This window comes from Arachis ipaensis, chromosome B3 (genome assembly GCF_059453495.1).
Source record: "Arachis ipaensis isolate K30076 ecotype BB chromosome B3, ASM5945349v1, whole genome shotgun sequence".
NCBI lineage: Eukaryota > Viridiplantae > Streptophyta > Magnoliopsida > Fabales > Fabaceae > Arachis > Arachis ipaensis.
The window spans coordinates 147,147,790-147,219,313 of NC_142438.1; the positions used below are offsets into that span (position 1 = coordinate 147,147,790).

General features: G+C 36.0%; 7 protein-coding genes across 16 annotated transcripts in view; 5 read left to right on the forward strand and 2 right to left on the reverse strand.

The window, feature by feature from the left end:
* Positions 1-877, forward strand: part of LOC107631989 (uncharacterized) — a 3,149-nt gene extending 2,272 nt beyond the window's left edge. Inside the window, exons 3-4 of one of the 2 annotated variants that reach the window (XM_021120011.2) lie at positions 26-191; positions 318-788. In XM_021120011.2, the coding sequence (XP_020975670.1) occupies positions 26-169 (144 nt within the window). In that variant the 3' untranslated portion in view covers positions 170-191; positions 318-788. Of the gene's footprint in view, positions 1-25; positions 192-317 lie in introns of both variants that reach the window. The other variant, XM_088507747.1, reaches the window with a different exon arrangement.
* Positions 878-26,563: 25,686 nt separating this feature from the next.
* On the reverse strand, positions 26,564-27,791 carry LOC107631988 (arabinogalactan O-methyltransferase 1). Its single transcript, XM_016335601.3, has one exon. It carries the CDS (start codon positions 27,612-27,614, stop codon positions 26,700-26,702), a length of 915 nt encoding a protein of 304 aa, XP_016191087.1. The 5' UTR covers positions 27,615-27,791; the 3' UTR covers positions 26,564-26,699.
* A 4,262-nt stretch (positions 27,792-32,053) lies between these two features.
* Positions 32,054-33,117, forward strand: LOC107631987 (non-specific lipid transfer protein GPI-anchored 1). Its single transcript, XM_016335600.3, has 2 exons — positions 32,054-32,557; positions 32,657-33,117. Exons 1-2 carry the CDS (start codon positions 32,206-32,208, stop codon positions 32,899-32,901), a joined length of 597 nt encoding a protein of 198 aa, XP_016191086.1. The 5' UTR covers positions 32,054-32,205; the 3' UTR covers positions 32,902-33,117.
* A 5,267-nt stretch (positions 33,118-38,384) lies between these two features.
* LOC107634001 (squamosa promoter-binding-like protein 12) lies at positions 38,385-41,945 on the reverse strand. 9 transcript variants are annotated; one of them, XM_021120012.2, is made up of 5 exons: positions 41,812-41,945; positions 39,675-40,355; positions 39,429-39,565; positions 38,972-39,172; positions 38,385-38,886 (listed from the first exon to the last, which is right to left on the reverse strand). In XM_021120012.2, the coding sequence occupies exons 1-5, from the start codon at positions 41,889-41,891 to the stop codon at positions 38,630-38,632; spliced, it is 1,356 nt and encodes a 451-aa protein (XP_020975671.2). In that variant the 5' UTR covers positions 41,892-41,945; the 3' UTR covers positions 38,385-38,629. The 9 variants fall into 9 exon arrangements, with proteins under 9 accessions (XP_020975671.2, XP_088364356.1, XP_088364355.1 ...); XM_088508230.1 differs by having other exon boundaries at positions 38,987-39,175; XM_088508229.1 differs by having other exon boundaries at positions 38,972-39,175.
* Positions 41,946-45,147: 3,202 nt separating this feature from the next.
* Positions 45,148-46,461, forward strand: LOC148572739 (uncharacterized). The gene is made up of 2 exons (XM_088507725.1): positions 45,148-45,924; positions 46,090-46,461. The coding sequence occupies exons 1-2, from the start codon at positions 45,148-45,150 to the stop codon at positions 46,459-46,461; spliced, it is 1,149 nt and encodes a 382-aa protein (XP_088363851.1).
* LOC107633999 (uncharacterized) lies at positions 46,458-48,539 on the forward strand. The gene is made up of 2 exons (XM_016337581.1): positions 46,458-47,981; positions 48,261-48,539. Exons 1-2 carry the CDS (start codon positions 46,458-46,460, stop codon positions 48,537-48,539), a joined length of 1,803 nt encoding a protein of 600 aa, XP_016193067.1.
* A 16,054-nt stretch (positions 48,540-64,593) lies between these two features.
* LCR (Galactose oxidase/kelch repeat superfamily protein) lies at positions 64,594-67,943 on the forward strand. The gene is made up of 2 exons (XM_016335599.3): positions 64,594-65,210; positions 66,484-67,943. The coding sequence occupies exons 1-2, from the start codon at positions 65,092-65,094 to the stop codon at positions 67,727-67,729; spliced, it is 1,365 nt and encodes a 454-aa protein (XP_016191085.1). The 5' UTR covers positions 64,594-65,091; the 3' UTR covers positions 67,730-67,943.
* The last annotated feature ends 3,581 nt before the right edge of the window (positions 67,944-71,524 follow it).

A 71,524-nucleotide genomic window follows, 5' to 3' on the forward strand; every position in this document is an offset into this window, starting at 1 on the left:
CATAACATTTGACATCATGTTTCAGGGATGTGTGAAGCAGAAGTCATCATCGGGGGGCAAATATGTATCTGTAAATATTGGACCCATTGAAGTTGTTTCCAGTGAGCAGGTCATTTTGGCTGTTCTTTCCTTTTCTCCCTTTCAATACTGGAAGAGTAAATATTCATAGCTTATTTTTACCTGGGTGGAGGGTAGGTTATGCTACGATGTAATGTGAATTTCAATTTATCTGATATTATGTTGTAGCTTGTAGGTTGAATCTTTATGCAATTAAGGCTGAGAGAATGTACCTTGATGTGGAATGTTGTATTTTTCAGGTCCAAGCTGTATATAATGCCATGAGAAGGGATGACAGGATGAAATACTTTTTATAATAAGTCAGATTCTATTTTTAGATATCAAGGTATGTCTAATCATGGCTGCTTTCTACTTAGGTCAATTTTATTCTCTAATTAACCCAGGATAACCAATACATATCCCTGTAGTAATCAGGATGAAAGTTGGTTATGTTTTTATATTCTCTGAAGATGTGGCACACCAACTGTATGACTTCCTAGTATTAGTTTTGATAGTATAATAGATATTGTTAATTCCCTTTTATTGATGACCTGGTTTTAGTTAAAACTATAAAAGAGCTTCTTTCATGTATAAATAACTGGATGTCATGTCATCCTGATATTTTTAGTATTTTTAGTAACTAATACATGTAAAAAGGGGGGGGGGGGGTCTCTTTCACAGTTTCACTTTCACTAGTCTTCAACACTTACTATTTTTAGTAACTACTCAAATTTGAGTTTTTGTAAAATGAAAAATAGTTGTAGGAGAGATAATCTCTATTGTAAGTCGACTCGGTTGATTTAGATTAGTCACGTTTCAATTTGCTTCTGAATATGGGTAGATTAAAATCGAACACGAGATTCTTGTCTTCCAATTCTGCCATGCATCTCAAGTGATTAATTGGCATCCATACTCCTGTGAAATCTCAATCCGTACTTAAAAATAAGCAAAAAGCATAAAGTTTCACAGACTTTAAATGATATCTACGAAGCATTGAAGGGGGGAAGTTTAAGAAAAAACAAGTCTTTTTCTACTTCTAGGAATTAAGTTGAAGCAGATGAACTGATGAAGAAAATCGTGAGTGACACGTGTTTGAACTTTCTTCAACACATTAGCGATTTTCTCTTTTTGTAAAATTATTTTTTTAAGCTATTTTTTTCTGAAAATTTAGAATTGAGATTTATGATTTAAAATTTGAATTTAAAATTTAAGTTGAAATTTAAAATATTGACTAACATTGATTGAAAAAATTTGACTCTAGTTAGATTCAAATTATATATAAGTAATTAAGAAATTAATTTTTAATCAATTTAGTCAATTTTTTATTATAAAATTATTTTTTTACCCTCATTTTTTAGAAGCTTAGGATTTAAGAATATGATTTAGAATTAAAATTTAAAGTTAAAGATTTAAAATTAAAAATAAAAAAATAATTTTAAAAAAATTAATTGATATTAACAGAAAAAAAATATTTTTCTAATTGAACTCATTATAAGTTAGAGTGATTTATAGGAATACCTTGCTCTTATGCCACGATTATTTTTTGCCGACTTGCCTTGGTATCTTTTTTCTTTAATTTCGTTGATAACTTCACTCTCCGACTCTCCGTGAGGTTCAGAGACAAACGACCCCACAATCAAGGAATGTTTCAGTTCTTTTTTTTTTTTTAGTTTAAAAAAATCGATAATTTTAATTTATATTGATCAATATTTTTAATTAATAATCTAATATTTTTAATTTAATAGTTTAATAATATATTTTTAATCAAATTTTTAAATATTACTGACTAATAAAAAAGAATAAATTATTATGACTTTTTAATATTTTTTTAGTAATGTATCCACTTTTCCTATCTCTTAAAATGTTCTGAATTCTCTTTCTCTCTCTGAAAGCTTAGCTAGTGTTATTTCCTTCTTCCTCAATCCAGTGCCATAACAAGTATGCTCTGAGCTTGCCTCTTTAAGAGGATCCTGCTCATCAGAAAATGGCATGGACCAGATCCACGGGAATTTCTCATCGTAGAAAAGGGATTCAATGTTATAATGCTAAATTTTGCTCGGACCCTTTGATCTCACTCGTTATAATAATTGGAAAGAGTGATTGGGATAAGCAAACGATGCATTGTATCGTTGTCATCAGGGGTGGATCTCCAGTACTTCAGGATGACAACGATACAATGCATCGTTTGCTTATCCCAATCACTCTTTCCAATTATTATAACGAGTGAGATCAAAGGGTCCGAGCAAAATTTAGCATTATAACATTGAATCCCTTTTCCACGATGAGAAATTCCCGTGGATCTGGTCCATGCCATTTTCTGATGAGCAGGATCCTCTTAAAGAGGCAAGCTCAGAGCATACTTGTTATGGCACTGGATTGAGGAAGAAGGAAATAACACTAGCTAAGCTTTCAGAGAGAGAAAGAGAATTCAGAACATTTTGAGAGATAGGAAAAGTGGATATATTACAATGTTTCTTGAGATCTGATTACAACTGGGGTGAGCACCTCTTTATATAGAGGTCTCTAGGTAGAAGCGAAATCTAAACAAACCTATCATACAATGCCAACTGGAGGATAAGGATAAGCCTTATCTTTTTTGGCGTTTTCTAAGCATGTGACTGGGGTCACTTTATTCTAGCACACTCATAATTATACATAGTGGGAACAACAGTGTTCTAATAAAGAGACGGTTTGAAATAGTCTTCTGGTAGGGTCCCATCACCGTCTGAGAAGGATGAGTCAGAAGCTAGATTGACAATTTTGAAATCTGTTTCTGGGTCTTGGAGATAGAGAAACGGGTCTTCAGTGTTTTCTTCATTTGGATCTTGGGCATCTTGCAGATATGGGTCATATGGGTCTGATTTTGGGCCTTCAGCATCATCGGGTATTCCTGCATCAATTCTAGTTGGGCTTAGTGGTAAAGCATACACTCTTCCACCTGGATCTTCAGAATTCAGATCTTCTCCAGAATATCTGCTTGGAGCTTGTGTGGAAGTACTGGGCTGGTCTGTTGGAGCATAAAAGGAGTATTGTCCAAACTGGTTGATTATCCCTGAAGTTATGAATCTGGACTGAAACTCTTGGAGAGTTATTGGTGGTACATCTGATTGAAATGGGAGTCCTTCAACTACATCTTTTTCTCCATATAGTCCAGGTTGCCAAAGTTGACAAAGGTATTTGGCCAAGGCATTTAGGACTGTCTTTTCATCTGTGGGCCACATGGTAGAATATCCAACAATTTCGACCCTGTTCTTGGTATGTATCTTCTCATTATGTGCTTTACATCCAGAAAAATAATCTCTCTGTAAAGTGACAAAACAACAGAATTTCCGCTTTGTCTTGGAGGATTTATCCCATAATTGGTGCTGCTCGATCATGTTATATAACATTCCTCTCCATGCTCCAAGTGGTGCATACATAGCAAATAACCTGACTAGATGAGACTGGGCTTGAGTACTGTTACACAGAATGTGATATACTGGGAAGAGTGGTATTATGATAGCACATGGATATAGGGAAGACAGAGCCCAGATATACCACATCATTTCTTCTGGTATAGGTCCTTGGATTATTGGTATAGTGCAAAAAGGGGTATCCATGTCAAAGTACTTTGGATTTGGATGTATTTGGGTTATGGTAAGGAGCTGGTGTAGCCAGTAGAACAAAGTTTGCCTGGCTAAACAGACTATTTGAAACAGTGTGGTGGGTCTTGCTTTGAAAGGAAAAGGACCAATTTTTCTTCTGTATGGGTTATTGCGGAGTGGACAATCAGGAAATGGGATGGTGTATGAAGGGTTGTAGGAGCTCATGGTACAAATGTAATGGATTGGTTTAGGGAGTGATTCTACTGGTTTGGGGGTGGTTCTTTGGTTGGCCTGGATAAGAAATCTGCAAGTGTGTTTTGGTGTCCTTTGATGTGCCTTACCTCGAATTTATAGCGAGAGAACCAGTCCTTCCATCTTAGCAATTGAGAGTCTGGCAGGATTTTTTTCTTGATTTCTAGCATTGATGGGAAAGAGGTGTTATCCATTTCCACAGTGAAATGATAAGAACTGAGGTGGAAATTGAATTTTTCTATCCCTCTTTTGACAGCAAGAATTTCTTTGTAAGTGGCATGGTAATGTTTTTCAGATTCTTTGAACTGTCCACTAGCATGCGCGCAATAGTGTCTTGTTCCATCAATCTCTTCAAGTAGCACAGCTCCCCAGAATTCATCACTAGCATCTGTCTGTAATATTCTTTTTCCTGTGCTGGGAATCTTTAAAGGAGGGGGGTCCTGTGCTATCTTCTTCAGGGTTTTGACAGCTGTGGTTTGCTCTGGTCCCCATGGTGGGGGCTTCTTTTTCAAGAGCTTTGACAGCTGGCTGGTGTGTTTAGTCACATCTGGGATAAAATCTCTGATGTAATTGACGATTCCCAAGAATTGTTGGACTTGTTTGACTGTCATGTTCTCATCTGGGAAGTTGAGCAATTCTTTGGCAATATGTTCTCCTGGTTGAAAGAATCCATTCTCGAAGACCATCCCAAGGAATTCAATTTTTGTCTTAGCAATAGAACTCTTTTTTGAAGATAGCATGATTCCTTGATCTTTGATGATTTGAGTGAATTGGGCCAGGAGTGCTTTGTGGGCTTCACTGTCTTTTGAGAACAGTAAGATGTCATCAATGTAGATGAGTGTGGAGTGTAGTATGGGCTCAAAGATTTTGGTCATTGCTTTTTGGAAAAGAGAGGGGGCTACTTTGAGTCCAAATGGCATTACCGTCCATTGGTATTGGGCTTCAGGTATACAGAATGCTGTTTTATACCTATCTTCAGGATGGAGCCCAATTTGCCAAAATCCGGCTTTCAAATCAAACTTGCTGAATATTTTTGCTCCACTTAATCTTTGTGTAATAACTGAGATTCTTGGTAGAGGAAACTTGTCGTCTTGTAAGAAGACATTAAGTGGCTTATAATCAATGACAAGCCTCTTTTTTCCTCTATTTTGCTCGGCTCTTTTTTCAACATAGAATGCTTGACATGCCCAGTTGGAGTTGGTTGGTTCAATGAGTCCTTGAACAAGAAGGGCTGCACATTCAGCTCTTGCCAACTTAAGATCTTCAGGGTTCATCCCTGAATGAGTGGCCTTTGTAGGGTTGATGTCTTCATTCTTTTTGAAGGGGAGTCGAACATAAAATTCTGGATTTTTCCATAAAGGAGCAGGGTGGTTAAATTGATCATGACTATCACAGCAAGCACTGAGGAGTAACTGTTGGATCTCCTTATATTCCTCTGGAGCTTCTTGAATTTCGAGGATACTTTGTATCCCTGTAAAAGGCAAAAATTGCCCTTTGTAACTTAGACCAGTGGGTTTGATATGTAGCCCATGAGTTCGGAAGAAAGCATCAAACCCGAACAAAACATCTTTATCTGGGAGATAACTTCCCAGCACTCTAAGCCAAGTGGTCTGGCCTGCAAATATCTCCAATCCAACTGGTTTCTTGGAGATGAGATTGATGGTGAAGACTTCACTGTTAGCTGCTGCAAATTTCTTGGAAAAAGGTGCCCACATTTCTTTTGGTAAGACATGTGGTTTCAGGACAGTAGCACAAGATCCGGTGTCCATTAGTGCAACGGCCTTTATTGGCTTATCATAGACGGATGTCTTGACCTTTAAATCGAAATGGGGTCGAGGAGTACCATCAATCTGTTTTACTCCTAAAGATCCAAGGTATCCAAGTTCTTCTTCAGGCATACTAGATCCTTTAGGAATTCTTGTGGTGATGGAAGCAATGGATGATATAGTAAAGATAGACCTTTTTGGTGGGAGGTCTTCTTCTGAACTATTCTCTTCTGAGTCAGAGTCCTGGAAAACATATTCAGTCTCATCATCTTTGCTTCTCTGTTCCTCAAGTACTGACTCTAGATCTTCCTCTTCACCAATGGAAGCAGCATCCATTAAAGACTGGAGCATTTTTATTTCCTTTTTTGTTTTGTGAGGACATGACTTAGCAAAGTGTCCTTGTTTTCCACAAATGAAGCATTTGTTTGACTTGGTATGGGGTTTCCTCCTTTTGAAGTAACGATACTTTTGCTTACTTCTTCTCCTTCTGAATGCTTTCTGATGAAATGTATTGGTTGATGATCACCAATGCGTCTTTTTCTTTGGCTTGCATTCACACATAGAGGGATCAACATCCCAAATGAAGTGGCCATTTACGTGAGAGACGTAAACAGGTGTTCCATTCTCATAGAAATGCACTGGTGGATCATTTTGATCATGAGTTGTTTGCACCTGAACAGGAGAAATCATATTGATCCTTCTGAAGGATGATCTTCGCAGTGAACTTTGTTTGGTCATTCCGGGTTTCTGAAAAACAGTCGTCACCGTTCCATCACTATTATGGGTAATAGTTGGAGGTGCTGTAGTATGAACATCAACCTGTTCTTTTGGGAAAGCTTTCTCATAATCAGTAATCCATTCCAACGGAATGATAGAAGCAAGTTCTTCAGTAGTGATCATCCTTGGAATATTTACTATTGCAGGTCCTCCAGCACTGTCTGTGAACATGAATAGGGCTTCTCCAGTAGTGTTTGGGAGATTAAGATCAAGAGCATGATCTTGGACTCTGTAGAGGACTTGGTGATGTAAAGTGGCCTGTTCAGCATTAGAGTCCTGAATTACTCCTACCAATTGTATTTGGATTTTCAGCCTTTGACTTATCGTAGGATCTGATAATCTCATGGTGAAATTAGGAGCTATAGTAAGAATGACACTTCCATTTGAGAGTGTTGTTACTAATGCTCCGATCAAGGCATGTTGGTATTCTTTGAAAGTAGTATCTAAAAGAGCAACTTTGGCTGTTACCGGAAGAGATCTCCTTCCATGAAGGGTAAGAATGAGCCTGACTGCCCCTAGATGCATATGAGTGTAGCCTTGGTTTTGGTAGTTTTGGATGAGTTCTTGTGGGATTTCTAAGGTTATGTATTGTTCGGCAGTAGTGGCTTTTAAACCACACTGTTGGAGATTAGAGGACTGGATGACTTCTTTGGGAGGAGGAGAAGGGTTTCTATGGATGAGATGGCGAATAGAAGTGAGAGTTGATTTCTTTTGTCTGTGGTAGAAAGAGTAAGGACTTATGAGAGGGTATTCAGTGGCCGGGGTACGAGAGTCTTCTGGAACATGAGTGAATTCTACCAACTGATCAATCTTATTTCCAAGAGTTTTCTTTAAACTGGAGGGTAATCGGTCTATGCTCAGAAGGGTAGAGTGATGTATAGGTTGAGAAGAACTTGATGAGTTTGTGAGATTCAGACTCTTTCTGAGGCAGCGTCCAATTTATTTCGTAGCTGAGGTGCCACAGTTCGAGTTTTTCATGAGGACGTGAAGAGTAGTGGTACCTACAAAAGATTTCGATGCTTAAGTTATTATGGGTTTTAAACAAATTTTTAATAGATTAGGTTATGAATATACTTGAGGCCTGAGGGTGTCAGAATATTTATAGTAGAGTTGATAACTACCTTTGAGAGTAGTTCCACCTTTGATAGTGGATAACCGTTCTTTTTTGTTAGGATGATTGTTAAAATCTCATTTATAGAGGAGGAGTTAGTTGAGATTCATTCAGATAAGTACGGTTGAGTCAGTTGTCGTTGCGCCCGACCTCATACTATGAGGTCGGGTAGGAGTAGATGAGGCTACCTTTGTTGGGTGGGCATTTATTCATTTTGGACTTGGCTATGTTTTTTGCGCCAAGGTATGAACAGTGCTTCTACTCAAGGTCGAATTTTATGAAGTCGGGCTTGAGCAATTAGATGACTAAGTCGAAATGTTGAGCTGTGGAAAAGTCGTTTAGTAGTTTTGAGGTCTGAAGCCAAGGAGGTCGGACAACTCAACATGATTTGAATGATATAACATTTTCTTAATGTTACTCCGTAACCATTTGTGTGATTTTTCCGTGCGCTATCATTTTGTTGTAATGTAGTTGTTTCTTTCTTAAAAGTTGTCGTTTGATGATATGATATTACAAGTCATTTTGATGTTATGTACGGCTTGCTTTCTTTATACAACATGTTTCTGGCCAAGTCGTTTTTCATGAACTGATTTGCACAACTCGTTTTTTCCAGGTTATTTAAGGCTTGTAGGCTCTGTATGACTGGTTTTAGCACATCTTGTTTAACTAGAGAATATTTCTTGTCCTAGTTTCATACAACTCATTCAGTTCAAGTTGTTTTAAGGATGCATGACTCGTTTTAATACAAATCACCTTTCTGAAGCTTATTCTGATTTTATACAACTCATTTTATACCGAGTTGTTTTGAACATTGTAGATTTGTTGCATGACTTTTCTTTTTGGTACAAATCGCTTATTTTGAGACATGATTAATTTTTTATCGGATTTCATGCAACTCATTTAGTTCAAGTTGTTTTGTGGCTTAATGACTTGTTTCAATACAAATCATTTTTGAAATTTATAGTTCTGATTTCGTATGACTTGTTTTGATACAAATCGTTTATTTCAAAGTCGTAATTATTTCTAAGTATAACCTCGTCTAGCTCGTTCAATGCGAGTAGTTTTAAGGTTTTACTATTTGTTTCATTTCAAATCATTTAATTAAAACGTGGCTATTTCTTGATCTGATTTCATATAACTCGTTTAAATTCGAGCTATTTTTAGGACTTTACAACCTGTTTTAAGTACGACTAGTTTATTTGAGTCCTTTTAAAGTACCATATCATCTTTATAGCCATTGGACTTCGTTGCTTTATCCATTGTGCCCCTACTCGAGGTCAAACGGACCGGATTATCGAATGAAGTCTTTCAATGATTTGTTCAACTCGTTCATTCCGAGTTTTTTATAGATGACTTGTTTTTATACAAGTCACTTTTTTGAAGCACAACTCGTTTTATATCAAGTTATTTTGCGCGATTTGTTTTAATATAAATTGCTTAGATCATATGGTTATTTTTTACTCGATTTCGTTTAACTCATGAGCTTGAGTTGTTTTAAATCATCAAGCCGTATTGTAACCATTTGACACCAATTTGAACCTCGTCGATTTATCCGAGCAACCATTAAAATGGTCGGCTCATGATTTTCGCGCTTTGTCGAGCATAAATTGGCGCCCTAGGTGAAGGGATTATATGCTTATTCTCTCCCCTCTTCTAGTTTTTACAAGATTGTCATCCTTGTGTATAATACTGATGTGCGGAAAACGATCCGACACAAAACTCATTGGCAAGTGCACCGGGTCGCATCAAGTAATAATAACTCACGGGAGTGAGGTCGATCCCACAGGGATTGAAGGATTGAGCAATTTTAGTTTAGTGGTTGATTTAGTCAAGCGAATCAAGATTTAGTTGAGAGATTTGTGATTTGCGGAATTTAAATTGCATGGAAAATAAAGGGAATGGAAAATTCGCATGAAATTAAAGAGAACTGAAATTTAAAGTGCTGAATCTTAAAGAGCAAGAAATTAAATAGCAGAAACTTAGAACGCAAGAAATGTAAATTGCAGAATCTTAGAGGGCAAGAAATGTAAATGGCTTGAATTGTAAAGGGAATTGGGAATTGGATTTGCAGAAATTAAACAAGGAAAAGTAAAATTCAACACACAGAAGGGTGGAAGATGCCTTGGGTTGAATCGGATCTAAAACAGAAATATAAAAGAGCTTGAAAAGCAGTAAACAGAGAAATTGAAAATGGAAATCCAGATCTCAGGACTCGAGAGACTAGATAACCAAGTCTAGATCTCAATGCCTTCCTAGATCCAACAAGAACAATTGCAAAAGAAATGAAGAAATGTAAATTGCAGAGAAAGTAGAAGAAGAAGCAATTAACAGAAACTGAAATTCAATGATGCGAAAAATTAAACAAGATCCCAAGGTGAGATTGAAATAGAATTTCTTCAATTCTCCACCCAAGATCCGAAGCAAGAAAAGTAAAGAGTATTCAAGCAAGAACAAGGAAGAAGAGAGATCAATTCTCCTCCCCAAATTCTCTTGAATTAAAACAACAATGCCAAAATGTAAAGGTGAGCTCTCTACAAACTACCAAATCAAAACCGAAAAGAAAGCTCTCTTAAAAACTTAAATCCTAATCTATTTATACACTTTCTTCAAATGGTCTTCAAGCCTTGAATTGGGCCTTTGCTCTTGATGGAATTGGGTTGATAGAGGCCTTGGTTGATTGCTCTTGGAGTTGGAGAGAGAACCAATGTGAACCGGGTTGTGAATCTTAAAAGCTTGAGTAAAAGTTTGAGTAAAAGTTTGAGGCAAACTTTTACTCAAACTTTTTACATCAGCTGCCCCATTCTTGCTGCTACCAACGTTTGAGCCAAAGTTTGGGGTCAAACTTTTGCTCAAACGTTGGCCCCCTTGTGCATATATGTGGCGCCAACGTTTGCCAAAAAGTTTGAGGCAAACGTTGGCGCAAACGTTTTCTCTCCAGGGTGTGTTGCTGATGGCGCCAACGTTTGCCAAAAAGTTTGAGGCAAACGTTGGCGCAAGCTTTTGTCCTCCAGGGTGTTGATTTTGTGATGCCAACGTTTGCCAAAAAGTTTGAGGCAAACGTTAGCTCAAACTTTTCTCCCAAAAGTTTGAGCTAAAGTTTGAGGCAAACTTTTGCTCAAGCTTTTTTTTCCCTGGGGTGTTTTCACTTCTTCCAAAAGTTTGAGCTAAAGTTTGAGGCAAACTTTTGCTCAAACTTTTTGTTCTCTCTTGCTCCTAGCCATTCCTCTTTGCTTCAACCTTTCTCCAAGCTTTCTTCACCTATCATCAATCAATCAAACACATCAAAGCTATGCTCAAAAATCATGAGATATTCATTCTTTCATAATATATGATAATTATAGCATAAAACCTCATGAAATTGCATTAATTCATCTATAGTTGATTGAATCAAAGGGAACATGGAAATCTACCCAATTGGCTTGCTTATGGCTCAAGAAAGTGCATAAATCAATCGAAAACAAAAGAAAAAAGCTAGTGAAACTAGGCTAAGATGGCTTGTCATCAAATACAATTCGTTTTTATATCGAGTTGTTTCAGTTTTTACAAGGTTGTCATCCTTGATTTTTTACAACTCATTTTATATCGAGTTGTTTTAATTTTGCTTTAGTGATTCATTATGACACAAATCACTTTTTAATGCTTTGCTTTAATGATTTATTTTGATACAAATCACTTTTAAAGCTTTGCTTTCAGGTTGACATGATTTGTGCTTGACACAAGTTCGTTGAAAATATGGTTGACTGGCACAACTCGTTTAAACTAAGTTGTCCTCATGTTGTTGTGGATGTTAGAACAAATTTTTTTGAACAACTTATTTTTGTGAAGTTCTATTTTATACGACTTATTTTTAATACAAGTCGTTTATTTTTGGAACTTGTAGAGTTGAGCTTGTGGGCTTGGAATTAAGTACGACTTATTTGTTACTCGTGCGGTTGAGTTGATAAATCGTATCTATGCCTCGAGGGAAATTTTTAGTTAAGTTATTTTTGTGACTTGTTCTAAGCACAACTCTTTCAACCCATTTGGCCCGAGCTTTTTTCCAATTCGCCTATGTAACTTCTTACACCAATTTGGATCTCGTCGCTTTACCTGCCGACCAATCAGGTCGGGCAATGATTTTTGCACTTTATTAAGCTTAAATTGGTGTGTCAACGGTAGAAAATAAATTTCCATAAGAAATTATAGTATCTCCTTATGTTGGAGTCGTGTAGCGACCTAGGCAGTTCTTCACCCTTGAGGTCGGACATTTTATAGTAGTATTTTCCTAAAACTTCAGTAATTTTGTAAGGTCTTATCCTGCTTGCTATCAGCTTTCCTTTGTCTGACCTATGTATCCCAATTTTATTTCTTATCAAGATGAGGTCTTTTGTGGCAAATCTTATCGTACCTCGCAGCCATCCTTTGTCTTAAAACCACTTTTCTCATCCAAGTCTGCTCTCGAATTTCCAGATGGAGGTTGAACTCTTCTTTTTGAGCTTGAATGTTACCAACTTCGTTGTAGAATTTATCAAAGCTTCTTCTCTTATCTGAGTTTGCTCTCAGATTTCTAGAAAGAGATTGAGTTCTTTTTTTGTGCTCTGACTTCATTACAGAATGTTGCCATTGGTTTTATTTATGTCCGTGGGAATCAAGGCTTTTGTGCCATATGCATGTCAAAAGGGAGATTCTTTAGTGGTAGTTTGCGTTGTTTCATAAAAGTTAGTAAGTAGAACTAAGATCGTAACACCTTTTTGGCGGTGACCTTCCCCAAAATGAATTCCACATATTTCACTGTGGGTTTCATCTAGAACCTCTTGTATTCGAAGTCGGGATGCATTTTGATAGAGGTGTTGAGATCCCTCTTTTATAGAGAATATTACAAACTAAGGTATAGTGCTAAGCTTTTTTCATTAATCTCCTTACCTCCCTTTATTCTTGAGGAAGGATGTCGAACTTGATATATTCAACGCTTAGAGTTATCCATTCTTAGATTGTGAGGATGTCTGTCTTGTTAACTTCTTTTAATATTAAAGGTGACTGTAGTATTTTTTGGATCAGAATTTTATTATTGTCACAGGTTTTGTATTGGCTAGCTTGGAGAAGGCATTAGCTCGGCCATTCTGCTCTCGGCTTATATGCCTGACCTTTCCTTCTTCATTCTTGAGGATGATCCCTGCTCCACTACCAGCTTTGTTTGATGATCCATCTCCCAATCGTGGACCTCCCTTTTTGCTAACCGGTATATTCCGCAAGGAAGTCGGCCAAGTATTACGACTTGATGACTGTCCAAGTTTCGTACTTCAAATCAAATTCATACAGCTCCATAGTCCACTGTAGCATCTGCCCTGCAATATCCATTTTTTGGAGGATATGCTTCATGGTCTGATTAGCTCGAGCTTTGATGATGTGAGCTTGAGAGTGAGGTCACAATCTCGGAGATGCCAAGACCAAAGTATATGCAACTTGCTCAATTTTCTGATAATTGAGCTCATCTACTTGGGGTACCTTATTAGTGAAGTAGACGAGCTTTCGGCCGACATCTTCTTCTTTAAATAGTGCAGAGGCTACTACTTTGTTGGCCACATCTAAATATAGGACAAACTCTTCTCTCGTTTCATATCGGGTAAGAATTGGAGGCTGAGACAAGAATTTTACGAATTCTTGAAAGACTTGTTCAAATTCCTGGGTCAATGTGAAGCCGTGCCTCCTTTCACGCATATCAGGTTAGCTTTAAATATAAATAAGTTATAATTCATTTTTTAAATTAGAATTCCTTATTTTAGAAAATTATTTTATAAGTAATTAGATTAATTTTATAAATATTTGAGTTCAATCAAATTTTGATTCTTATATATATTTTTATTATAATGAAATATTTTACATAATTAAAACTTTAAGTTTAGTAGTTTATAAATAATAAAAATTATATATATTTTAATTTTAGTAATTGATATTTTTAATTTAAGAATAAAGTTTAGTTAATAATATTATTATCGAACTAGACATCCGCCGATATAAGTAAATATTGGTATTCTTCGGTGAACTTAGCCTTACTAATGCTTCACCGTATATCTTTTATTATTATGTTGCTAATATCATTTATATTAGTAACTCATATACATTATTACTTGTGTTTTAATATATCCAATTTTCATAATTATCCGTTTAGGATATTTATAACTTGAATCGCTGACTCAATAGTTTGAAACCGCGACACCCAACCCCTCCTAATGACACGTACCCCTAACTCACTATATAATTATCATCTTAAGCTATTAATCTTCCTTTTACACCACCGAAAGGAAGAGAAAAGCTAGAGAGAGAGAACGTGAGAATTCTATGGCACTGTAAACTTCCGGCTTCGATTTTCTGAGATCCGTAACTCCAATAAAAAAATCTAATCCGGTAAAAGTGTTCGTATTTTTCTCCTTTACACGTTGGCGTTACTTTTGTCTGGTAGAAGTTGACGGTGACGTAGCTTCTCTTCTCCTTGAGTTCGGCCAATTGGAATTCTAGGAGGTACAGACGATTTCTGATGTTTTTCTCTTTAGCAACTCGGTCAGAAAGCTTCTCCGGAGATTTCGTTGTTGTGATTTCTGCACAAAGGTAGGGTTTTAGTAACTTTATAATAATTAAATATTAATTTGATAAGTGAATGTTGATTTGGTTAATTATTGTTTGAATTTGAATGAGTTTATGTTGAATTATTATTGTTACTTGTGATTTGTTGGTTCGACTATGAGGAACATCTCAGTTGTGGTTGTTTTAATAATTTTGGCACTGTTGTGATATAGTATTTCAAGATAAATTTGATGAGCTTTGATAGCCACGAGATTTAATCAAAAGCTATGAAAAATCATTTACCAATAGTTGACAAACTAGTTAAAAATCAAATAATTTTGATGAATTTTTAAAGAGTTTGATTTGGTTATTTGAAAAACACAAAAAAAAAACCTCATGTTTCGACTATTTTGTGGCCAAAATATATTTAAGAAAGAGTTTTGAGACTAGAAGTTAAATAAAAGGAAGTTTGTGAGTTAAAATAGAATTTTTAGAAGTTTAGTGATTAAAGTGTAATTTCTAAAAAGATTAGGGGTCAAAATAAAATTTTAAAAGCTTTAAGAATTATATTAGCTGATTTAGTTATTAAGAAAATAATTATTTGATTTTGGAAGCGGTTGGATTTTGAGTTGGTTTGATTTTAAAAGATATTTAATATTAAGATTGGATCGATTTTGTGAATGATTTTGCTGTTGGAAATGGTTTAGATGGGACCCGAGAAGGGTGACAAGGTCCAAGTTTTAGTGAAGGTGTTGCCGAAATTTTTAGAAGAATTTTGAGAAGTTTTATTTTGGCTGATTTGAATTGAAGAATTATTTTATTTGATTTTGATTTATTTAAGAAAAGAATAAATTATATTTGAGTTTAAATGATTTAGTTTTGAAATGAGATTGGTAGTCGCTCCCCTAAAAGTCTAGAGGCCTTGCCGAGGGATTTAACTAATAAACGATTATTCTTTTGTTTTTTGAAAGAAGAGTTTCCGTTCTTTGTGAAGAGAAGAAATAGCCATGAAGAATTATTTTTGAAGGATATAAATATATTTTTATGAAAAGATTGAGTTTAATATTATAATTATATAAATTTTTTTCGGGTAGTTTGGATAATAAATAAAGTCCAGGGGTAAAGCGAGTATTTTATAAAAATTCAGGGTTATTTTTATAAATATGAAACAAAGATTGAAGGTTTAAATATAATTTTATAAAATATTGAGGAGTTCATGGTTTAGAAAATAATTAATAAAAATTTGAAAATAAGGTTTTATAAAATAAGTTTTAAGAGTATTATAAATATTATTTTAAATATGTGTTTAAAATTACTCATTTACATTAGAGTAAATTATTATTATAATTATTATTTATCAAGATATTATTTTATAAGAACATTATTGTATGTATTATGAAAAATAAAACAGAGAGTGGTAAATAGACAAGTTTTTCTAAAAATTTTATAAAGACAAATCTAAACTAAGGATCTCATGATCCTCTCTTCATAAAATATTTAGGAAAGATGAGGGAAGAGTGTGAAGATAGTTTGTGATGTTGAAAGTAAGAAATTAAAAAAATGATGAGAAAGAAAAGAAAAGATTAAAAGAATCTAAAGAATCTCTGTCACAGGAGAACAAAGAGCAGGAATAAAAGAAACGAAAGAAAGAACGAAAAGAAAAAGAAATAAGTAGAGATATTGTTTGGCACTGAGAACAAGTTGGGATGATTGTGTACCTGCTGAAGATGAGCAGAGATATGGTGGTGAGTCCACTGAGATTTACTTTCCAGAGATACATCGGCCAATCCAGGAGATGGTCGCACCTATAAGACAGAGGTTGCTTAGAGAGGTTATCAATACATACATTGGCTAGAGAGCCTCACCTGTAAGACCGAGGTTGCTTACAGAGGTTATATTTGCATAGATTGGCTCAAGAGGGTCGTACCTGTAAGACAGAGATTGCTTACAGAGGTTATGGCACTGGAAACCAAACTCAGACAAAGGTTGCTGAGTTACGTCGGAAGCGGGTCGAAACCGACAAATGAGCTCATGACCTGTATTAGGGATAGACATGCATCATACTTGTTTGCGCATATTTATTTTTTATTGTGTTTTCTATGATTGTGTGTGCTTGTTATTGGATTCTATGTTCTGTAATTGTTGAGTTGGATTATACTTTGTTAACTATTGTTATTGATTGTGAACATAATGAAATGAACTTAACTTCTAACCCCGGCCCTACTAATAACTCCCCAATTCTTACCCCCTATCTCCACCCCTTTCAGGTACAGGTGCGAAGGCTTAGTGCGGAACTACAAGAACATAGAAGATTCTGTTTACAAGTTGAGTTGTTAGATTTTATTTTTCCCTCGTCATTTATTATTTTAGTTTTTAGAGGGGTAGAAATTGTATTTGAGGATCTATGAGTAAGTCTATGTACATAATGCTACGTGGATATATATAATTTTTTGATTAGACTATTTAAAGTACCGACTCTTCGTTTTCGTGGTGAAAGTTTCGGTTCGTATTCGCGAAGGTTCAATATTAAATAAAAATAATATAGAATTAAAAGGTTTAGAGGTAAGTAACGCCTGAGCTTTTAGTACGATCATGAGGTGCTAAAAATTAGGGTGTTACAGCCGTCGATGGTGAGATCGAGGTGGGGATTGTTGCTGCGGACAAGGAGAGGGATGGGATACCAAGGGAGCGATTTGTCATTCCCTCTTCTTTTCTTTGATGATAGTGAATTTAATCTAATTTAACTGTAGAAGCAGAATCATCATCTCCATTTGATATTGTCTGCCCAGTACGGGATTTTCGGTATCCATAGGAACTATCTTCCAATATCTATTTCCATGTTTTTTTGTCGCCTATAGTAAACTCGGTAGGTTGCATTCAAATGGGTTGTTGCTGCATTTTCTGGTATAAACTTAAGTTCGAAATTAAAGTTTCATTATTTTCACCAACAATGTTTTCCATTTATTATTTTTTCTTCATAAAACCTATGTATTTGGAATATACAATTGTTCTATTATCATGAGTGGGTATTTGTGGCTTATTTTTCTATCGTAGTGAATAGATCGGCACTATTATCATGGAGGCAGAAATCTTCAAAGTGGATCACCACTTCTTTTTTATATATATCTGAAGTTGGGTGTTGTTTGCCTATGTTGATGTTGATGATCCGCCATTATCAAGGCTTGAGCTCTAGGTTCTGGCAATGGCGTCAATGTTTCGAGGGTTACGTAAAATTGGGTTGTATTTGGAACTGGACATGAGATCCAAACTCCTTCTGAGGCAGCGTCTGACTTGTTTCGTAGCCGAGGTGCCGCCTTCCGAGTTCTTCGTGATGAGGTGGGGGTGGTACCTTCAAGGGACTGCGATGCTTAAGTTAGCATGAGTTTTAGGCAGGTTTTAGTAGATTGAGTTCTGAATATATCTGAGGGTGTCAATGTATTTATAGTAGAATTGATAACTACCTTTTAGAGTAGTTTCACCTTTGATAGTGGATAAACGTTCCATTTTATTAGGAAGATTGTTAAGATCTCATTTTTAGATAAGTAGAAGTTAGTTGAGATTCCTTCAGATAAGTAGGGCTGAATTGGTTGTCGTTGCGCCCAACTTTTATAAAGCCGGAAAGGAGTAGATGATGCCACTTTTATTGGGTAAGCTTTTATTCATTTTGAGTCTGGCTATATTTTTTAGACCAAAATATAAATACAATCTATAGTAGTTATTGAACCTATAATGATGTACTTAACCTATGTTATTATCATAAATTTATTAGATTTGACCACTCATAGATAATTTACTATTGAAATATGTTCCATCTTATGAAAATTAATAAATTATATTATGTGAAGCGTGACTTTTGAATATAAAAATAAAATATCTTTAATATTTTCGAAGTATGCTTGGTATAAAAGTAAAAATTTAGAGGATGACATTATATTGTTATGGGTAAAGTACGATTTTGTTTTTTATGGTTTAGGTCTAAATTTTTTTTGTCTCTAATATTTTTTTCTATACAAAATTGTCCTTAAAGTTTAACGTAATTTTAAAATCATCTTTTTAGATAGATTAATTTTTTAAATGATAAAAATACCATTTCTCTCTCTCTTCTCACCACCACCACTACTCCATCCACTATCACTCCGTTACCATCTGTATCAAGAAATAACTTTCAACAACAACCTCAAATAAATCAAAATCAAAATAGCAATTCATCACCAAAACTATCATCATTAAGAAGAAATAAGAAAATCATCATCATCGTCAAAACAAACATTAACAAAAAAGAGAGGGAAGGGGAAGGGAGGGGAGGGGAAGGGCCAGGCACGTAACGATAACAGATGCAGCACTGGTGCCGATAGAGGAGGCGGAGAAGCCTGTTACCAGTGTGACAATGGCAATTATGGTGGCGGCAGTGCATGCTACAGTTGTAACAGATTTTGACACATGGCTAGGGATTGCGTCAATGGAAGTGGCGGAGGCGATGGAGGAGGAGCAAACAGTGGGGGCTACTTTAAGTGCGGCGAGTTCGGGAGCATGACGAGACATTGCAGTGGAGGTGGCGGCGACAGTGAGTTTGGACACATGGCAAGGGACTACAGCGGAGGTGGCGGTAACGGTGGTGGTTGCTATAGGTGTGGTGAGGTTGGTCACTTGGCTAGAGATTGCAACAGAGAAGGTGGTTTAGGTGCTAGTAGAAATGGTGGAAAGAGCACGTGCTTCAATTGTGGGAAGCCTGGACATTTTTTACTTTTGCAGAGGATTTTGACGGTGGAGGAGAGGGAGGAGGGGCAGTCCAGATAAGAGAGAAAGGGGTGGGTGTTGTTTTTGCTTTTGATGATGAGGAAGAAGAGATGATGAAGAAGAAGAATTGAAGAAGAAGAAAACGAAAAAGAGAAGAGTATTTTGGTCCAAATGAGGATTTTAAAATTACGTTGAACCTTAAGGACAATTTTGTATGCAAAAAAAAAGTTTCGAACGAAAAAAATTTTCGACTTATACCATAAAGACCAAAATCATACTTAACTCTTTTGTTATCGGATGAACCTTAGCTTTATTAATGTTATCTTTTATAATGCTATAATTTTTCTTATTAAATATTTTAAAATACAAATAACTTTTAGATTTTAGAATATAAAAGAATAGACAAAAATAAAATATTTTATAAACTAAAGTATAACTAATAGGAATGTGATTCTACTGGAAGAGGCAGACATATCAAAAGGTATTAACGCTTGCTCCAATAGTCTCTATGGCAGACTCTTTGCTTCCAAAACCTTCTCAATTGGAACCATGGGGAATGCTTTAAAGGCTATATGGGGAAACCCGGAAGGATTTAGCGTGAGTGACAAAGGGGATAATTCCTTCCAATTCTTTTTTAATAAAGAAGTGGATGTCTTGCGTGTTGAACGTGGTTCTCCATGGCTATTCAAAGATTATGTGCTCCATGTCAAGAGATGGAAGGAAGATCAGATCTGTGATGAAGAGATTATTTCCAATTTTCCAGTTTGGGTTCAATTTTGGGGTTTGCCAGAATCGTTTAAAACCCTCGAAGTTGGACGTAAATTGGGAGAGAATCTGGGCACAGTGTTGGAGGTAGGTAAATTTCAGATGCGAGGCAGAGAAACTAGGATTGTGAAAGCCAAAATCAATATCGATGCTACCAGGCAAGTGAGAGATCAGTTAATAGTGGCAGGACCTAATAAAAAGGAGGTAGAAGTGGCACTGCGCTATGAGAGACTTGGAAAGTTCTGTACCTATTGCGCAAAATTGGGGCACGAGGTGAAAAACTGTCATGATCTGCTGAAGGACACAGAGAGTGAGATGGTAAAAGAGGATGACATTGGCGAAAGGGTTAAAGCTAGCCAAGTGGGAACGCGAATCTACTCTGAAGGAGAAAGAACATTCAACAACTCAACCCAAAACCAGAATAAGGCCACTCAACATAAGAAAAAACCGGTCTTAAACTGCTTATTGGAAGAATTTGCAGGGATGTCAATGCAAGAAGGGAAACAAAGTTTGAAACCACAAGACACTGGTAACAGGGCAGCACCTGAGTCACCTCAATCAGCCAATTCTAGAACAGAATGCATGGAGATTATCATAGCTGGTCAGTCCAATACCAAGGAGGATGAAGGGCAACTTATGCAATTCGCTATTGGGGAGTGTCTCACCACAGAAAAAGGTAGGAAGTGGAAAAGGTTAGCAAGACAAGGTGCTGCAGAGTCAGATACTAAAAGTGAACCCAAAAAAAGGTTGATGAGTGGTATAGCTGAAGTAACTACAAAGAAAGCAAGAACAGAGGATGAAAATGCAGTTGAACAGATGGTGGAGGGTGCCAGCCTACAAATGGCACCCAAGGCGCCATGAGAACTATAGTTTGGAATTGTCGGGGTTTGGGGAGACCCCTGACAATTCACACCTTAAAAGGGATCTGTAAATCCCACTCTCCCGAGATTGTGTTTATAAGTGAAACAAAGAACCAATCTCGACAGGTGGAAGCAAAACTTCGGGTATGCGGCTACGAAAACTGGCATATTGTTAACCCGGCAGGAGTGGCAGGAGGACTTGTGCTAGCTTGGAAGGACAGCATCAGTGTTCAAATTATTAGTAGTGGAGAATTTTTTGTGGCAGCCGAAATTAAGGAAGTCGGAAGCAGTGAGGTATGGGCGTTCATTGGTGTCCATTTGAGTTGTTCAGAACAAATTCGATCCTTACAGTTTGAGGAGCTTATAACAATGAGCCAACACATGGAAGGAAAAGTGGTAATAGCAGGCGATTTTAATGCTATAACAAGCCAAGCGGAAAAGGAGGGTGGAGGCCAAAAATCAGCAACCACCATTGCAACATTCACTAATTTTATTGACAGTAACGAATTGGTGGATATTGGAATGGTGGGGCACCCTTTCACGTGGACAAATCGAAGACAAGGAGAGGATTTGGTGAAGGAGAGGCTTGACCGCTATTTAGTTGGGATGGAATGGAAGTTAAAGTTTCCGAATGCAGTGGTGCACAGGCTCACAGAGTCAGGCTCGGATCATGCTCCAATTTTGATGGAAACCGAACCTCAATCCTGGCATAGTAAAAGGCGGTTTAAATACCAGGAACGTTGGTGTGGAGAAGAGGATGTCAAGAGAATTGTCAGTGAAGTGTGGAGAATGGAAGTTGTAGGCTCGGCTATGTTCTCCTTGGCCCAAAAGTTGAAAGTTTGTAGACATAGACTAGTTCAATGGCAGAAAACTCACAAAGCAAACTCCCGGAAAGAAATTGAGGACCTTCAAGCTAAACTAGAGGAGTTGCGGGTGGCTGGAATCAATGGGGGAGAGGAGGTTACCAGTTTGGAAGAGAAGTTGGAGCTGGCATATTTGAAAGAAGAGAGCTATTGGCGAGAAAAATCTAGAATCAAGTGGCTAAAAGAAGGAGATCAGAACACTAGATTCTTTCACCAGAAATTTCAATCAAGGATGCGAAGGAACAGAATTTGGAGATTAGTAGGGAGGGACAATGAGATTGCATCGAAACCGGAGGATATTGCAAAGGTAGCTGAAGACTACTTTTGCGATATTTTTACTTCTTCTTGTTCGGCTGATCCGAATCCATACTTAGAGGATTTGGAGTCTAAGGTTACAGCTTCCATGAACCGTAGGCTCCAAAGGCCAGTAACTATGGACGAGGTCAAAAGAGCTACATTTAGTGTTCATGCTCAGAGTGCTCCTGGTGATGACGGGTTTACAGCTAAGTTTTTTCACTTTTTCTGGGATATAGTTGGAGGTGACGTTTTTAAGGCAGTGAGAAGTTTCTTTCACAGTGGCAGAATTTTAAAAAGCTTCAATCATACTCAAATTTGTTTGATTCCAAAGGTGCCAGATGCCAGTGACATGACTCAGGTACGACCGATCAGTTTGTCTTCAGTTATGTATAAAATTATTTCTAAAGTTATGGTGCACCGATTACAAGGTATTATGAATAAAATTATAAGTCCAAATCAGAGTGCGTTTCTCAAAGGAAGACTCATTTCGGATAATATTCTAATTGCCCACGAATGTATGCACTATTTGAAAAATAAGAGAAGTGGGGCAGAGCATAAGATGGCTATTAAACTAGACATGAGCAAGGCTTATGATAGGGTTGAATGACATTTTTTATGGTATATTATGGATAAGCTGGGGTTTGATGCTAAATGGATTAACTGGACTAAGGAATTGGTAACGACTGTTTCTTACTCTGTTGTTGTGGAAGGTCAACCATTTGGCTATTTTAGGCCAAATAGGGGCATCCGACAGGGTGACCCCCTATCTCCATATCTCTTTCTTTTTTGTGCAGAAGGACTTTCCTTCTTGCTACACAAGGCAGAGCAAAACAGATTAATTCAAGGAGTTCAAGTTAATCGGAGATGCCAAACAATTAATCACCTTTTGTTTGCTGATGATTCAATCCTTTTTTGCAAGAGCGCACCTAATACAAGCCAAAGCATTCTAGAATTGCTAGAGACCTATGAGGGTTTTAGTGGGCAAAAAGTCAATTTGAATAAGTCGGCTATCTTTTTCAGTCACAACACTCCTCAGAACACAAGACTAGCAATTGCTCAGACACTAAATATTGAACATATCGGAGCACAAGACAAATACCTGGGACTGCCCTCTATAGTTCAAAAATCAAAGAAAGCAACCTTTGGAGCTATCAAGGATAAAGTTCAAAAGAGGATTATGGGTTGGAAAAGAAGTATATTGTCATCAGGTGGCAGGCACACGCTATTGAGAGCGGTGGGGGAGGCGATTCCTATTTATACACTCTCTTGTTTCAAGCTCCCGGACACGCTGTTGACTGAGATTCATAGCATGCTCTCGCAATTTTGGTGGGGTCAAAAAGGCGCAGAACGAAGAATGGTTTGGATTAAATGGGACACAATGACGAGACCAAAGAAAGATGGAGGGCTGGGGATCAAGGATCTAAGGGCGCAAAATTTGGCTTTATTGGGCAAGCAATGTTGGCGTCTAATGAAATACTCTAATTCTACTATATCAAGAATGCTCAAAGCTAAATATTTTAGATATACCGATTTCCTACATGCAGAGATAGGAAGCGTACCGTCGTGGGGTTGGAGAAGTGTTCTTGAAGGGCGCAAGGTGATCGAGAAAGGCTTGTTATGGAAAATAGGCTCTGGCACTAATGTTCACATCTTCCATGACCCCTGGCTCCCACCACCAGTGCCCCTTAATGTCCCTCAAAATGCACTCACAATCCCGCCAAATATGCAAGTGTATTACGTTAGTGCGTTACTAAATCCTGATAGAAGTTGGAATAAAAATTTGATTGAGTCGATTTTTTCAGTTGATATATGCAATAAAATTTTTTCAATCAAACCAACAGAGGAGGAGGATGAAGTTAATTAGTGCTGGACAAAATCTGGTATATATGAAGTTGGGTCAGGATACAAAATTGCTTATGGATTCTTTCATTCTCCTACTTCATTGAGGTCCCAAAACATACACAACAGAGTCTGGAATAGCATTTGGGAGTTGAAATTACCACATAAAATTAAGATTTTTCTATGGAAAAGTCTTCATGAAAAGCTTCCGGTGTTGCAACAAGTTCACAGCCGGTTCGCATCCACTCCTGCCACTTGTCCAAGATGCATGTTGAAGGCTGAATCAATTTCTCATGCTTTGTTCCAATGCCAACTGTCTTCAATAATATGGAGCCTAAGCTTAATAACCCCTGACCTATGGATGAGAGAAGAAGAAACTTTTTTCAATTGGTGGCAACGAGTCTTATCCTGGGCAGTGGCTCAATTCGACGGTAGACAAAAGACCCTCCTCATAGCGGCGTTGTGTTGGAGCACTTGGAAAGCGAGGAATCGGTGTGTTTTTGAGAATATAATAAGCCCAGCACCAAAGATAGTGAAAGAAGCTAGCAATTTAGTGCGTGAACTCGTGAACCATACCTGATAGATGCTACTTTTTCTTTACTCTTACTTTACTCTTCTTTAAGCTCTTAGTCTTTCAGTCACAGCTGATGATAAATGGGAATACCCAATTCTTTTGTACTTCCTTATGGAAACACTTTTATTTTATATTAATAAAATAATATTTATCTTTGGAAAAAAAAACTAAAAAGTAAAAAATGTTTTTGAACTATTTTACTCAACTTAGGAGTTCCTACAAAAATGGGTTGATTTTGGAATTAAACCCCACTTTGGTATCTGAGATTGGCGAGTTGCACTGATTTGGTCTCTAATTTTTTAAATGTTACAATTTGGTCCCTTAAATTAAAAAAAGTGCATCAATATAGTCACTCTTCAACGTCGTTAGCTTGATAGCTTAAGTATTGCCATATTGTACATATTAAAACAATGTTGTACACGTTTTGGCACTAAAAGAGCACTAAATAATATCATTTTAGGGTTTGAATAATACTGAAATGGAGGATATAACATTTTAGTATTGTTCAAACTCTCAAACGATGTCATTTAGTGCTTTTTTTAGTGCCAAAACGCATACGAGATCGTTTTAATATGTCTAGCGTGACAAGACTTGAGCTACGTCACTAATGGTGTTGAATTTTGGCAACAGAAAATATATGAGAAACTACATTAGTGCACTTTTTTTAATTTAAGAGATCAAATTGTAACAATTAAAAAATCAATGACCAAATCAATGCAATTCACTAATCTCAATAACCAAAGTGGAATTTAACTCGTTGATTTTGTTCCTAAAATGAGTACTGCTAATGTCTGCAGCTATTAATATTGGATGATCAGGCACCTGACCATATATACATTTGGATTATGCATAATTATAAATGTGTATAACTATAAGCTTCTAACTTTATGCCCATGCAAAAGAATCTTGTTGTCATGTTATCACCTTATTGGGCAAGCTGCTATGCTTCTCTTTTTTTAATAGTAGCGATTCAAGTCAAAAGCTACCATAACAATTTTGAGTCACTCAGAAGTTGCTTCTTTGATCCACAACCATAGAAAGTATCTTAAAAATCCTAATTGAGGACTAATTAATTTAGTCTAAGCAATATGCTTAGAATAGTATACCTTTATTTGGGAAAAAAAAAGAGAAGGGTATATTAAGTTTAACTTCTAAAATTATACAATAAATTTTTATATTAACTATTGAAAGCATGGAGATTGACGCTAAGCAACAAAGAACCAAATGGGCGAAAAAAAAAACACCCCAAGAAGCATGTGATGGGACATGGAATTATTTGTCAAGGCTAGAACATTATGCTAAATTAAAATCCCATTTAAATTAAAAAGGAATCTAGCTGGTGCAATCGAGAACCGACACCGTCATGGAACTTGCAGGTGCGGAATCTCCGTAGTTTTTTAGCCTAGCAAAGTCCAAAACCACAATCAGCTATTATTTTTCTTTTAAATAATTAACCTACTGCAGTGCCTGATTAGTGATCAGTGATTACTATACAAAACCAATTCAATGTACCGAATCTTTAAAATAGAAAAAAGATTATCTAAGGTCAAACATTATTATGGATTTTGTTCCTTCCATAATAATAGTCCCAATAATCGTTATTACTTATTAGGCAAAAGAAACTGTCGCCAATTAATCTTCTGGCTTTTTCTTACAGTTTTCTCCGTATCATTTTGTTTTTTCATACACATTTATTTATTTATGGATAAAGTATTAAATTGGTTTTTTATGTCTGAATTTAATTCTATTTTGATTTTTACAATTTAAAGTATTCTATTTGAATATAAATAAATTTTATTTAATTTTAATGTAGTCTTATTGTGAGGTCAAAGTTAAATAACATAATATCTTACATTATAGCAGAATAAGAACAAAATTGATAATTTGAAGAACAAATATAAGTTCCAAAAACACAAAATCAACCATAAAAAAATTAATACATTTATTTATCATTTTTCTTATAATTTAAATAAAATATTTTCTATAAAACTAAGTAGAAGGATAAATAAATGTATTGATGCATACACGATTGATTTTATGCCTTTGGAATTTGTACCTGTTCTCCAAATTATCGACCTTATTTTTATACTATTGTCATATAAGACATTCTGTTAATTATTTAATTTTGACCTCACGATGGAACTATATTAAAACTAAATAAAATTTTTTAGAATTCAAATAAGACACTTTTAAAATTTAAGAACTAAAATAAGATTACATTGGAAATAAGATGACCAATTTAATACTTTACCTTTTATTTATTTTAAATAAACCTTTTCACATGCCTGTGATGCCACTTGTATGATACTTACTGCACAACAGATCTATGTATCCGACTTAGCTATCTTTGTCGGTGAGAACAAGGAATAGGAGATTAAAAAAAAGAAAGGAATGAGAGGAGGGACACTTCATCACATCTCCGATCGTTTCCACAATACCATGATGTGTTTGAATTTTTAATTTAAAAAAAAAAAAATCCTCTTGGCTCTTGCATAGTCGCAGAAGCATATTCTCGGCAATGAAAGGGTAGATGTAAAAAAGTAGAAGTAATAGGTTGTGTATTCCAGTGCAAGATATGATTGATATAGTAAGTGTAAAGAAAACAAAAAATACAGTGTCCGTAAGGAATTAGTCATAATAATGCGTGTTTAAATCCTAAACCCATGAAAAGGAATGTTTAACAAAAACGATGAGCATCATCGTGATCGGGAACGACAGCGGTGGTGTTAGCCACGGCCGGAATCTGGAAATGCCATAGCCTGCCAACACCTTTCACAAGATTCTTCTTACACAGGAACTCTTCCGCATACAGCTTCTCTACCCTCCGATTCACATCGTGTAGGAACACGTGCGTCACACCGGATCCTTTTCTCCCCCTGGCCATCACTGCCGCCGAGAATATCGCCGCCATCCTCCCCGGCGCCTCTGCAAAGTACCCTTTCGGCGCGTCAATCATCACCAGATCCCACTCCCTCTCGTACACCTCCTCCGGCAGATCGTGAAGTGCAAGCCTGCACTTGTCGTTCCCTTTCAGAGTGGCACGCGCCGGCCAGCACGCCTCCTCCTTCCTGTAGTGCTGGAGAAGCTCATCAGCCTCCTGGAGCTGTGTCCGGTAGCGGACGGTGTGGGCGTGGAGGTCAGGGGCGGCGGCGAGAACGGTGTGGAACCACTTAGGGTCCTCTTCCAAGAAGAGGGTGGTGCCGGTGGGGTTGAGGCTGGCCCACATGAGAGAGTCGTGGCCGAGGCCGAAGACGAGGAAGTTGAGGGGTCTGTGCTGCAGGGATTTGAAGACGTCGAAGGTTATGGTGATCTCGGAGAGGGACTGCTGAGGCACCACGTGGGAGGTGGCGTAGTGGAGTATTGCTCGGAGCTGGAGCGGCGTTGTGGTGGCTGCGGTGGACTGCTGGGCGGAGGCGAAGCGGGTTTTAGTTGTGAGCGGGCAGAGGAAGGTGGTGTCAGAGGTTTGGAGAAGTGTGGTGGCTGTGAAGAGGGAGGCGGCGATGATGGCAAGTCCGGTGAGTAGCCAGACGAAGCATCGGTTTTCTGGGAGGAGGTTGTAGTAGCGACTCTTTGTTCTCTCGTTCCCCTGCATTTCCTCCTCTTCTTTTCTCTACTTGTCTGTGTTAGTGTGTCAAGTATTAGAGTTTGAGCGTTCCTTTCACTCTGAATATGCCATCCCTATTGCAAGGGACATGTGGCACTTCGCAATTGCCTTGTCCGCCTTCTTCCACTCTTCCTCTTTATTATTCATCGTCAATCACCCCCATATAAAGAGGGTATAACATATTAGTTTTATTTATTTTTAAAGCTTCAAAAGATTTATTTCGATTTAAAATATTCTTTATCTATAAAAACATTTAATATTATTAATTAAAAATAATATAAATTTTAATATATTTATCACTAATATTATTAGATTTTTGTTTAATTTTAATACAATTTTATTAAATATACACTATCAATATTAAATATTTTAATTATAGGATAATATTAAAATAATTTATCAATTTATTTTTAATGTATTTAGATACAAAAATGAGCGCAAATTAATTTAAGGTTTAATTACTCTATTGGTTGCTATAGTTTCGCAAAATTTTTAATTAAATCTCTGTATTTTATTTTTTTAATTGTGTTCTTAGACTAATTTTTTTTAATTGGACCTCTATATTTTTTTTTCTTTTTATTTAGATTTTTACATTAATTTTTTTTAGTTTGATCCTTGTAAAATTAAGCTAATTATTATTAAGAGAGATTTAATTAAAAATAATTTAGTATAAAAATTTAATTAAAAAAATATAAAAATTTAATTAAAAATTTCATAAAATTATAGAGATCAACAAAATAACTAAACTTTAATTTAAATGGATTTGATAGGATCGGTATAATCCAAATAAATGTTTCCCAACTTTTTGAAATACCCTGTTATGGTGTAATCACATATCCCTAGTGTCATTTTGTTTTTATCTAATAAAAAATGTCACAAATTGAATCGCATTGATTTTTTAAAAGAATTAAAACAAAATTATATAACTGTTTCATTCGATTTTTATAATAAGGTATTTTAATAAGATGTCGACATCAAATTTATATTAAGATCTCAAATATCGAAGAGTAAATATGACTACTCTAAAAAAATAGAGTCGATCCAAGAATTACTGATTATGGTATCAAAGTAATTTAACGTCAGAATCACTCGTAATAAAGGAATAAAGTAATAAACAATTAAATAAAAAAGACAATAAAAATAGTAAAATATCAATGTAAAATAATAACAAAAATTTAAATAAAATAAACGATAATGAACCAAATAAATAAAAGAACAAAAGTTAAAATTTGACTTCTAACACTCATATGAGGAAATGGATTCTCTCAATTATTTAAAAACAATTGAAGGGGTAAAGTGTGATTTTTAAGTTTTCATTGCTCTCTCTCTCTCATATTTTTTTTTGTCCCATTTATAAAATTAATGGTGAGAGATCATATTTTACTCCTTCAATTATTAAAAAAAAATTGAGAGGATCCATTCTCTTTGCACTCCATATTCTTCTGTTGTGTTGTGGGAGCTGAAAATTTTATGAGTTTATGTGATTATCTATTATTTTTAATTGAAGTCTTGAACTCTTCTAAATTTCTACTATTTATAAGCCATAAAGATGAACTTGCTTTGGAGCATGTTATCTATTATCATACTTCCTCCTTTTTCTCATGATCTTGTTTTGACCATGAATAATCTTGATCCATAAATTTTGACACCCACATCTCCTTTGATGTTCAAGTTCTATGTCTCTTCAGCTTGCTCCGGAAATTCTGCACCCATGTCTTTCACTTGGTTTTGATGGTCGAGTAGTAAATATTGATGCTCAAAGAAAGACAATAACTACCTTTTGACTTTGATACTCTTTGGCTTGGTTTGGTAAAATTTTTTGAAGAGGTATTTGTGCTTTTTAAAAGCTCAAGCTCCTCACATTTTGTGTTTGATAAATCAAAAAGATCATGTGCTTGTGCTTGCAGTTTTTAAAAGATTGAGATACTTTTGAAAGTACCTAAGATAGAACTTTTCAAAATTGACTTGTGCTTTTTAAAATTTAAAAGTATAATATAAACTCATATGTTAATTAATTTTCAAATTTAATACTTATATTTATATCTGTTATAGTATTTTTAAATTTTAAAAACTATTTTACTAAACGCAATTGATGTTACTTATGTTTATTAAAAATTATTTTTTATTTGATTTATCAAACATAAATGTTACAACTTTTAAAAAATTATCTTTTAAAAAATAACTTTTATAAACTATTTTTAAAAAATAAAAACTTTACCAAACTAAGCCTTTGTATCATCTTTCTTCTATTTTAGCTTATTTGTCTTTATTTTTGTAGTTGAAACTACTACTAATCAAAACTCCTTCTTGTAAAAAAAATTAATTTTTATACCAGCAATATGAAAATATTATTATTAAATTGTATTGTTATTATAATAGTATAAAATACTAAAACGGCTAAATATTATTGTATTACCCACAAGGCCACAAACATAACCAATATGTAAAAAATTTTGCTACAAAATCAGAGATTTATTTTGAAATTGAGGAAGTAAAAAAAAATTGTAGACATAAAGTTGTCCAATAACATAACACAAATTATTTGTCTAGGAATTTATCATATGGCTTCCGCGTCAATGATTTCATGTAAAGATACAAATGGTCACAAAATTCGTACACGTTTTCGTACATACGCTTCAGTGGCCGTTTATTTTCAATTACAACAGGCAGGCCTAGTAATTAATGTAGGAGTTTCTCAGCATGATAGGCACTCACGTTTCACGTTTGTCGTTGTGGGCACCACTATCCACGCATCATTTGTGCTTCCTCTCCTTCCATTTGCAATATAAATTTCTTAATATTTTTCCCCACTATTGGTGCTTAGTTCTAAAATCGGATAAAATAAAATTTAAAAATAAATATTTTTATATTTTATTTGATAATAAATTAAAATAAATTATAAAAATTTAATTTATTTTTATTTTTTTATATAAAAAAATTTAAAAAAATGTTAGGATAAAAAATATAATTATACAAAATTAATAAAAATAATAAAAAAATAAATTATAAATTTTGTTAATATTAACAAAAAATATAAAATATATTAATTTAATATTTTTGTATAATATTATATTTATATCTTATTTATTAAATATAATTTTATATTTTTATATCTTTATCTTAATATCTCATACCAATAAATAAATGTTGTCTAAAAGAACAATTTTTCTGTTGTATAGTATATACCTAGAACGATAAATATAATGACTAATAAATTAGCAAAAACAGATATTTTATTTTATAATCTATTTTCAGTAATTAATGATTTTATAATAAAGTGTTTTATTTTATTGCTCAGTGATTATATTAATTTGTTGTTTTCATTGTTTATTTAAAAAAAATAGGAATTTTTATTTTTTGGTTACGGACACTTGTTAATTTTAAACAGAAAAACTTTTTTCAAATTTAAAAAGGGATGTCGTGTTTAATAGATGTAATGAGTACATACATTGAATAATGTCGATGTCTAGAGATATTTTGAATCGTGTTGGGCAGGTGTATCCATTTACGCAGCACCACATGGCCCCACCCTCCTCCTGACATAATGTAGTTAACAATAAAATATCCCATCACGAGAATGATATATTTTTTGTATGGACAATAAAAACGGCAATGGTCTAATGGATATAATTATATAAAGAGATAAGCGAGATACACGGGCCTTTTTATTTTTACTCTATTGGTCTTAAGTGAATAACTACCATAGGTACGGATTTTTTTTGTCTTGGTTACGGGCTTTAGTTTAAAGGAAAGTTCATATGTTGGGCTTTTCCAATGGAGAAACAATGGGCTGAACCGTTTTCTTCCCAACAAGACCTTAAGGCAGTCCAAATGTAAAAGACCGAAGGAAGCCTGCAAATGTTGCCATATTGAATTCATAAAAATTTCATGCTGAATGGAATTTCAGAGAGCAACTGCACTAACTGAAATTGAAATGGTATAACGAACGGAATTGGCTGTAAGGTGAGGAAATAGGTGAGACGATCTTTCAAGACTCAAAGAGTCCAGGATAGTCTAACGTCTATCAAATTTAAATGAATAAATAATTAATTTTTTTTAATTTGTTATAATTTATTATAAATATTGTTGTACATTTTAAATAAACAAAAACTGTGGAACATTTTAATAAATTTCAGATCAAACTTAGAGAATGAGACTACATGCCTTATATAATAGCGTTCGTTCCATTACAGAATGGATGTGTTGCCTTGCAACCACGGCGCCACCGAAATTGATGTTTGGTGACTTGGTGGGTGTAGCCTTAAGTATGAAAGCAAAGCAGTATATTGATGCCACGTTTGTGATTAGTTGGCAACACGTGGTTGTTAATTAATGATGTGATCCTCCTGCCCAAGTGAGGTCTTTACTACACTCCCACCTACTCACACCCCCACTCCATTTATTATTATAATTTTAATAATCAAGACAGAGTAATACAGTAATGCAGCTAGTAAGTTTTTAGTCAAAAGATGGTGTATGGTTGCATTAAATACAGAGAGAATGGCCGCATTATATTGCATGCGGGCAGAAGCGGAATTGAAGTATCCAGAGAATTCTTTAGAAGAAAGAGGCCGCAAGGATGAGAAGAAGTGGAAGCCGGTTGTACTTATTAGTGTTGTTGGTGTTGGTGGCGGTGGAAGTGGAAGTGGAAGTGGAAGGAGCGGATGCTTTGGCGGGGAAGTGCAGCACGGTGGTGCAGCAGGTGATACCGTGCCTGAACTTCGCGACGGGGCAGGCTCAGGTACCGTCGAAGGAGTGCTGTGACGCTTCGTCGAAGATCAAGGACAGCGCACCGGAGTGCCTCTGCTACGTGATCCAGCAAACCCACAAGGGCAGCCCTGAGGTGAAGAGTATGGGTATTCAAGAGGCTAGGCTCATCCAGCTCCCTTCTGCTTGCAAATTGAAGAATGCTAGCATCTCCAACTGTCCCAGTATGAAACAAACTATTAATTCTTTTTTTTTTCGTTTTGCTTCTTTTGGGAATAACTAACCAATAACTGACTTAACTTTTTTTTTTCATTTTATGACAGAGCTTCTAGGTCTATCTCCAGGCTCAGCAGACGCACAAATCTTCACCAACATCTCTTCATCGAGTAATAGTAGTACGGCTTCACCCTCAACCTCGTCCTCATCCTCATCAGCAACACCCACATCGCAGAACGATTCTCATGGAACCATGCTTAGACCTCCTCTCATGGCAGACATAACTGCGCTCATGGCCTTGCCCATGCTTCTCCTTGTGCTTCCCACTGCAACTGTCACCCTTTACTCGTAAAAGTTAAAACATTCAAGGGGAGAGGCGTAGCAGTGGTCGATTGTTGTTTTTATTTACTTTGCAATCATGTTTAAATTTGTTGGAGTGATTTAATTAGCAAATCTGTAAACTTGGTTATAATTATGTTATCATGGAATTGCTTGTAGGGCATGGTTGTATCCATTTTTGCATTGAACTTTCCTTTTTCTTATTATATGGATGGACTTGTTTTCTTTCTTTCCCAGCACCTACCAGAATTTATGGAAGCTAATAAGGCCTGGAAACATAACGGTCCCATTGAAATTAATCATGGACTACGTACTTCGCAACTGCCAACCTAACATCCTCATCACAAGTAGTATTCATTATTCTCTATACCTTGCACTTCCATCGTTTTCCGCTTCGTATTTACATTTTTGGTTAGCTGTTACTGTCAGATTCATCAATACTCACAGATCCTTAATATCCATCAACACTTAAATCAAGCATATATACGTTTTCCATAAATAAATGTAACCTATCTTCTATCACTTATTAATTTAGTTGATATTTTAAGTTGATTATTAACTATATTATAACTTGAGTTATTAAATTTAATTAGAATTAATATTTTAATCATAATAAAATTAATTTATTGATTAAAATAAATTATTATAGAATTTTTAAAAATATTAACAAACAACCTCATCCTTTAAATGAGAAGAATCCTTCTCAACATAGCGATTATCATTCTGTTTGGATTGGTTTCCTCGTACTTACATATGGTACTCATCTCAATATGTATATGTCTTTTATCCACTAAACTTTTCACTCTTTTCATGTTCGTTCTCTTCTAATTTCAAAATCAAAAGACCTTACATCATTTTTTCATTCTTTTTTATATACTTATTTTCAGAGTCAAATCTATTTCATTTTTAAAAGAACAAAGTTCACACAAAAAAAATATTATAATATAAACTATAAAAGAGTCGGGGACTTTTTTTTATTACTGGGATTTATGTTTAAATTCTGATTTTAGATTCATTCTTTTCCACCACTAAAATTAATTGGATATCTATCATGGTTTCTTTTCTTGTTTTGTTCAAGGAAAAGAAGATTTGGGAGGGAGAAGTTTATTTATTAATATTTTTAAAAATTATATAATGATCCATTACAATAAATTAATTACAACTAATTTTATTATAGTTATGATATTAATTTTAGTTAAATTTAAGCAACTCAAGATATTAATATAGTTAATAATTAAATTAAAATATTAACTAGGGGTGTTTGTGGTGCGGTTTGGTTCGGTTTTAAGGAAAAAAGTTATTCGATCTGAACGCTTAATTTACGTACGGTTTGAATTGGATGAACTTTTTTTAAAAATCCGAATCGAACCGATTCGATTACAAGCGGTTTGGATCGGTTTGGGTTTGCAGTTTTTTAAATAAAAAAAATTAAATACATATAACAAGTCTCAACATCAAATTTTAAATAATCAACAATGACATAACAAGTCTTAACAATATCTTAAAAAGTCAACGATAACATAACAATAGAAATAAAATTATAAGTTAGTTAAAATAAATAAATAAATAATATTTTGAACATAAAATATTTATTAAATAATAATAATACATGAATAATAAAAAAATGTATAACAAATTGAACATGTTATAAGTATAATTGTAAATATGATAATAAAATAATAATATTATAGCACATTGTGCGGTTTTGATTGGATTGAATCGGTTATGAAAAGTAGATCCGAAATCCAATCCAATCCCGCAATTTGCAAAAAATAGAATCCAATCAAATCCGGATTAGTGTAGTTTTAATCGGTTTTTTATTTGGATTGGATTGGATGAACGGTTTAATTTAAATCGGTTTGAATTTGAACACCCCTAATATTAACTAATCAGAAATTAACATATCACTAATTTACATATTTTTTTAGAGAAAATTAAATAAAAATTATTTATTTTTAATATATATTTTATATTAATGATTAATTTAAGTATATACTTAACATGGTTATATTCAAATAGTTTTTTAGTCCTACTTAACATGAACTTCGCTCTACAGCGAAATATTTTAAAAATTGAATAACTATTACTAGAATATTTTTGGTATATAATCACTCCTAGAAAATTAGCGAGCATTTTACTTCATATAGAAAAAAAAAGTAGTTGATTATTTGAAAATTATTGACCTGCCTTCTATTTAATATGGATGGATATTCACTCATATTTTTATGTTTTATGGGAAGAAAAAAAAAACATATCATTCTGACTTCACAAAAAGAATTTGATGTCTGTCTCTTGAAAAATAAAAAATAGAGAGAGTATTTTAACTATTTTATTTACGATCGAAGTTCATATATTACCAAATCTTATTTCAAATGGTAAACTGCTTATCACTTTAGGATTTTAGGTACAATCGTGCCTTAGAAGAAATTAAGCGTTCTGCTGTTCGAACAGCTCCTGCTGCTGAGGGTTTTCCTAAAAGAACCCGAAAAAAAAAATTGATACCACAGTCTCCTCACGACAACCACAACGAAAGAGTCGAAGGACTCCCACAAGAACTTCCAGAAGGGTAACTATTCTCTACCTATACACATGAATTTTGAAATGAAAGATTTCGAAAATCACATTTACTTAAAAATTCTTAATTTCGATCTTTCATCAGTTACAGTTGCAACCATCAAGTGAGAGCTCTGATAAAAGTGAGCAATCTATTCAAAACATCCTTACTGCTTCCTCACAATCAGAGGACACAGCTGATTCAGATCCGGGTCTTCAATTAATTCGAAGGACAAGACCCATTCCGCTAACATTTTATCATTTCTATAAATATTTCAATTAAGTTAGAATAAATCTTAACTTATAACTGTGTACCTTGTATGTCAGCCCACTACTGCTACTCAATCAATCACCTCACCACTGACACTTAATCAGCCACCTCAACAACAACAAGACACAAGACAATCCACATATCACTCATCAATCCAGGTTACAGGGTCTGTTTAGCCTCTCCAAGTTGCGTTTTCACCTTCCACTGGGACATTGAGTGCTGAACATACCTCTCCAATCATTCAGTCTGCACCTTCGTCCGAATTTCAAGTGGCCCCTGATTTTGACTCCCTATCTCGAGTTGCTGAGACTACTAGGCCTGATTCGAATTCTCCATCGAGAGTCTAGAAAATATTTCCTTCTCCTCAAAGAGCCTCTAGTCCTCTCCAACGAGCTGAATTTCAAACTTTTCCTCATCAAGGATTTGGAACTTTGGGTGTCTCTACAGAACCTACAAGCGCCACCTTGGCCAACTTGGTTTCCATCCTAAATCAAGCTATCCAAAAAGACGAAGTGCCTGTTCCTGTCCCAATACTCCCTGATCCTTCCACATCTGGTCCTACATTCGAGCTGAATGCCAATGCTTGAAAATAAAATAAAAGGTGAAATTTTATATCTTTTTTTGTTACTTATTTTATTTTATTTTGGCTATTTAAATTCGTATGTATATGATCAACATATTTTCTATTATTTATGCAATTTTTTTACAATATTTTTTTTAGTTTCAATCAATATGCATTTAAAAAAAGTAATACATAATTAATTTAATAAATCAAAAAAGCTCCGGAGAGATTAAAATTAATAAAACTAGACAAAGACCTCAAGGAAGAGAATGGAATAAGAAAGAAGACGAAGTAATTAGAAGTTATGTATGGAATGAAAAAGTAACCGTAATATGAATGAAAAAAAAAGTTAATTGGTAATTTATTTTTTTGACTTTTTTTTCAAAATAGAAAGATATATCAGTTACTCATTCTTAATAGGATTGATCATCTAAAATTTGAATTTCACTTTAGAGAGTAAAGTGTGATTTTTCACCATTGATTTTATAGGTGGGACTAATAATAAATATGAAAGGGAAGAAGATCGCACTTTATTCTCTAAAGTGAAATTCAAACTTTAGATGATCCAAATCCTTCTTAATAGGGTTAAGATGGGAAGCAGAAATTGGACACCGAACTTTCCTATTTCCTTTATATATTGTTATAGATACTTGTCAAAGTTGATCCAGCAAATCTGAACTGTTTTTTTTGGTAAATAAATCTGAACTGTTTTCGTAAATAGTAGATCGATTGGATTGCTGCTTTGGGCCTGGCCCCGTCGCTTGAGACCCAATATTATTTCAGCAGGCATTCGTTATGGTGAATGTTTGAAGCGCTCTGTTCCAGGATTGATTCTTGCATGAGCCATGAAGTTGCAAGTTGCAACTCATTTTTGGTTCACGCTATACATACAGATACATCTATCCTGCTATCTGTTTGTTAGTAGTACAGAAGCTAAGTAATGTTGGTTATGGCAGTCTTTTAAATGCATCACCCACTTCATTTCTTGTCTTGTCTGTTGTGATGGTTGATGATTATAGTTGCATTCCGCCTGAAAGCCCTTTCAAGTTTCAACCCGCACAATCAATTTCTTGCCGAACCTTTGAATTGCTATCAGTCTTGGTTGTTGCAATCCACCAGCGTGAATTTTGGTGAGCATTTCAGAGGAGTAAATAGCGGTTTTTAACTTCGGGTAATTACTACCGTATCTTAATGCACTGTTATGACTTATGATGAGTAAATATCGTGCGTTTTCTTTCTTCATTGCTGGTTCGCAGTGATTTGAAAGCAACCATTCAATGTTACAATTACAAGCGTGCCAAGATCCGATGGATGTATTACGGATGCATCAGTTTGCAATAGTGCTTGATTTATCAATTTGGGAGTCTGCCACAGTAATCACGTCATTTTCAAATCATATTCTCTAATTACCTGTCTCAATAATGTATTTGTCTTTTATGAAACGTGTTCATTCATATTCCACCCAGCTTAATCCGACAAACACTTCTTATATATACTCTCATTCGGTGATATTTTTGAGGTAAAGTAATTTTTTTTCTAAAATTTGACAAAAATTTTAAAAATATTCTTACATTTTATTTTATTTTAATTTTATTCAAAAAAATTTTATTTATATCAAATATATTTCCGAACTAAGTTTTTAAATGTGTTTTCAAAACATTTAAAGACCAATTCAATAATAATTATACAAAAATAATCTTCAATACAAACAATTCAAAAATAATTATAATGTATTATTGTCAGATTGGTTCTAAGTTTTTGAGAAATTCAAATAAAAAATTTAATAAAATTAAAACAAAATAAAATCTAAAAATGTTTTTAAAATTTTTAACAAATTTTAAAGAAAAAAAAACATTTTATTTTTATTATTATTATTTTCATTCCTTCGTAAAACATTAAACTTGCTTTACAAATAATAGAAATGAAGTACTCCATGTAAGCTAACATACTTTCTCATTCAAAATTTAATTGATTGGAATGTTTCCACTTATTTACGCATGGAAAATATTTAATACTCTTGAAAACATTATTGAAGTTCAAGATATCGCAAACTACTAACGCGAAAAAAGTTTAAGAGTACAAGCATAAAAAGAATTAAATAATTAAGCAATTTTCTTTAAAGAATGAAACCTTAATTTAATCTTTTAGAATGTTTCATAAAAGCATTCTGTCCCCGGCAGCAAAACAAAAGTGCGTTAAAATTATATAAAAAAAAAGGGGAACAAATTAGCGACTTGGTGTGCTTGCAGAAAAGCCTAAAGCTGCAAAACTGCAAGAATAAGAACCCAAAATGTGTGCAACCTCAAGTTTTCAGAATTTGGAGCTAACCTTGTGAGTGAGGGTGAAAGAGGATTGTTAATCCAAGTGGTGATAACTAAAAGCAGAATCATAAGGTTCTCGTAAGAGCTGAAATTCCTGAGAGCGGTTGGTGATGGTGTCGTCGCAAGTTGGGTAGGTGAGCCACATGGTGGAAGCCAATGGGTGTTGATCAGTGTGCCAGTATTCCGAGGAAGCAAGAGGCAAGCGCTGAGGCTGATGAGACTCGGTTGACAGAAGAGAGAGAGCACTCTGGAAATCTTGAGTATCAGAGCACGTAGTTGAATCCTCTACACCTGAAAATAAAGACTCAGGTAAACAAACAAGAAATATCAGAGAGAGTGAGTTTGAATCAATCTGTTAAAAGTATAAGAGTCTTGCTTGCAAATGCAATGCCTTTGGAATCATCCTCTGTCACCATGCTCACAATACTTGGTATCTCATTGTTGCCTTTCACAGCCTTCAACAGAAAATCTTTCGTCTGGGGGAGCTGCTTGCTCCGCCGCATGTCTTGCCAAACTGTATTCGCGGTCGCGGCTCCGCTCGTTGTATAAGTGAAGGGGCTAATCTGTTGCCTCCCAACTGCTGCACAAAAATTGCAAGATCAACTCGTTAACAACTTATGTTAACCATTTCAAAATTTGCTTACACTTTTAGATTTCTTCTGGAAGAAGAAATCTAAAAGTGTAAAACAAGGAGCCATTGCAAACCAGAATCAGCTACTAATTAAGAAAACAAAATTTGTTGTTTGAGATGCTGCAGGAAGTAGATATATAGATCAAACTAAGATGACTAACACAACGCAACAGTCATAGTCATATGGCGGAGAGAGTGATACCAAAAGGCGAGGGAGTCAAATCTGATGGATTTAACTGGACAGTTTCAGGATGAGGTTTCCGGCGCCGTGCATTGTGATCTGAAAGACGCCGTCTGCAGCTTCTTTTGTTTTCATCAAACTCTGACAGACCATGGAACCTACCAAAGACAAGCAATGTATTTGATTGACTAGCTTAAATCCTAATATGTCACTCTGAGAAACATTATCATTAATCAAACAATCAGATATTTATTTTTAGAAGCAAACCTGCTACATTGCTGGCAAAATCGACGTTCCAAACCAGCAATAACCACCTTTGGAGACTTGGAATGACTTTCACAAACTCTATGTTTGCGATGATAATCTTTAGCTGACAAGAGGTCAAGGCCACAACCTTCAACCTGGCAGCATGGATATTGCATGTTCTGAGCATTGGACTTAGATTTCTTTCCACTACTCACAGCTTGAATCGGAGCACCTGAGGAAGACTGGTTCTTCTTGGCATCACTTCCCGGACAAACATCTTCAAAGTACAAGCGTTTACCAAGCTTTAGAGTAAGCAACGGTTCGCCAGAGCCAGGAGGGGGCTCATGCGAATGAGAGTTTTCAACCAGCTCTTCTTTTTTACCACTGGAATCATCTTGGGAACTTTCTAAGGTGAAGATAGATGTTTTGCTATCCCTATTGGAAGATGAATTGATGGAAGCAGATTTCGAGCTTCTTGACGAAGATGGGTTCATGAGCTCAGACTCAGAGCAACCACTACCACCAGAATTGTCCAACAACCCAACATTGGTTTCTCCATTTGCTTCACCACTCCAATCTGGTGGTGGTTGTAATTTGGGGTTTTCGGTTACTTTTGCATTGGAGAAGAACAGGTGCTCCCACTCCCATTGTGAGGGAGATTTTGCATTCCACTCCATCGGAAGAGCTGAGAAATTCAGTGATCTGCCAGGCACAATCCAAAAGAATTCTACTGTTAGTTTCTATAGAAGTAAGGAAGAGTAATACAAACTCTTTAAAAACAATAAAAACCAATCTCAAAGAAACCATACACAAACTGAATCAATGATTCTCAAAAGCAAGGTGCACATTTGCAGATAAATCATTAACAGGGGCACTTATTAACATCCAAAATTGGTGAAACTGCCACAAATTTAATACAATCAAGGCATTACTAATTGCTAAGGCAAAATTAACTAGTTTTTTCAATGAAAACAAGAGTGTTATGCAGATCTAATTCATGTGGTTGAGAGGCAGAGAGGCGTGGCAGTAGTAGTGTAGTGGCAATAATTCTCAAGGTGATATATAACAATCAGTCCCCACCATTAAACCCAAAAGAAAAAATAGTTTTTCTTCCTATGATGTGATGCCTTTTAAGTTTTATCTCTTCCTCCAAGTTACCAAAACTTGCCTTTGGAAAGCTTTCAAAATCCAATAATTCATGGTTATCACAGAGCAACGTCAGAAGTAGTCGGTCATTGAATGAGACCCCACAACAACAACCACCCAGCTTATGATGAAAGAAATATAGACAGACAAGAACTTGCAAAGTTAGAAAACAATAGCAGCAAAGCCAGATTTAAACTCCGATTTTTCCCCATCAAAATCTATGGTGGGGAACAACCTACCTCCGAATCATAAATACCCAAAACCAATGAATCTTGACCCCCCACCCCAACAAACAACAATACAAATACAAAATGATTCGTGTTAAAGTGTATCTCATGGATCTCCAATGAGAATGACCCATCTAGCTGACTGTGACATTTCAATCATAAAGCTAAAGCCTAAAAACCATAGTAATTATTCTGATCAGCTACTTAAATATGAAAACCAAAGGATTAGCGTAGTATTTGCAAGTACATAGGGAAAGTGCTGGTCCCTTTACCCTGAAAAAAAGCACAGTGAGTGAAGCTCAATGAGCAGAGAAAGAAAGAGAGGGAGAATGGAGGACTGAATGCAAATTTCATGAAAACCTAGCTAGCTTTTCTTTTTTTTTTTTTGTTTTTCTTGGCATTTTTGTTTTCCGAAGAAAAGATGATAAACCAAAAAAGGACACACAGACATGAGGATGAAGAAGAAGAAGAAACCAAAAGAAGAAAATCATCTGCACCTTTACTTACAATATTTATTATCTGAGAAGCTTTCAGAAAAAGAAAGCAAAGTTGCAATGTGAGTCTACCCACAAATGGAAATAAAGAGTTCAAAAAGTGGCAGCAACATACCACACATACCAGTAATCATATTAATCTAATTCTATAATACTTAATGCTATTAATTTAATCCACATACTGCAAAGCTCTTTTTAAAAAAGCTAAACCAAATAATTAAATATTCTCCTTAACTGATTACTAGAATCACAAGAAGTTGAAATTAAAGAGGGAAGAAAGGAGAGTCTTACATTACAGGGACTGAAGAAGCATATGAATACAATAACAAGTTAACAACAGCAATAGCAATACGAATAAGGGAACGGTTCATTTTAATTTGAAAAAGTGGATGGGTGTTCCATTTAGAGAGAGAGAAAGGCGCAGTGATTCAGAGCAGAGAGCAGAGAGCAGCCACAAACAGTAACAGAAACAGACACGTGGACGTTCACACATATCATATGGTGCACTTGTTCGTGCCACGTTAGCACCTTCCTTTTTTTCAAGATTTGTCACTCCTTTGTCCTTTCTTCTGCATTATTCCAATTCTTCAACCATATATTTAATTCATGTTGACTAAAAACAAAAGAAGTCTATGATTATTTTAACATAATTTCTCCTCAGAATTTATTTTATTAAAAAATATAAGACTAAAACGCGCATAATTAGATTTTGGATATACTACTTTACTTTATTATTGATAGTTATTAAAATTAATTAAACTAGTTTTTATTTTCAACTAATAATTTTCTTAAACGTCATGTTAAAATAAGATTTATTAGTCAATGCCAATTTTAAGTGAGATATCACTTAAGTACAATTAAGTCAACAAAAGTTAGCGAATAATCAATTAGATGAAACAAACGGAAATGCAAATTATATACTTTTAGCTAGCATTGGTTTATACACATCCTTTAAATAAAGTGTTAACTTAGGACCAACGTAACTTGTTTGAGCGAGGCTAATATAATTTAATCAGCTTGAAATAGAATAGGTATGATAAAAGCTTATAGATAAAAAAGATTTTCACTTGTCATTCATGAGGGAGAAAAGAATTAACGAGTAATCTGAATTTCCCTTAAAAAAAAAAACGTTTATAATTTGAAGTAAGATTCAATAATTATTATTGATTTATTCAATATATCATTGTTTTCTAATATTCCAATTCAGGCATTATAAAATGTTGCCCCTAAATTAAAATGCGTCCCATTATGCAACTAATTTTAACACGATTTACATATAAGTATATAACTAGGGCTTATGTAAGTGTGTAACAATTCATGTGAGAAATCAATGGCTTAGATCGTGTAACTCAAAAATATATATTAATATATTGATAGAAACCTTTTTCTTTTCTTTTTAATGCATCTAGGTTAGAATTATTTACATGAATATTTTGGATGCCTCTCAAATCTCAATTATTGGTCGTAGAACAAATGGCAGAATCGGGAATGCAGTAATGCACAGTACAATACAGGCTTGTCTGAGTTGTGTTCTTTCTTTTATGAAAAACAAAGTTGAATAAAAGCTCAGAATTTAAAATAAAGGTTTTAGTTAAAAAACTAATTTAATATATTAATATTTTATTATTTATTGTTGATACGTCACCCATATCCTTGGTTGCACAATAAGCTCGGCACGTGAGCCAAAAAGCTCGGTCCTGTATCAATCGCCCGAAAAGCTCGGCAGGAGAGCAGGACTGAAACGGCATCATCCAGTTGAAAATAAGAAACGTGCTCAATTAGTTTATAGTACCAAAACAGAATAATATAACCAACATATAAACTAGGACTTATCCACTAAACGGGTAAAAACAACTCCTATAAAACCGAGCCAAGATCCTCGGTTAGGGTTCAGGTTCTATCACTCTCAATCTTCTACTCTTTACTTTAAACTCACTCACTGAGAATCATTATTGACTAGAGCGTCAGAGTATCTTGTGCAGGTATTCCCGCCGCGGTGTTTGACTTCGGCCGACGTAAAGCTCTTCCTCCTCGGTGGCGACTCACTCGGAAGCGCTGAAGCTCGGCCTCCCTAGTGTTCGGACGAACCACTTGGCGCCCACCGTGGAGCCCGGAATACATCTAACCCCACTTTTTTTTCCTTTGTCTAGTCTTCTACTCTATTTTACAGGATTTCTGATCCTCGAACATGGCTGACAAGGAAAGTCCACAACTCTCACAAGACGACCTCCTGGCTCGAATCGCCGAGCTTCCGGCGGAAGTACGAAGAATAGCCGAGCTGTCAACACAGAACAATGGAGAAAGCTCCAAAGGCTCGGCTCAAGGCGCTACAGACCCTTTAAACATCGTTCCGCCAAAGGAGAAGCTCACTCTCGACAACCCCTTCTCCGAGGAGATCACAAATTACCAGATGCCGAAAAACTTTACGCTGCCCACCACACTAGAGCCATACAAGGGCTTCGGTGATCCCCGAGCCCACGTGAAGAAGTTCCAATCAATGATGTTCTTCAACGGCCCTAATAATGAGCCCGTCCTCTGCCGAGCATTCCCTACCTACCTCGACGGTGCTGCATTACTCTGGTTTTCTAAACTTTCTGCAGGTTCAATTTCCTCCTTTGAAGATCTCGCCAGATCATTCATTGATTATTTTGCCGCGTCAAGAATCTACGTACATGGATCGGGCTATCTCGGCACCATCAAACAGGGTCAGCACGAGAGCCTGAAGGATTACATGACCAGATTCGCTGACGCTACTATGGAGATCCAGGACTTAGACCCGGCCGTTCACCTGCACGCTCTCAAGGCCGGCCTCAGGCCCGGCAAATTCCGGGAGACCATTGCCATAACAAAGCCAAAGACGCTAGAGGAATTCCGAGAAAGGGCGGCAGGCCAAATGGAGATCGAAGAACTCCGAGAAGCCCAAAAATCGAACAAACAACCACATCGGAGAGATGAAGAAAAAACTTTCAGATCGCCAGGCAGCAGAGACACTAAGAAACCTTCCAAGCCCACGTCAAAATACAACACATACACCAGATTCAATACCAGAAGAGAAAACATCATCAGAGAAATCCTCAATGCCAAAATCATAAAGCCACCAGCCCGAGCAGGAAACTACCAGGATCAAAGGTTCGTGGATAGGACAAAACATTGTGCCTTCCACCGGAAGTTCGGTCACACCACGGACGACTGCATAGTCGCGAAGGACCTCCTGGAAAGGCTCTTGGACAAATACATCGAGAGCCGGAAAGGCAGAAGAGGAAACTCGGACAGGGTAGAGCACAAGCAAGCAGTGGCCGATGATAACAAAAAAGAGAGGACGACTCCTGACCCACCAAGAGGAGTCATTAGCCACATATCAGGGGATTCGCAGGCGGAGGAGAAACAAGCTCGGCCAGAAAGCGAAGCTACAGGACGATGCTAGCAATCGAGGGAACCATACAGCCAAAGAAGGACAAAGACCCAGGCGTCACAATATCCTTCAACCAAGCAGACTTCAGATCGGCAAGCCCTAACCTCGACGACCCAGTGGTAATTTCCATCCAGGTCGGAGAACTGTTGGTAAGAAAAACGTTGCTCGACCCAGGTAGTAGCACTGATGTTTTGTTTTATTCCACTTTTACAAAAATGAAATTATCAGAAAAACTGATACAGCCCTCCTCGGGAGAGCTAATTGGGTTCTCCGGAGAGAGAGTCCCCATCATGGGACACATATGGCTAAAGACCACAATGGGAGAAATTCCTATGTCAAAGTCAGTTGATATTCAATACCTAATAGTAAACTGCTATAGCCCTTACAATATTATAATTGGGAGACCCGCCCTGAATATATTCAGAGCGGTGGTATCCACATTACACCTGTATGTCAAGTTTCCAGTGCAGGAGAACCAGATAGCTACGGTATATGTCGATCATCAAGAAGCTCGGCAGTGCTACAATGCTAGTCTAAAAGTAATCCAAACAAAACAAGAAACTCGGCCCCAGGTTCAAGCAATCCACACTTCTGCCGACACAGCGACACTAGCTGACCTAGACCCGAGGGAAGATCTCGGCGAAAGACCTTGGCCGATGGACAACCTTCAAGAAATAACACTAACAGAAGATGACAAACAATACACATATATAGGAAAAGCATTAGAGGGGGGAGACCGAGCAAGACTCATACACATACTGCGTAAAAACGCCGACCTTTTCGTGTGGACACCAGACGACATGCCCGGCATAAACCCAGAAGTCATATGCCACAAGTTAGCAATTGATAAAACAGTCCGACCAGTTGCACAGAAGAAAAGGAACCTCGGAGAGGAGAAAAAACAAGCAGCACTCGAAGAAACCCAGAAGCTCCTCAACGCAGGCTTCATCAGAGAAATTCGCTTCACCACATGGTTATCCAACGTGGTAATGGTAAGGAAGAACTCAGGTAAATGGCGCATGTGCGTCGACTTTACAAACTTAAACAAAGCTTGCCCTAAAGATGCATATCCGTTGCCTTGCATTGATTAATTAGTTGATAACGCCTCTGGTTTCAAAGCTTTGAGTTTTATGGATGCATACTCTGGTTATAACCAGATTCTAATGCACCCAGAAGACCAAAGCAAAACAGCTTTTATAACAGAACATGGAAACTTTTGTTACAAGGTAATGCCCTTTGGCCTAAAGAATGCAGGTGCGACATATCAAAGGCTAATGGACAAAGTATTCCAACAACAGATAAGCCGCAATATGGAGGTCTATGTAGACGATATGGTAGCAAAAACACCTATGCAGGGGTCACACTGTGACGACTTAGTAGAAATCTTCAAACAACTCCGAGCATATAACATGAGACTCAATCCGGACAAATGTGCGTTCGGAGTACAAGGAGGGAAGTTCCTTGGATTCATGTTAACGTCTCGAGGCATCGAAGCCAACCCAGAAAAATGCAAAGCCGTACTGAAATGACAAGCCCAAAGACGGTAAAAGAAGTCCAGCAACTAGCAGGACGAATAGCTGCCTTATCACGTTTCCTACCTGCAGTGGCAAACCGATCTTATCATTTTTTCCAGACATTCTCTAAAGGCAAGAAGTTCACCTCGACAGACGAATGTGAGAACTCTTTTACCGAACTCAAACAGCACCTAACATCACCGCCAATCCTCCAAAGACCAGAGACAGGTAAGCCATTGTGTTTATACCTATCAGTATCTAACCATGCTATAAGCTCGGTATTAGTAACAGAAACAGGAAGAAAGCAAAACCCAGTATACTTCATCAGTAGGGTGCTACAACCAACAGAAATAAGGTACCTGAAGATAGAACAACTGGCACTAGCACTAATCACCACGGCAAGAAGACTGCGACACTACTTCCAGGGCCACACAATCATAGTACGAACAGACCAACCGCTAAGGCAGATATTAACCAGACCCGAGCTCGCCGGCAGACTAATAAAATGGGCGATCGAGCTCTCCGAGTTCGATATTCAGTACGAACCAAGGAAAACACTGAAGTCACAGGTGCTAGCCGACTTTATATCGGAAATGACTAATGACACACAAAATACAGAGGTCAATTGGAGCATACATGTGGATGGAGCATCAAACAAAGAAGGCAGTGGAGCAGGGATACTACTGAAGGAAGGAGACAAAGTAGTGGCTGAGCAGTCACTGCAGTTCCGCTTCAAAGCAAGCAACAATCAGGCGGAATATGAGGCCCTACTCGCTGGACTAAAGCTCGCCCTACAACTACAAATACCTCGATTAACAGCTTACTGCGACTCTTCATTAGTGGTACATCAAATAAAGGGCGAATTCCAGGTAAAAGATCCTTTGTTAGAGAAATATTGGCTCATAACAAATGATCTAATTTCAAAATTTAACAAATTTGACATTATTCATGTAAACCGAGAACAAAACACCAGGGCCGATGTGTTATCTAAGTTAGCCACAACTCGGCAAGCCGAAAACACATCGGCATTGTCCCAGCTAACACTTGACAAACCGAGTTTTGAGCAGGACACAATTCTGAGTATTATACAGGTCCCAGATTGGCGAACACCTTTCCTCAATTACATCACCACTGGGGCAGTACCAGATGATGAGCCGAACTTACCGCTCTTTCGGAGGAGAGCAAGTTTTTACACAAAACTCAGAAACACCCTATACAGACGAGGACACTCCCAACCACTTCTAAAATGCATCAGCATCGAGGAAGCTAAGGATGTCATGGCTGAAACACACGAAGGAGTCTGCGGCAACCATATCGGCGGCCAAGCATTAGCAGCAAAGATTCTGCGAATAGGATACTACTGGCCGACGATAAAACAGGACTGCATCTCAAAAGTAAAGGCATGTGATAATTGTCAAAAGCACGCCACCCTCTCGAAGACCCCGGCCGAGGAACTCCATACCATAGAGGTAAGCTGGCCTTTCGATAGGTGGGGATTGGACATCCTCGGACCTTTCCCGAAAGTGCCAGGCCAGGTAAAGTTCCTCTTAGTGTCAATAGACTATTTCTCTAAGTGGATAGAAGCACAACCACTAGCGCATATAACAGCAGAAAAAGTGCGATCTTTTTTATGAAAAAATATCATATGCAGATTTGGTATCCCAAGGGAGATAATCTCGGATAACGGGAGACAATTTACAGATCATAAGCTCGCTGCTTTTCTAACAAATTTTAACATCAAACATCACTTCAGCTCAGTAGAGCACCCACAAACTAACGGACAAGTTGAATCAGCTAAGAAAATTATCTTGTAGGGGTTAAAGAAAAAGCTCGGCGAAGCTAAAGGAGAATGGGCTGACCTCATCCCCGAATTTCTATGGAGTTACAATACCAGCATTCAATCTGCCACAGGAGAAACTCCTTTCAAGCTAGTATATGGCGCGAAAGCACTCATCCCAGTAGAGGTCAGCGTCCCAACACTAAGGACCGAGCTCTATAATCAATCGAATAACCTACAAGCTCGTACAACCGAGTTGGATCTTGTAGAGGAAGAAAGAGACATTTCCACCATAAAGCAGCGAGCCAGAAAATAATACCTAGAACGAAGACACAATAAAAGAGTAGTTCACAGGTCTTTCAACAATGGAGACCTCGTACTTAGACGAACAAAGGAAGCTCGGAAAACCTCCAACACATGGCAAATTAGCAGCAAATTGGGAAGGACCTTTCCGAGTTCTTCAAAACCTCGGAAAGGGAGCTTACAAACTAGAAACCCTTAAAGGAGATCAACTTCCAGGAACATGGAACGTCTCCTCTCTAAGGGAATACCAGTCATGATGTAGTCTGCAAGATCGCGAATGATGGTACTCTTTTTCCCCTCCGATGGTTTTCTCCCAAAACACATGGGTTTTACTCGGAAAGGGTTTTAACAAGGCCGGACGCCACAAATCATTACGCCGATATACCTTGTGTTACAAATCAAGACATTTTTACAGCGGCCGTTGCCATACATGAACATTCAAAATTATTCCGAGCTTCATACTTGGAAATCAACATGCGCATTCCGAGCATAATACTCGGAGAAATGTAATCAAACACGAGCAATCACCAAATTATTTACGCGAAATCTTAAAGGCTCATTTAAACACAAGCCCTACATTAGAGCTTCAGCTCTCCTTGTTGACAATTTAATCGGACAAAGGGTAGCTAACGCCACCTTCAATACACACATTCAATCGTTTTTCAATAACGACATACCATTATAACTTATCAAAATATCAAATTTCCTTAAACAGCATAAGTCATTTTCAAACCGAGCTATATGCTCGGAACCCAAAATATCATTACCAAATACAATACTCGAAACAGTTCAACAAAGGCAAAACAGCCACAAGTTGCAATCCTACTACACCATATACAAAATAAACAAATGCTAAGGCCTACTCTGCCTTATCACCTATGCTGGATCCCTCACTCTCACTTCCAGCAACACCCTCATCTTCCACAAGTTCACCGTTCACGACTACCTTCATGATGTCAAGTTTTGAAGGATCAGCTTCTGGATACAACACCTTGACCTGGGAAACAGCGCGGTCAAACCCTTGAGCAAAGGTCTCATAGATCCCGCCTTCCAACTCCTTGATCCGAGCAGAGAGTTGCTCATTCTTGGATTCCACAACCTTCAACTTGTCGGACGAAGCCTTCTGGAGCTTTCGCTCATCTGCCAATTCCAAATCTTTCTTCTCCATGGAAACAGAGAGCTCGGCAATCCTTTGATCTTTCTCCTGGATGATCCCAGACAATTCTTCCACCCGAGAAGCTTCCTTCTCCTCCCGATCCAAGGCAAGCTCCTGTGCCCGGCCAATAGCAACGATCCGAGCACCAATCACCTACAAGTAAGTAAAACAGGTAAATAAGTGACATCAACTAAAAGTCACAAGAACAAAATAACTTATACCTGAAGAAATCAGCTGACACCTGCTCGGCCAACTTCGTCAATCATCTTTATGTCATCAGGGAAGCAGCAAAGCTCGTTAGCCATAACGCCAAAAGGATAAAGCTTTGCCCATAAGGATCTGCCATGCTCGTTCTTGTCATACCCATGAAGTCTCTTTTGCGATTCATAAGCGGATTCAACCATTTGTAGTATCAGCGATGACTCCCCCTTAACATCCAGCACCTCGGCAAGGCTACCTTTGGCTTGTCCTCTCTTTCGCTTAGACCTCGACCCAGGACCATACTGGGCTATCATAGCAGCAGGCCCCTTCCCCATATTGGAAGAAACTTCTTTTTCACTTTTCTTACGTTGGGTGAAGTAGGACTTCAACCCTGCAGTAGTAATTGCAGGAGCTTTCTCGGCTGCAAATTACAAACAATCAAATCAGAAACGACAGAATAAAGCAGAAATACGAAACAAACATAACAAAACACAATTACCTATATGATTATACACAGCCTGCCTATCGGTATTCCATTTTAACATCTCGGCAACTGACAACAAACCCTTCGGACCCAGAGACTTAAACAAGAAATCCATGATAATATCATCATCCAGTGACCTATCATCTACATCCAATGCCTGGTAAGGCTCGGTACACCAAAACAAAGGAAACCTTTCAACCAAATGCTCATTCAAGTAAAAGGGAAAGTCCTCGGGAATACTCCTAACCTTAACAAACATCAATTTGAAATCCTTAAATGAAGACTTGTATAGACTAAATACTGCCCGACGAGGATAGCTACTAAGATTCACCCACAAACCTCTATTCACCCCCTTCGCTTGAAATAAGGAGAAAAACAACCTAAGAGACGGCGGATACTCTAAAATTTCCATCAAAACCTCAAAAGCTCGAACGAAACCCCATGAGTTAGGATGCAATTGGGTTGGGGCGCAGTTCAACCAGTACAAAACACCACACTCAAAATCGGTAAAAGGAAGCCTTACCCCCAGCTCTGTAAAAAGACAACTATACATATAAAAATACGACCAGTCATCTAATCGATCACAAACACGATCCTCCTTCCCACAAGGTAACAACTCAATCTTAACATCACTACCAGGCCTAACCCAAATACCCGACCCCAATAGCTTCACAGATTCTTCATCATCAAACTGGGACTGGCGCTCTCTCACTCTAACGTCAACCCAATCATATGAACTACCCACATTACAGTTCTCCATCAAGAGCAACGAAAGAAAAAAGCAAGAAGATGAAGAAGAAAGAAGGAAAGAATCAGCACTGACCTTGCTTGCTCATTCTTTCGGACAAGGAGAAGAAAATGACCTTTATCCCAAAATACAGCAGTTTGGAAAGAAAAAGAAAGTGCAAATAACATAAGTTCCACAAGAGAAACGGTTACTAACCCTATGCATTTACTTCAGATTGGCAAGAAAGAGGAAGCATTAAAACCACTACAAAAACCAATGGATAGGGGCACCTAGAGAAGCGGAGCGATTTTCACATCAATCACTTCACACTGGCGCAAAGTATGAAGCCACTCAAAACGTTCTGCATTCTCAGCAGAACTAAGCCGAGCTTGGGGGCTACAAGGACCATATACGACAAGCAAAGTCAGCAACCGAGGATTCAGTACTCTTGGTCCGAAAGCTCGCCTTAGCCCTGTCTGCACCAAGGCAAGCTTGGGGGCTATGATACGTCACCCTTATCCTCGGTTGCGCAATAAGCTCGGCACGTGAGCCAAAAAGCTCGGTCCCGTATCAATCGCCCGAAAAGCTCGGCAGGAGAGCAGGACTGAAACGGCATCACCCAGTTGAAAATAAGAAACGTGCTCAATTAGTTTATAGCACCAAAACAGAATAATGTAACCAACCTACAAACTAGGACTTATCCACTAAACGGGTAAAAACAACTCCTATAAAATCGAGCCAAGATCCTCGGTTAGGGTTCAGATTCTATCACTCTCAATCTTCTACTCTTTACTTTAAACTCACTCACTGAGAATCATTATTGACTTGAGCGTCGGAGTATCTTGTGCAGGTATTCCCGCCGCGGTGTTTGACTTCGACCGACATAAAACTCGTCCTCCTCGGTGGCGACTCACTCGGAAGCGCTTAAGCTCGGCCTCCCTAGTATTCGGACGAACCAATTGTGATTTGTGAATTGTGATTAATATTATAAGCAATATCCTACTAAGTATTAATTTAGTTTTTTAATTAAATATATATTAATAATAAATATGAAATTAATCAAAATAGAAAATATTTAATATTTTAATAACTGGTTCTTGGATTTTAGTATTTGAATTAATAAAATTATATTCTTTATAAATTGTATATAAAGTGATACTTAAAAAAAATTGTACTCATTCAGTCATTCTCTTCCATATCTATATTATATATAGTAAATAAAAATAAATAATAGATAAATACACCGAAACAATTTTTTTTTATCAAAAATAAAAAATTTGAATCCGCAACCTCTTAATTAAATATGGAGAGACTATACCATTTGAATTATAACCCATTGGCAATACATCGAAACAATTTATTAACTAACTAAGAATAACAAGTATAAACCAAATGCAGTTATCAATAATAAGTGAAGGTTCCAAATGGTCGGCTGAAGCTAATGGCCCGCCTAATGCTAGAATCTAGAACGAGTGTTCCAAACAAGCCTTATTAAGATATAAAATTAAACATAAATATCTTAAGATTTAATATTGAAAAATTCTTAAACGATGTTTGTAATTATTTCGAAAAATAACGAAATTTTCAATTTTTTTTATTTTTAATTTTTATTTTTATAAAATTGATTAATTTTTTGTTAATATTTTTTTGATATTAACAGAATAAATTTATATAATATTAAACTGTTAATTTATTGTTAAGAACAAATTTTGTTGTTGAAAGTGTTCTTATTTTTTAAATATAATTATTAAAGTCGTTTAATTATTTTTTTTATTTTTTTGTTTTTTTAAATTATATTAGTGATTTTAAATTATTTTTATTTATAAAAATTAAATAAAAAATATATTAATTATTAATATATCATATAAATATACTATAAAAAAATAATTAATAAAAAAAATCAATTTTATAAAATTAAATATCAAAAATCGAGATGAATATTCATCTTTTAATATTCGTAAGTTGTAACATAAAAAGTTGATATATAAATAAATAAATTAAATGAGAAATGAAAAGTGGAAGATCCTTGTCGAGGCTGCACATGATTAAACCAAGAAGGTCCACGTGAGCACATTCGGCGATGTGTACAGTAAACTCTGCCTCGGCCACTTGCGTCAACTTTATAGTAACCCTTCCCTCGTTTCCACACTAAGCATGTGTCAAATAAAATATATAATTCCATTTAATTACAAAAGAAATGCGGTGATTAGCAAGTGTTACTTTAGTTTAGAGTTGAATCCAATTAAAAATAGACGAAGTACAGGTCTAATTAATTTTATATGAAACTAATAATTAAAAATTATTAAATAATTTAATAAATTTTATTAAATTATTATTTAATAATTTTTAATTATTAATTTTCTATAAAATCAACTGTATTTGAATTTTTGCTTGAGGTTGGAGCTGGAGGGGCATGATAGAGTAGTGATTGAGCTGAAACTGAATCAGTTGCTAAGTTAGTTAAGCCAAGCTGACTCAGCAGAATTAGTTGCAAGTGCAAGCTGTCATTAGGCTCAGCTTATATAGCTAGCTGAATGTGTGTTAGTTGTGTTGTTGCAATTAGAATCCAAGTTCCACTTTACCAAAAATCAGAACAGAAAGCTTCTCTCTCTCTCTCTCTTCAATTTCTCCTCTTCTTCGATCTTTGCTCTCTCTTGCTTTTCATTCAACACTGAAACTGATACCTTTCATGGTATCAGAGCTAGGATTATTCAATCACCATGGAGATAAACACAGAAACGGCTGAAGCTCAGGTTCAGCGTCAACCTAATTTCACGTCCTCACCGATCTCGATGAAGCTTGATGACGACAACTTTCTCCAATGGAAAGATCAAGCGGAATCGACAATCGAAGGTCATGATCTGTTAGCTCACATCACAGGAGAAGGTATTCCAACTCAGTTCACAGCTTCAAAAGAGAAGAATCCAGAATTTGCAAGATGGAAGCGACAAGATGCTCTGCTCAAATCCTGGCTGTTGGCGTCGATGACAAAACCCTTCACTACTCGTATGGTTGGCTGCTTGTACACATACCAGGTATGGAGCAGGTTAGAGGATCATTTTGCATCACAAATTCGAGCAAGAATTCTGCAATTAAAGAACAAATTGAGTAGCATTAAAATTGGAAGCTCTGCCAGTAGCTATGTGTTAGAAATTAAAGAAACAATAGATACATTAGCCTCAGTTGGAGAACCAGTAAGGGAAAGTGATCATGTTAGTGCCATACTCAATGGCTTAACAGAGGAATATGGACCGTTGATTACAGCTGTAGTCTCAAGATCATCTAGGGTTTCTGTAGGAGAGCTAGAGTCTTTGCTTCTTGCACATGAAAGTATGATAGAAAGATTCCGGAGGACAGATCTGTCAATCCAAGCAAATGTAGCTCAATACTCAAACAATTATGGAGGTCGAGGGCATCTCAGAGGTGTTTTTAGAGGACAAGGTGGAAGGACGATGAGAGGCAATTTTTCTAGCAATGAAAGAAGAACTTATGGAAGGTCTGATGGAGGATTCTATGATAATGATAGAAGATTTGCCAGTGGTGGCCAAAATGACAGACGATATGATGGTGGAGGTAACAGACCAGTTTGTCAACTATGTGATAAGGTTGGACATACAGCTCGCAGATGCTGGTTCAGGTATGATTCGTCTTATGGGAATGAAAGCCAGAGTTCAAGAGAGGGTTATGAGCGTACAGAAGTTAGGCTATAGCCACAAGCTCACTTGAGTGCTCTAGAAACACCATCCACCAGCTATGATCAAAATTGGTATCCGGACAGTGGTGCAACACACCATATGACACCAGACCCTCAAAATGTGATGAGCAGTAAAGGCTATGAAGGATCAGAACAAGTAATTGTGGGAAACGGAACAGGTTTGCAAATCACCTCTATTGGAAATTCCATTTTTAAAACTGATTTGAGTTCTAGGAAGTTCTTGTTGCAAAAATTGTTACATGTGCCTGAAATAACCAAAAATCTTTTGAGTGTGTATCAATTCTGCTGTGATAACAATGTGCTTTTTGAGTTTGATGCTCATGGTTGTTGTGTCAAATCACAGGAAACCAAAGAGTTGATTCTACAGGGTGAAGTTGATAAAGGGATGTATAAATTTGTCAAGTTCTTTCCTTCAATAAGTCCAGCTGCTTACAACTCCACCATGTCCACAACTGAGCAATTTCTCTTGTGGCATGCAAGGTTGGGGCATGCAGCAAACAAAGTAGTTAGTACAGTCTTGAAAAATTGCAATTTGTCATTTGTTGAGAATAAAGAGCCTTGTACAGCCTGTAGCATAGGCAAGTCACACCGATTACCATTTCCAAGTTCAAGTACAGTGTATCAATCTCCTTTAGAATTGGTGTATTCAGACATATGGGGCCCTGCTCCTATGCCAGATTTGAATGGAAATTTCTATTTTGTCAATTTTATCGATGCCTTTTCTAAATTCACTTGGCTTTATCTAATTAGAGCACGGTCACAACTCAAATCAGTTTTCTTTAATTTCCAAAAGATGGTTGAATTACAATTTGGCACAAAAATTAAATTGTTTCAATCTGACAATGCTGCTGAGTATGTTAGCTTATCAAAGGAGCTTCAATCACAAGGGATCAGACACAGATTTTCATGCCCTCACATCCATCAACAAAATGGAACTGCAGAGCGCAAACACAGGCATGTAGTAGAGATGGGAATGACACTCATGGCCTGTTCTGGAGTGCCAATGAAATACTGGGGTGATGCTTTTCTCACTGCAGCTCAACTCATCAATGTTCTACCAACACCAACCTTAGGAAACATATCTCCAACAGAGAAGCTTCTTGGTAAGAAACCAGACTACAGCTGTCTACGGGTATTTGGCTGCCTCTGCTTCCCTCACTTGCGACCGTTCAATCGTCACAAGCTTGAATTTCGATCAGCACCCTGTGTGTTCTTGGGGTATGGTACTGCTCACAAAGGGTACAAATGCCTTACACCAGAAGGAAAAGTGGTGATCACACGAAATGTGGTGTTCAATGAAGTGCAGTTTCCCTTCAAAACTGGAAAACACCTCGTGAATGACACTGATGAGCAGAACAAGTCTGAGACAATTACACCAATGCCATCCATTCCATTGATTCCCAGCCCTCACTTACCTCCACAAACTCAAACCACTCACTCTTCACCAAGACCCCTGCCTCCATCACATGTCACAAGTCACTCAGAAACCTTTCAACACTCTTCTCAACCCTGCTCTCAAGCTTCTGTCACCTGCCACTCACCTTCAGCTTCATCCCCAGCCTCAATTCCTCCCACTGCATCTTCACTTCTCATCCCTCAGAGAGCGCCCTCAGCCACACCTATCCCAGTCCCAATCTCAGATCTAGAAACTGTTCTTCCAAGTTGTGAACCTGTGCCTAGTACTCAAAACATACACCCTATGATCACCCGAAGCAAAACTGGCAGTCTTCGACCAAAGGTTTATCATGCTGCAGTAGAGCCACGGTCAGTGCGAGAGGCAATGGTTGATCCGAAATGGAAAGAAGCCATGGACAATGAGTATCAAGCCCTGCTTAAGAACAAGACATGGCAGCTTGTACCTTTACCAGAGAACCGAGAAGCTATTGGCAGCAAGTGGGTCTTTAGAGTTAAGTACAACTCTGATGGCACACTACAGAAGTACAAGGCCAGGCTGGTCGCTCAAGGCTTCTCTCAAAGGCCTGGGTTTGATTTCACAGAGACCTATAGTCCGGTAGTCAAAGCAACTTCAATCAGGGTAGTCTTGACACTTGCCTTGGCAAACAATTGGTCAATTAGACAATTGGATGTCAACAATGCATTTTTGCATGGAGAGTTACTTGAAGATGTGTATATGCGACAGCCACAGGGCTATGTGCAGGGTGATGGGAAGCTGGTATGCAAACTTACCAAGGCGTTGTATGGCCTGAAACAGGCTCCGAGGGCCTGGTATCATAAGCTGTCTACAGCTCTGCATCAGCTTGGATTCACTGCCACAGCCTCTGATGTTTCAGTCTTCACAAAATTTGATACCAATGCTACCACCTTTGTGCTTGTGTATGTAGATGATGTGATCATCACTGGAAGCTCAACAAGTGCTATAACGGCTGTAGTGAACCAGTTGAATTGCAAGTTTGCACTCAAGGATATGGGGGATCTTCATTATTTTCTAGGCATTCAGGTTAGCAAGACTAAAGGTGGTGGATTACTACTCAGCCAAGAAAAATACGTTAATGATTTACTAGAAAAGGCAGGTATGACAAACTGCAAGCCTTGTAAAACACCTCTCCCATCATCACTGAAAATATCTCAGTTTGGTGGTGACAGGTTTGATGAGCCAGCACTTTATCGTTCAGTGGTAGGAAGTCTTCAGTATCTGACCGTTACAAGACCAGAGCTCGCCTATGCTGTAAGCAAACTCTCACAGTTCATGCAAGACCCGTTGGAATCGCATTGGAAACTGGTTAAAAGAATCCTCAGGTATGCAAGTGGAACAATCAAATATGGGCTACATCTCCGTAAGAATGACGTGTTGAACATCACAGCCTACTGTGATTCGGACTGGGGAGGAGACCCTGATGATAGGAAATCGACTGGTGGTATGTGTGTCTTCTTAGGAAGAAACCTGGTATCCTGGTCCTCTAAGAAGCAATCTGTGGTGGCCAGGTCAAGCACAGAGGCTGAATACAGAGCTATGGCGGATCTGGTTGCAGAACTTATATGGATCAAGAGCCTGCTGAGTGAGCTAAGGGCCACAGCTTCTACTCCCACCATATACTGCAATAACCTGAGTGCTGTACTTTTAGCAGCCAACCCCATCCTGCATTCAAAGTCTAAACACTTTGAAACTGATCTTCACTTTGTGAGGGACTATGTAACGAAGAAAGTAGTACATGTTAGCCATATTCCAGGGTCTGTTCAGTTGGCAGACATTCTAACAAAGGCAATTGCCTCTGGAATGTTTGAAACTGCTAGAGCAAGGCTGAATGTTGAGCAAAATTTGTTGTGTAGTGTTGAAGGGACAGCAGGAACAGTCCATGAGCCAACCATGCCTAGTGATAAAGGAGTTTTGCAGAATGGCAGCAAACCAAAAGACCTCAGCAGCAGAGTGTATGGCAGAGCAAGTGTTGAGCAACACAATGAAAACAGATAGCAGGGTGCATGATAGAGTAGTGATTGAGCTGAAACTGAATCAGTTGCTAAGTTAGTTAAGCCAAGCTGACTCAGCAGAATTAGTTGCAAGTGCAAGCTGTCATTAGGCTCAGCTTATATAGCTAGCTGAATGTGTGTTAGTTGTGTTGTTGCAATTAGAATCCAAGTTCCACTTTACCAAAAATCAGAACAGAAAGCTTCTCTCTCTCTCTCTCTTCAATTTCTCCTCTTCTTCGATCTTTGCTCTCTCTTGCTTTTCATTCAACACTGAAACTGATACCTTTCAGGGCAAATCAACGTTTTTGGTACGCAGATCGATCAAGTGACAAACCAAGTTTACGAAGACTACACTATAATAGTCTTACTATATTACATTGTTACCCAGGAATCCAGGATTATTCGTTAGCATGAGCTTACAAGGGAGTTGCAACTTGCAAGTTAATAAAGAAGTATATTAAAAATCATTAATCATAACAACTAGCCACCATATATATCATTAATCATAACAACTAGCTACTATATATATTTATATATAAAATAAACAATATTATTTGCTATCACTTTTAGCCATCCATTTTAGTTATTTTATAGAGATATAATAGATAAATATGGATAACAAAATAAACGAATACGAATATAGAAAAAAGACAATGTGTCTAGGAAATAGATAATTTTTTTAAATTACATGTTGTACCTAGCTACCATGTAACTTAAATTCATTATCTATTATATGGTAATTGTGTATAATCGATGCATTTTTTGTTAGGTGATATTCGTTTATGATTGATTTTTATTTACATCACCAAATTTATGCATCGATATTGTGGAATTATGAAATTGGATTGTAAGTTTACCTAGAAACATCTTTTTGAAATTCTCAAGTTATATGGATCATGCTTGCTATATGATTAATTTTAACTTCTATCTTTCTTTTCTTAAGTTGCATAGCACCCATGTGTCCCACTCCATATCAATTCGGTAATGCGAACAAAATTTTGAAGTGTGTCATTGATTGATGTGTGAGTTTCAAATGTTTTTTGGTCTGTTAAATTTTCTTGCACATCAACCAATTTCCATTCATTATCCATTTCACAATCACTTGATTATTACTTGAATGCTTTCATGCTTCTTTATTACTTGTTTGTTTATTTTAACTTACAAGTTTCATTCAAAGTATATCTAGCACACTAGAATGAGTGAAGTGCATACTTCTTTTGTGTAATTGTGATATAGCTTTCAATGCTAGTGTGTGTTCTAAACCGGACGCAGAATTAGAATTCACACACTTATTTTCATCCATGTCACACACTATCTCACTCACTTTTGAAGTATTTAAGGCCAAATTCAAGAAGAAATAAAGGGAGAACAATTAAGTTTAGTTTAGCAACATGTTTTAGGTTATATTCTAGAGAGAGAAGCTCTCTCTTCTCTCTAGAATTAGCTTAATTTTCTCTTAAATTTAGGTTTTGATCTTACCTTGATTTAGTTTTTCTTGCAATTTCTTATTATTACATCTTGGTTCTCTTAGTTTTACATGTTATTTCTTTTATTTGATCACTTTTATGTTTATGAACTCTTGTTACTTTTGATCTCCATTAATACAATTTGATGTTTTCATGTTTATTGATGTTTAATTGAGTTGTTATTATTGTTATCTTGTATTTGGTAGCTTTATATTTTATTATTATTGCAATTTTACCATGCTTTCATTTTATACCTTCCAAGTGTTTGATAAAATATTTGGTTTAGTTTTAGAGTAAATTTTAGCACTCTTGCCTTGAGATTGAGGATTTAGGTGCCTTGATATCATTGATGTCCAGTATGATTAGTAATTTAGGATTGTTAGTTAATTTTAGGATCAATTATGTCCACTTGACTTAACCCCGATGTTAGAGGATGACGGATTAATCCTTTGTAATTACCATGTTGTGGTCAAGGAGCTAGATAGGAAACCTTAACTCTTAATCCTTATCATGAATGTTTTTTAGCATTTATATTATCTTAGTTGTTAACTTTACTTTCTTGCAATTTACATTTTTCGTTCATCATTCTAAAACCCCAAAAATATTTCATAACCAATAATATGCACACTTTTCTGCAATTTCTTTGAGAGACGACTCGAAGTTTAAATACTCTCGATTTTTATTGGTTTGACTTAAGTGACAAATAAATTAAACTTTGATTGAAAGTTGTCTATTGGTTTGAATCTATATTTCAACAAAATTATTTTTGTGACAATTTCGAACCGACAATTTTTCTCCGTCACATACACAATCATTATAGTTATTATTCATCCTTGTTGCTATCTTTATCCCATTCTTGGTTTTAGTCATAACACCAAATTTAGAGTTTGGCCATATAACAAAGTGATGAAGAGTATAGAGGGAGAATAAAATGCTGAAAATGTTACGTGATAGTGCATGTATGCATGAGTTTTTTTTATATATAAAATAAAAACGTAAACAAAAGATGAATGATGCATGCAGAAGAAGAAGAATGATGCAAATATGGAATGAAAAGAAAAGGAAAAGAAACTAATCACTCTTGGGTCAACAAGTGTTTTTTTATCGTCACTAGCTTGATGTTAACCCTTCTAGGTTAGAGATTGGGAAGTTTCACAGCACCTTCCAGTACCATCCCTCGTTAAATATGTACTATCCAATTCCTTGTTGCCTTTCCTCCTGAGTTTTTTAACCATTTCTTGTATCACTGTCCATGCCTCGTCCGCTGTTCTTTTTTATAGGAAATTTTTAGCCGATAAATTAATCATCATCTTTGAGGCTTAAGAGACCCATCATAAAAGAATTGGACTAGGGGCCACTTAAGTAGGGCATGGTGTGAATTTTTTTCTAACAACTTTTTATATCTTTTTCAAGTATCATATAGTGGTTCACCCTCCTCTTGAAAAAAAGGTAGCAATAGCTTTCCTTAGCTAGACTAAATCATCTTCTTCAGGAAACTCTTTGGTTGCTTCCAAGAATGGAGTTTGAGAAGCTTCCACTAGAGTTGAGGAAGAATTCTTCTTTAATAACCTCTTGCACTAATGAATCAATTAAGTCAACTTTTATACCACTTTCTGTTTCTTGGATATTGCATAGTTTTGAAGACATTGAAGATTATTTGTTCATTATGGATTCTTAATGTTAGCTCTTCCTTCTGAACATATATGAGTGCACATCCAGTGGCTAAGAATGAAGCACTCCCATCTTTTTCTGTGTCAAGGATCACAAAGTTTGTAGAAAAGTTAAAATTTTTCACCTTGACCAATAAATTTTCTACCACTCCATAAAAAAAATTTATTGATATATCCGCTAGCTAGAGGGATATCCTTGTGGCCTTTGCTTCTTCAATTTGCAACTGCTTTATCATAGATAATGACATTAAGTTGATGCTTACTCTTAGATTACATAATACTTTTTCAATAGTGATATCTTCAATAGTGTATAAAATTTGAAAGCTCTCAAAATTTTTCAATTTTTGTGGCAATTTTCTTTGAATAATAGCACTGTATTATTTGGTGAGAACTACTGTCTGATCTTCCTTCAGAATTTTCTTCTTAGTAAGTAATTCTTTCATAAACTTTGCATACAGAAGCATTTACTACAAGACTTCTGCGAATGAGATATTGATTTGTATTTTTTTTAACACTTCCAGAAATTTTAAGTATTGTTGTTGTTGACTCTTCTTTTGCAACCTTTGTCAGAATGAAATCCTGAATGTATGATCTGCATCTTCTTTTGGCATTCGGGGTGGTGCACGTTTTTTGCTTGCTTTTTATTCTCTTACGATGACTTTTCACTTTCTTTGCTCATTATGGATTTTTTGTCAACCACCTTTTGTCTTAGATTAATGGCCTTGTATTATTTTCTAAGATTAGGCACTATATCATTTGAAAAAAAAATTTATAAATTTTTCTACTAATTAAAATTAGAATAACTTTTTTGTAAAAATATTTTTTTATTTTATAATAAAAAAATCCTGAAAAAGTGCTCTGAATGTTTCAATATTTTCATAAACTTCATGCCATCATTTATTTTATTTTATTTTTTTAACACATCTTCATATTAATAACTTATTATGACTACTATAATTTATTATTATTATTGAGTTTAATTAGCTTTTTATATTTTTTTCTTTTAATTGGATTCCATTATTTTTTTCACAAATTAAAGGTATTCACATTTAATAATCGAATTAAATCTTTGACCACATATTTTTTAGAATAAATATTCTGTTAATTTTAACATTTTTGATATAAAAAAAGGATCTAGTTATAAAATTAAAAATAATATAAAAATCTAATTAAATTGTAAATTTGGTAAAATTATAGACACTAACTAATAGAATAATTAAACCTTACTATTAAAGTTTTTTTTTTTTGGTAGTATTAAAAAGTTTCAAATTTTGGTCTATGAAAAATGAGCCCTTTTTGTTTTGCGCCTGATAAGGCAGTTTCTATTTGGGCCTATTACTATATTATTAGATGGCCCATTATAAAGTTGTAACCAGATAATACTAGGAAGGGGCCTAGCCTAGCCTATTAAGAACACGACCGGGCCCAAAATATTGGCACATTAAACGATGAACTCCATGAAGTTGTCGAGGCCGAAAAACAAAGGTCCATGAGCTTCCCCTGTCAGATACAGATATGTGCAATGATGTTCACACTTGACTGCCTGCCTCATTCTCATGGATGAATCATTATCAAAGTCCCCAAATACATCATCATTTTCAGGCAAACAAACAAACAATTCACTAATTACTTATATATTTTTTTTATCGAAAGCATGCATCCAATGGAATGTATTCTCACGTTCTGGAGAATTCCTTGTCTCTTTTCTCTTTTAATTTTGTTTTTGTAAACGCCAAGAAATCATAACACGTTATTCCCCAATATATTCTATGCGTATTTGACCGGAAATTTGTGTTTGTCAAATAAATGAAGCACATTTTCTAAGAAAATTTGTATTAATAATTAAAGGGCTGTGGAATATGGTGCCCGTAGAATCATTAGAATTTATATGAAAAGGAAGGAACAAGGAAGGAAGAAAATAGAAAATAGAGTTGGTAACATCGGCAAGGCGGTGAGATTAAGGAATATAGAAGATAAAAAAAGGGATCTGAAAGGCACACGTAGAAGTAATGGATGGTTAGATGGATGCAATTATGCACACGTAAAAGAAGGGAATCCATGATGATGATCATCATGAGTTATCAAACCATATATTTATGTACCAACCCACCAAAGGGAGGGTGGAATATATGAAATTATGAATATAACCACCTAAGTAATACTTATCTATGTATCATTTCCATATGGGGTGCAAATGAAATCATTACTCACCGCAAAATATGCATCCCCATCCCTCTTTGTTTTTTTTCACTAACCTAATCATTCTATTCAAGTTTCAAAAGAACCCACTCTAATCCCCCTCTATTACTAACTCCTCCTTTTTAAGTCTCTCATTAATCATGACACTCCTTAACAAAGCTTCCCAACTTTATCATTTTTTTTCTTTTCATTATACATACCATACCATAGTCCCCATTATGTTTATTAGAATAAAGATGAAAAAAAAAGTTCCATGTGTGATGAATAAAAGTTTCACTAATCAGCTTCTATATTCATTGTTCAAGAAGATCAATGAAATGACAAGACAATGAAGAGAAATATCTTGGAAATTGTAAAGCTTTTTTATTTTGGAGAGGTTTCATCCATTTGGGAAATTTTTAAGTATTTGGGATTCAAAATTCAATTGTGGGATATAGAAGATAAAAGTCTTTATTCTATACCATTGTAAAATAGCTTGGGAATGTTGGTATGTATATGAGTTGATTTGGTGAAGGAGTACTTGCTACCTACAAATACCCATCTTCTAAGTCACGATTTTTTTACAAAAATAGACTAGCCAACAACAGTCATTCACTTAACTATTAATTATTATAGAGACATATATGTTAATACAATGATGATATTGCACTGTATTAGTCTAAAATTCATTATATTTAATTTGTAGTATAATTTCTATCATAATACCGCATTAGTCCAAATAATTGTTTGTTAAGTGGCTTAAAACTTAAAAGTGTAAATTCCAATGGCAGAGAGACTTGAAACCATAGGAGTCCCTATGTTTTGTATTTGCCTAACATAAAGTATAAAATAAGAAATTTATAAAAATTGATGAAATAATGATAGATGATTAAAGAAGTGAGTCAAAAGGCGTGGGGAGGCATAATTACTACCCCTTGGCGCAAAGGCACTTATGAGGAATGAGTAGTAGTGGAGGGTATTTGGGTAAAAACATGTGACGATGGAAAAAAGGTGTGACTGTGTGGCACTGGCCTGCATTCTGTTGTGCTGTGTTGGTTGGTGATCGTACTGAATTTGCATATATGCAATTATTCAGTGCTCAAATTCATTCCAATTCTCAGACTCTTCTTCAGTCGTACATATTTTCAAAGTTACATTCACGTTTTTGCATGGAATTGGAATCCCACAAGGCTAAGCCATACAACAAAAAAGTAATTTGAAAATTTACTGGGCGATTTTAAAAATAGTTAAAAAATAATTAAGGGAGGAAAGGAAGGAGGGAGGGGGATAAAGTAAAGTGAATAGTTGATAAGAAAGGAAAATGCGGAGTGAGTGAGTGAGTGAGAGAGAGAGGATAAAGTGGGCGCACGGGTGAGCCTCAGCTTATAACTGCGCTGTGTTTCTTCTCTTCCAACGTGGAAATTCCTTCCATACTCAGAACACGCGGACCTCTCTGGTTATGGGTTAGAGAGAGAGGGGGTTTCAGAGACACAGAACTGCAAAAGAAGAAGAAGAAGAAGGAGGAAGAAGAGGGAGGCTGCCATGCTGAGGCACCTAATCGCTCACCTGCACCAGCTCCTTCACACATCTTCAACAACTTCCCCAACGTCTCCTTCATCTTCCTTCATCCTTCACCCTTCTTCTCTTCACAATCATCCCAGGTATCTCTCTTTCTCTTTCTCTTAGATCTATTTCCATTTTCCCATGCCTCTTTTGCTTTTTACTCTCTTTAATCTTTTCCGTTTTTTTCTCAACCCTCCTTCGCCTCGCTTTCTTTCTTCAATTTCTGCTATCGCCTATATCGTCGCGGTTCTGATTCCCTAATTTCTGGAACGGTAACCTAGTAAGACGCTAAAGTAACTCACTTTCTCCATGTAACATTTTCTTTTTTCTTTTTCCCTGCCTAATTCTATCACTTTACAAGCATCGTTTCTGAAATTCATCACCATATGTCTTCCCATTTGCCCCCAAAATTCTTCTTCTCTCACCTTTCCTAACTAATTCATCATCCGTTCATGACTTTGTTACTTATTTATTTATTTTTAAACTTGCTGCATAATCCCATTCTGTTTATTTTTATTTTTGCAAAATCAAAAATTGGTTTGCTGATCAGCCAAAATTGAATGCTATGAACTTGAACTTGAAATACTCATTGTTCAGTAGGTAGTTTAGAGCAAAGTTTTACAATAAAGGAGATAATTAACAGAAGAGACACACTCACACTGTAGAGAGACCTGCTATTAAGAACATTAGAATCATCTTATTTTTACTTATTGCGGTTAAGGGTGCTTTATTTTTTTTAGCAGCAAAGTGTTAAGAACGATCATTACTTTGCTTTGCATTTGAATGCGAAGATGTGTTTGTACATTACAATACTGTTTGACAGTGATTACTATTAGCATTTTGAAGAATTCCTGTTAATAGTAGATGGATCACCTTGGTTTGCTATCACCCCCTACTAAATATGGTTGATTTCGTGCACTTCTAGAGCTAGGAACAGTGACATAATGAACTGTACATTTGACATTGCGTTAAGCAATCATTGCAAACTTCATGGCTGGATTTTTCTACTTATCATGTACTTGCTACTTAGTAATAGTATCTCTAGCAATAGCTGTTTGGTTTTTTACTATTAACTAGATTATATTTGAAACAGCCATGTTTGTGGTGTGAGCTGAGATTTTGTTCACTATTGACTATGCAACATCTATTCTGGATTTTGTGCATTATTTGCATCATGGTGTTACATTCTCGATCGTTGAAGTATGAGGTGGCTCAATCTGAATTTCAAATAGAATATCACTTTGTATAATAAATGTTTAACGGTGATTTATTATTATTATATTGTGAATCATGCTGATCTTAGTATGCACATTTATTTTGCTAGCTAATGGTGTGTAGTATGTTAAACATTTTCGCTTATTTTTTTTACAGATGGTCCTTCCTTGATATTGATGATAACTCTGTAGATGACTGCTGTGGCCTTGTAATGGCAGCTGGAAAGTCTGGAAATTTGAGGATGGTGGAGCCTCTAAAACATCCATCTACAAAGAAGCCCCGAAGAGATCAGAGCAGGGGGAAATCATCTGGAAGGTCCTCTATGACTGAAGTTATGGAACAACAAATTTGGAAAGATTTTCCAGAGGATTTAATAGAGGCTGTGATTGCTCGACTTCCCATTGCCACATTTTTCCGTTTCCGTTCTGTATGCTGGCGTTGGAATTCCTTGCTGAATTCTCCAAGTTTTTCTCAGCATTGTGCACAAGTTCAACACGCAAACCCGTGGTTTTATATCGTAACCCAAGAGCGTGCAAACTCAGGAGCCATGTACGACCCTTCTATTAAAAAGTGGTATCACCCAGCCGTGTCAGCACTGCCCTCAAAGTTGATTCTTTTCCCAGTGGCGTCTGCTGGGGGGCTAGTTTGCTTTCTTGAAATTGGTCAGCGAAACTTCTTTGTTTGCAACCCATTGACTCAATCCTTCAAGGAATTACCTGCTAGGTCAGTTAAGGTCTGGTCTCCGGTTGCTGTAGGGATGACAGCAAATGGGAACTTAACTGGTGCAGGCTACAAGATCCTATGGGTTACTTGTGATGGAGAATATGAGGTTTATGACTCCATGAGGAAGTCTTGGAGCCGTCCAGGAAACATGCCTGTAGGTATTAAGCTGCCATTAGCACTCAACTTCAAGTCCCAATCTATTTCTATTGACAGCACAATTTACTTCATGCATTCGGATCCAGAAGGGATTGTTTCCTATGATATGGCAACTGGGGTTTGGAAACAGTACATAATCCCAGCCCCATTGCATCTAACTGACCACACATTGGCCGAGTGTGATGGCCGGATTATGCTTGTTGGGTTGCTCACAAAAAATGCAGCCACCTGCGTATGCATATGGGAGCTGCAGAAGATGACGCTCTTATGGAAGGAGGTAGACAGAATGCCAAATGAATGGTGCTTGGACTTATATGGGAAGCACATTAAAATGACTTGCCTGGGGAACAAAGGTTTGCTTATGTTGTCCTTGAGATCGAAACACATGAATCGATTGGTTACTTACAACATAGCAAGCAGGGAATGGCTGAAGGTTCCTGGGTGTGTGGCGCCACGTGGAAGAAAGCGGCAGTCTATAGCATGTGGTACTGCATTTCATCCATGCTTAACTGCAGTGGCTTGATTTAGCTTTTACGATACAGCAATGGTGTGACATTTTCCCCTCCACTGATGTGTTTTCTGGCTGTTGGTGCCGATGTATTAACGATAAGTGTTCATTGCTGGCTAAACAAAGTGTATGAAAAGATGATATAAGTTTGTAATGATTTGTGTTTCTTCATGCTATCAAGCATGTACCTGATAACCTAGTTTTTTATTCAATATGTTTGTGAAGAAAAGTGATATCTATGGTTTATACTTTATAGGTTACAGCGATTCAGTTTCTTCATACTGTCCAGTTTTATGATTGTGTTGGTCTCTTATGTTTTGAGTGATTGGTTTTCATTTGAACCCACTTGAGGGCGAAGGTTTTGATTTAGGGACGGATCTGCTTGGATCTGTGATAAATGTTGAGGTTTTTCTTAGTGTGTGTGTGTGTGCACGTATTTTATTTAAATTTGATTCCACATTAAAAAAAAAATGGTGTAAAATGTTTCATATCGTCTTTGATCCACTACTTAAAATTTTCTGAAGCAGAACAGGGTATCGAGTTACCAAGTATGTATGCCACATGTCAAGGGGTCTCAAAAGTCAAAACGATGGTGAATTCTTGCTCACACGTTACAAGTGTGACAATGATTTGTACTTTCACAATTTGCAAACTGTACTTTGGAAGTAGCTGGGATTCCAACTTTGATGCCTCAACCAATCAAGGTACATTTTAACTAAACTTATGATGGTAATTTTCTCCATATTAAGCCAAAGAAACAAGGAAGCAACCGCTGTAATAGAGAAATTAACATATCTATCAACATTCAACACTCACTATTTGACATGCAATATATAAAGTTATAAACTGAACACAAGGCCTTATGCTACATCTATCTTGAAGGCAGTCATAGCGAATAGTTTTGGGATGTTGGCTTGTGAAGACGTGAACAGATGCATTTTGGTGTGTGCTGCTTTGATGAGAAACCCCGATCGTTCTCAGCCTCTTCTTACCAATGACTTGCTATAAATTTTTGTATGTTCCTATGTACATTTAATGTGTATTATAAAAGTTAAAAAGAAAAAAAAAATCTATACTCAAAGATTATAATTGTTTATGAACCATACATTAAATGTGTTCCGGCCTGTGAACATCCAAATATTTCTCATGGCTCTACAGTCTAAACAGAGAAATACATATATTTTTATCTTGTATTTGAACGAATAGTAATCAATTCTTCATTTTCTTTTACCAAAAGTATTAGCTCTTAACATTATCTTTGTTGTTTTACTCTTCTTTGTAGAATGATCCACCCACGAAAATAAATCCATCTAAGAGAAAAAGATAGAGAAGGGAAAATGAAGAACGCAGAATGAAGAGACCCATTTTTACCTAAGATATAAATCTATCTCTTTTAGACATTGATCATGGTAGTTTATGAAAGGAGCCACTTCTCAATGCCATTTAGCTTAATGATAGTGCTAATGCCCTATGCGGGCATGTTGGCAAATGTCAATCGGCTCCCTTACCTTGTGCCATCTGCTAGGCTGCCTTTGATTGTTATTGGAAAATGCTACTTGTACAACAAAATTCAGCCTTTAAATCTAATATTTTATTATTTTAATTTTTTAATTAATTATATTTCCTATTTTTAAAGAATTACTTTTTATTTTAAATACTTATCGCCGTAAAATTTGTAACTACTTGCAATACATTAATTTTTTGCAAACTAAACCATAAAACTCGTAACAACTTTTCGTGTACTAATTTTTAAAAAATAAGTGAAGTTTTCAAAATCAATTAAACTCACTTCAATTTTTTTTATTCAAAACATTCAAAACTCATGTCAAAAACACATCTAAAATTAAATAAACAACATAAACACATTCAAAATTATGTGTTAACACATCTAAATTATTCTCATTGTAGTTCTAAATTACATATTGAACACAGAAAAAATTAAGCTCAAATACACATCTAAAATTATAAGAATGCACTCTAAATATTTTATCAACACATCCAAAACTCATGTAAAAAAACTTATATATGTACATAAGAACATAATGAACAACACAAACACATCCAAAATTAAATATTGACACATCCAAATTAGGTTAATATTACAACTCCCAAATCAAACATATGAGTGAAAAAAAAATTATAATCACAAATACATTTAAAAAAAAACACATACACTTCTAATATTATACATAAATTTAAAAAAATAGAATTTTTTATTAAGCTAAAAAAAGGATAACATATCTTCATGAATGAACTCAACCAATTTTTTTTTAGAATTTTGCAAGCAGAAATACCAGAGACAGAAGGAGTGCGACGTGGGGGGAAAGAGACAAGGAAAAGCGCGGGAGAAGGGGGCGGTTGTGCATGGCGCGAGGGAGGAGACCAGACGGAGAGAAGCCCATCGATGGAGGAGGCGCGGGGGTGTACGAAGGGAAAGTGCGCGTCGCGGGGAGGAACGCGTCGCCGAAAGAGGAGATCAAAGGAGTGCCCAACGCGGAGAAGACGAAAACAGCCACAGATGAGGAGGGAGAGGCGATGCAGCTCTAAATCTTTACGGAACGAATATTTTACTAGTGATTTAAGATGGTTTAAGATTTATTTTAGAATTTTAAATTCGAAATTTTGAATTCTAACTAATTTGATTTTTGGATGTGTATTTAAATTGTAATATATTAATAATTAAATATATTAAATCTCAAATAGAAATTTAAAATTGAAATTTAAATTTTAAATTTTAGTTTTATTTAGTTTGTATTTTGAATGTGTATTTAATTTTAAAAAGACACTAGATCTATTTATAATTTTTAGATGTGTTTGTTTTACTTTTTTTTAAATCATTGTAATAAAAGGTTGAATATTGTACAACTTTTAAATGATACCTAGTTGAATTGTTGTTTATTGAGACAACATAAGCATAAAATGTGTTCAAAAACACTCAATTAATATATTTATCCATCCTAACAAGAACAACACAGACTAACAAAGAACACAACTTATTTTTTCTTTTATTATTTTTGTTAATTTTTTAAAATTATATTTTTTATTATTATATTTTTCGTCTCAGATTTTTTAAATGAAAAAAATAAGAATAAATTAAATTTTCATAATTTGTTTTAATTTATCACCAAACAAAATACAAAAATACAAAATTTTGTATATCTATCTTTTATGTTTTATTCTCAATAACACTTTCTTTTATACTTTATTCTCAATAACGCAGCCCTAGAGACGGATTTTGGCAATCCGCCGCAGCCCGCAGCCTATTAGTTTTCGTCTCACTCTCTCTCGCCCCTCTCAAATATAGTTGTTCTTATTTTAGTTTAAATTTACTGACACCATCAAAATATGTATGGATAGATAACAAAATGCATATATCTAAGACTGCTGTTTTAAACAAATAAATATACTTAGAGTAGTTATTATTAAAAAGGAGTGCTATTCTTTTTCTTATGTTTTTTTGTTTGTATTATATTCAGTCACAAAAAAAAATGCATGTAACTTACTAAAAGTCTAGTTTATTAACTTTATATATTTGCATTTTTTTTTGTATATGTATAAGGACGGTTATATACCGACTCCTACCTAGCATTTTATAAGGTGGCACCAATTACGTGAAAAAATGATGGTTTTATTTTATTCAAAAAGTGTTTTTTTTCCACCTCTATCTCTTTGCAACGATCTATCATCTCATTTGGTTTTCCCTAGTTTTAGTCTCTTACAAATTATGGTTTAATTATGAACTATATTATTGCTAAAATTACTACAAGTTAAAGCAAAATTAAATACAATCCTTAGTTAACTAGTTTCAGA

Coding starts and splice junctions, on each gene's coding strand:
- LOC107631988 (XM_016335601.3), bottom strand. CDS start 27,614: ATGCAGGGGAACGAGAGAACAAAGAGTCGCTACTACAACCTCCTCCCA.
- LOC107631987 (XM_016335600.3), top strand. CDS start 32,206: ATGAGAAGAAGTGGAAGCCGGTTGTACTTATTAGTGTTGTTGGTGTTG. Junction 32,558..32,656: donor TAGCATCTCCAACTGTCCCA/GTATGAAACAAA, acceptor ATTTTATGACAG/AGCTTCTAGGTCTATCTCCA.
- LOC107634001 (XM_088508229.1), bottom strand. CDS start 41,891: ATGAACCGTTCCCTTATTCGTATTGCTATTGCTGTTGTTAACTTGTTA. Junction 40,356..41,811: donor GCTTCTTCAGTCCCTGTAAT/GTAAGACTCTCC, acceptor TGTGCCTGGCAG/ATCACTGAATTTCTCAGCTC. Junction 39,176..39,428: donor TTTGACTCCCTCGCCTTTTG/GTATCACTCTCT, acceptor ATTTTTGTGCAG/CAGTTGGGAGGCAACAGATT.
- LOC148572739 (XM_088507725.1), top strand. CDS start 45,148: ATGAAATTATCAGAAAAACTGATACAGCCCTCCTCGGGAGAGCTAATT. Junction 45,925..46,089: donor GGTTATCCAACGTGGTAATG/GTAAGGAAGAAC, acceptor GGTTATAACCAG/ATTCTAATGCACCCAGAAGA.
- LOC107633999 (XM_016337581.1), top strand. CDS start 46,458: ATGACAAGCCCAAAGACGGTAAAAGAAGTCCAGCAACTAGCAGGACGA. Junction 47,982..48,260: donor TCCCGAAAGTGCCAGGCCAG/GTAAAGTTCCTC, acceptor ATTATCTTGTAG/GGGTTAAAGAAAAAGCTCGG.
- LCR (XM_016335599.3), top strand. CDS start 65,092: ATGCTGAGGCACCTAATCGCTCACCTGCACCAGCTCCTTCACACATCT. Junction 65,211..66,483: donor TCTCTTCACAATCATCCCAG/GTATCTCTCTTT, acceptor TTTTTTTTACAG/ATGGTCCTTCCTTGATATTG.